This window comes from Chrysoperla carnea, chromosome 3, assembly GCF_905475395.1.
Source record: "Chrysoperla carnea chromosome 3, inChrCarn1.1, whole genome shotgun sequence".
Taxonomy (NCBI): Eukaryota; Metazoa; Arthropoda; class Insecta; order Neuroptera; family Chrysopidae; genus Chrysoperla; species Chrysoperla carnea.
Window position 1 is genome coordinate 75,850,622 of NC_058339.1, and position 72,089 is coordinate 75,922,710.

Sequence of the window (72,089 nt, forward strand, 5' to 3'; positions counted from 1 at the left end):
AACGCACGTATATGCCTATTATTATTTTTGTTACATGTATCTACTTTTTCAAACAAAACAACATCGTAATACTATTTTGAATCTATATAAATTGCATTTTAAGTCATAATAACTATATTTTTTATCTTACCCACATATATCGCTTATAGCGATCAATTGTCATTAGATTTAGTCAGCAATAACGTTCGACATGTATGCGTTTAAACATTCCTTAATCACTCTAATATAAATTTGTATATATCGCTTATAACGACCATAATATACTTTTACCCTAAATTTGAAAAATTGGTTTAAACGTTTCGTATCTGATTTACACCATTTTGTATTTTAAGAAATCAATAACGTTTCGTATCTGATTTACACCAAGAAAGTATTATTTAAAAAGAAAATACTATTCACCTTATGTATTTTGTATTTTAAGAAATCAATTCAAATAAACCTCTAAAACAGTATAGAGTGTCATGGCGTCCTAAATGACATCAAGCCGTGACATACAATCATATTTGTATATGTAAGTTTACAAGTATTTGTAAGTTTACATACTTTTTTAATTGTAAGCTTCCATTTCCTTTCATATAGCGTGACGTAGTTCCCTCATAGTACATCTGATTGGTGGTTGCTGTCAACGAATTTATTTTTTTAAATAATAATAATCCTTATATTTTATAAAAATTAATTTTGTGTTTTGTTTTCTACATGTCATGATTAATCACTAGAAACTTTTATCCAACCGATTTATTCTTAGAGGACAAAAGCCAACCGTTGGTCCTTTCAATGGTGTTATAAGCAATTTTGACTATATTTGCTTATTCAAGTCTTTGATTGATATATAAACATAAATGTGATACCTTATATTATTTAAGTAATAAATGTGTGAATATATAAATATTATAGTTTAATGAAAATGGTAATTATGTATAAGAAAATTAAACTAAAAAAATAAAATTAAAAAATAAAACTAATAAAAAAGTCAATATCTGTAATTAAGTTTTTACACTTTATAATATGTTTATAAGATTCGTTAAGTGTACAACAAAATATGGCATTCCGTTGGAACATCGTCTGGCGTAAAATAGCAAATATTTTACTGAATTTTTATTATATTTCGTTTTTTTTTAGTTTAGCGTATTTCAGACGACAAGAGAGAGCATCCTATATCTTAGAAAGAGAAAAATATAATTCTCTAAATAGTAAATATGTTAGTGCAGTAAATCTATCAACGCTACAACAAATACTATCATATATTGCTCACCTGTGTACACATAGAATAGTAAGCGTATCATGGTCACATCATGTACAGGGTGGCCCATTTTCATATACACACCTAAATATCTCATTTTGTAGTTAACCAATCAAAAAATAATTTAAACAAAAGTTGCAGAGTTTGATGGGGGACATCATTGTTCTGACATCAGATTGGACCTAGTTCTTTGGGTTGTATACTGAATGTCTTTTTTAAGTTAACACATGCTTGAATCTCGAAAAATAAGTTTTATCGATAAAAAACCTTAAAGCATAAATTTTGGGTGTATATGACCACATCTTACGTAGACATTAAACGTGATCCCGGTTTTCATGCTCACTCTACTCCATAACTGGTAATCGGTAGATGAACACTTTAAATTAGGAAGTTGTTATTGATTAAAAAAGTAATATTTTTTGTTCGAAACAGTTTTCAGCAACCCGCACAGTTTATTCAAAAACGGACTGAAAAGTTTTACCCAAAATTACTTTTTGGTATCAAAATTGTTATTTCGTATAGTTGTTTCTGCGAAATCTAGGCACTCTTCGAAAAAAAATTTCCCAATAAATCCAAAGATGGTTCGTTTTGAATTTGAATGAAGAAACGCACAAAAAGCTAGATTTTTGCTATCAATTACTGTCTAAACTATTTGGTTTACAAAAAAAATGTTCCGAACAAAAAAAATGTTTGCGTATTTATAAAGAACAACTTTTTAATTTAAAGCGTTCATCTAATATTTGTCCGTTATGAATCAAAGTGAGATTTTAATTGAATCTGAATACTTAGATCCAATTCGATGCCAGTATAAGATTTCTCCCTTTGAAACTAATATTTTGCGTTTCCTCGATTAAATTAATATGTCAAATATCGATTTTCAAGCATATGTCAAATATTATTTTTGCCCGGAGCGGCTAAATAGCTAGATCGGGCCATGTTAAAGTTTTAAAAGAATTCACCTGATGGCATTTTTATTGTATCAAATATACGCACATTAGAACGCTATATTTCAGTATATACAGTGTATTTAAACAGTTAACAATCTTAGCAATATTATTATTATTATTATTATTATTATTTATTTTCACCATAAGATACAAACGTACATAGGTATAGTCAACATGAAAATTAAATAAATTAAATTAAACTATATGGGCACGACGTTACAATATGCTTCTTCAGCTCACGTTTAAATTTTGGCATGCTCTCTATGTTTTTTAACTCTCCGGGAAGATTATTGTACAATTCACTTCCAATAATTTCCGGAGAGTTTTTGAACTTTTGCAATCTATAGTTTGCAATATGCAAATCATTATTATGACGAGTGTTATAATCATGTATTTCATTTCTAAGTGGTAGGTTTTGATAATTTTTTTTGATAAATATTAATAGCTCGTAGTAATAAATGCCATAGAATATACATTTTGCTTGTATAAATTTATTTCTTCAAAAATGAACGGAACCATAATAATTGTGATGACAGAGAGCATAGAACTAAAGATGTATACGACCTTGCAAGGTTGTTTGAATATTACATACACATACATCTGATATATATATATATACACCTGAACTAATGTATAAAGGTAGGTGTAGTATATATATAATCTTGATGTATCATGGGCAAATTGTAACTTACACCATTACCTTTTGTAATCTATACATAGTATAAAAGAAAGTCTCTGTCCGCGTCTGTCTGGCTGTTGTTTATTTGCTAACTCCTCTTATGCTACGGATATTGCCTGTCGAAGTTAAGAATGTTGCTCCGATAATTTTTTGTCAAAAAGTTTTGAAGTATATGCACGCAAGCCCGTGCGCACGGGAGGGGTTTTGGGGGTCAAAACCTCTCCCATTGAGAATCTGTCCACATAAATTTTGATTTAACAATATAGTCCTATAAATGCAACCATTTATGAGACGCATTTCCACTAACGAATCAGATATCCATGCATATTTTGAGCTCGGTAAACTCTTTGACTTTATCCTTGAATACTTCAAACAGAAACCTGGATCTTGACAAAGCTATCGAACTGGCTGATGCTGCGAAATATATTTTGATTGAAAGGGGAGAAAACACTGGAGAGGAGTTCAGGAAAATTTTCAAAACCATGAGCGATATCTGCGGTGAATACAACATAGAATTGCGGAAACCAAGATTCGCGTCATAACAGACTTAACGCTTGAATGTACAGACTGATTCAGTTGAAGATTATAGATCGATTTTCAAATTATTGCAATATTTTCTCAAACTTTGCTTGTCTCAATTTGTGGGTGTCAAAAATTGACTCCAAGCACTCGATATTTTCAACAAAGATGCGTTTCCGAATGTCTACCATATGCTTCGCATTCTGGCAGTTTTGTCTGCCACAACAGCGACGAATGAACGCTCCTTTTCAACCTTGCGTCGTCTCAAAGCATTAACAAAACAACAAAACAAAACCTTAGCTTGAGAACATTGTGTGCTTTTCCCCTAAATATTTTTAGATTGATGTATGCCTACTTAAGGGTCAACCGGGTACTTTTTGATCTCTACTTGGGTATGTAAAAATTTCTTTTTTTTTCGTTTTTCCGTTCGGATCCGAGACGGGTCGCTAGTAATATATGTAGCTTACTTTTAGCTACTATAGTATTACAGGTCTATGACATTAAATCTAACACCTTCTAGGTGTATATTATAATATTTATAGATAAATATTATAATATTTTTTATTAGGGGAAGGTGTTGTACCATGAATCAAAATTTACGTTTATGTCTAAAAGCATTTTTATTTAAATATCGTTATGAAGAACTTCGAAATTATTAAACAAGCATCGATAAAAACGTGTGAGCCATTGTACAGGAAGTTGGACCATGGTTCACACTTCATGTACAATGGAGCATACCTTAATGTATCTAAGATTACCCCTACCGATTGCACCTTAAGGTATTTTCTGTAACATTGTACGTGATTGCAACAATGAGAACCTGCAGGTTTCGGTCATAGGTGTCTTATTGGCGTTGACTAAGTACTCTCAGCGTCCAGAAACAGATTCGACTGGCATTTTTAATGGTTAGGAATGAATGAGACTTCTTTTATCCAATTATACTTCGCCTATGGTAATCGGAAAAAATAGGTCCGAATAATTAGACCCCGAAAAATGGTCCGAAAATTTGATAGACCCAGAGTAATATGGGTTGAAGTTTTTAACCCTTGCGTTCAAAAATGGGACACTATTACAGAAATTCTTTTCGGCCTATTTTTTCCGGGTCTATTATTTCCTAAATCCTACGCCTACATATACTTGATTACCCACAAAAAAAGAATATGATTGTAAAATTTTGTATATAGAGATGTTTGAAGTATAATTAAGAAGTTTGGCAACATTAAAATTTTTGGATTTTCATAATATTTTTCAGTATTGAAAGTGGCCATTTTCGCATGTCTGGCACTATTAGTTTTAGAGAAAATTTGCAAAGTACATATTTGTTTTAAATTGTCCAAATTGTCTTAAAAACGTTTGCTCGTGGCATAACAAATTTTTGCTTCTTTTTCGACCTGGCAACATGCTTTTATATCATCAATAGGAAAATTTAGGAGAATCGTATAAGAAAACGAGGTGGAATAATTGTTTTGTGCTTATGCGCCAATTCGTACTGGATTATCAAGGTACATTTACTACTGGACTCTAGGCACTAAATCTTACCCTATAGATTGAATATTAGATAAATGTGTAGATGATTAGTTTATAGTTAATCAATATTATGATGTTTTAATCTCTAAGTATTTTAATTTATTGCTTATAAAAAAAATATAAATAAAAATAATTATTTTAATTCTTAAAAAAAATAACTTTATTTTTTAATCAAAATACGAAAATGAACGTGAAATTCGATATTACATAAATAGGCCAGTCTATAGTTCAAATAATTGGTTCAAAAGATTTTAACTCCATTCACATCAATGACTCCAAAAAATCTGTAAAATACATTTTTCAGCCTACTCTGACAATTCCCAATAACGTTTACTTTGGAAAATAACGATTTAATTAACGATTGAATTTTTTTTTGTATATTTTGCAAAATGATTTTTTTTCAAAACGATCAAAAATATAAAACTCAAAAAAAACTAATAAATGGTGTTAACATTTTTACATTTTTTAGGATGTAACAAAATATTAAGCAACATTCTTGTAACTTCTTCCTAAATGAATGAGATGATACAAAGATTCATTTTGAAATACCAGAAGATGGATTTTTTTCAATATTGAATCGAAAAGGAGATAATGCATTTCCTACTTGATTGAACTTGAACTTGAATATATTTACAAAGAAATTGTTTTTTAAATACAGTAAAACAGTTATAATACATACGTTTTTATAAAATAATTATATAGGGTGATCAAAATGGTATTGTAAATTTTGAATTTGAAATAAATTAACAGTATTCTTAAATCCAAAACGACAATTTTGCTTATTCACGAAACCATTTAATCAAAAAATGAACTGTTGACATTCCGAATGTGGGGGAATTTTTGCTAGTTAAATACGAAGTTTGATGGTCAGGGTTCGAGAGCCTGCTTAGCTTGGAGGCCTCAATGCACGGCACCGTATACCCTTTCGGTGCTACGCAACTGAGAAATTGTCACTTGAAATTGTTATTTGAAATTGAGAAAACCTACGAAGAATCCACAAAAATACCCTTCTTGTACGTCTAAGTGGCGGTCATTTAAGTACATGAAATCATTTTTAACCGATTTCAAACAAAAAAGGAGGAGGTTCTCAATTCGACTGTTTTTTGTTTAATGATTCTTACCTCAGACCTTTCGATTGGCTAAACCGATTTTGATGATTCTATTTGAAAGCTGGTGCTTCTCGTGTGGTCCCATTTCAATTTGGTCTAGTTCTGGCAATGCCATCTATGAGAAAACCATTTAAGTCTTAAATTTTCACTAAGTATGTGCGCGACAAATGGACGAATAATTCAAAAACACGCCAGCCGATTTCGATGATTCTTTTTTTAGTGACATTTAGTTTTTTTTTTTTAATTTAAAGTCGCTTTTTAACGGCGAGGTCGTTTACTTCAGACTCACTAAAAATAAAAAACTTTTAACCATATAAAAACTATTCCAAAACAAATTAATATGCACTAAAAAGTAAAAAATAATTGCGAATTCTTCTTAATAACAAGCAATAAAATATTTTTTAGAGTTCTGCTAAGTAAAATGAAATAAAAAATATTAGACTCCTTAAAAGTCAATCAAATTATTACGATAATATGATGTAGCTAAAATTATTGCTATTTTTGAAGTCAGTGTCAGCCAAGTTGATATAGCAATCTGTTTGCACAGTTGTTTCCTTGGCTGACACTGACTCCAAAAATAGCAATAATTTTAGCTACATTATATTATCGTAATAATTTGATTGACTTTTAAGTATTCTAATATTTTCTATTTCATTTTACTTAGGAGAACTAAAAAATATTTTATTGCTTGTTATTAAGAAGAATTCGCAATTATTTTTTTACTTTTTAGTGCATATTAATTTGTTTTGGAATAGTTTTTGTGAAGTCGGTTTTTTTTTATAAAAGTTTTTTTATTATCTAAATAAAAATGGCATAATTTACTGTCTAAAATTTAACCCAAAAAAATCATATTGATATGTTATACCGTTTTGTTTTTATATCATTTGAAAAATGTATAGATCTTATTTGATCATTCTTTATGTATAAACTATTTTGTAAATACACAATATATCTAATAACTTTATTAAATTTAAATTATTAAACAAAAAACCACAAAACCGATATAGCATCATAATGGTTTGATATACTCATGATTAAAGTTGTTTTTTTTTTTTTAAATTTAATATATAAAATAAAATCTAGAAATATAAAATAAAATCTCACACCACACCGTTAATAAACCACGAAGTGCAGACAAGAATAATTATAATTATGTTGTTCACATAATACTAAATTTTTATGAAACATAGGTAAATTGTATAACTAACAACTTATTACAATTGTACCAATTATTGTCTTTATGTGAAATACTCATACGTACTTCCATATTCTTATATTATGTGGATGTCATCATAGTTCAAGATGCGATCGATTAAAAACCTATCTTAATAATCGTACAGAACACTGCAATTTTACAGTACACATTTCGCACGTTATCGTCCCGATTTGTTTGCTGATTGGGACGTAAAAACGACACCAAAAATCGGCCATTTTCATCTAGGTCACCTAGGAAACTTTTTCAAACGATTCAGCGATTGTGAAATTTTTTGTTTTATCATTTAAAAAAACTGAGTTGTGAAAGTTATCAGAAGTTAAAGATAACAAAGATAATTAAAAGTAAGTACAAGGATATTTTTATGTTTTGCCATAAATATCCTGATCAAACCAATGTATCTACGAACACATTGGGTTCACTACTAAATCAAAAGTATGTCTTTTTTAAACTATTATTACAATTAATTTATGTAGTAAAAGCTAAAAGTAGCTATAAAATGAAATTATTTAAAGAATCAAACAAGTATTTGATTTTTAAAATTAATAAGTACCAAGGTACGAATGGAATATATTTCATACCAGGTTTCATACCCCACGACACCTCTCACTGTTTTTTTTTATAAAACCAAAATAAAAATTTTAATTTGTAAGTATTTATTTAATATAATCTTTTAACTCTTCCCGTCTTGGCGGAATTTTCGTGAACTTTTAATTAGAAACGTTCCCAAAATATCACGTTTTCCTAGAATCATCTTCAAATTGTGTATATGCTATGCATTCTTCATTATTTAATACCCCTTATGGTGTTCAATTTCTAGATTTGAGCTGTTAAAATTTGCGTTTTTAACATATAAATGCTATATTGATTTGCTTTTAAAAGTATACTTTATTATGTAACAAGGCTTATTTTCAGAAAATTAATTTGGAAAACTAATATTCATTAATCAAAAATATGACAAATATTTTACCATAAAGAAATTTGTAACAAGCGGCACTCGTTTTTCCATAAAATACATTTAAAGTGATAAAATTAAATTTTTAATCTTTAGACATCAATATTTCAGAAACTATGGCATATATTGAAAAAATTTGACTCTTAATTTTCGTCTAACTTTTCCAAGTTCAAAATTTGAAACGTATTAAGCCTCAAATATTTGCATAAAATCATTTTTTTGGGAACGTCCTTAAGACTTTTTTTTATAATTTTAACGCAATGTACGGAATTTTTATACAATACACGATATTTTATAAAAGTAGAAGTTGTTTACTTTTTAATCTATAGAAGGTGGGGCAACATTCTCGAAAATGTACCTATGTTAAAATTTCACTTTTTAATGGTTACCCTAAATGCTTAACCCATTTTCTTCTATATGAACGATATCTGACCCTTGATTTGAAGGGAAAATTTGTATGGCAATGATTTCAAATTCGTAAACCTTTGGTAGAGACTTTGCCAAATACAACCAAAGTCGATTAATACGACAAAAAATATTAAAGGGCTGCCAAAAAACACATATGACCTTCTCTTGGACTTAATAATATAATAAACAAGTCAAACAAACAATTGACTGAGTTAATTGTTGAAATACCATGTATAGACAGTGTTGATAACTCTATCACGTTACACATATACATGTCACATATACATAGCTGATATTCCCTTATAATACATACTATATAATTTGCGTCCTCACGAATAAACCTTGCTGTTTATGCAAGAATGTTTCAAACAAAAATTGTTTAGTTTTTTATAAGAAACATTTTTTACATTTAAACTTTTGTTCTATCTCTAACGGTTTACAAGAGGGGTCCTACGGACTCAAGACCCAATGGGCCTATGTTGCTTATTTCCGAACTCGATCTCACTTTTTATGTTGCTTATTTCCGAACTCGTCCTGAGTTATCGTGTTGACAGACGGACGGACGGGCGGACAACCGAAAACGGACTAATTAGATGATTCTATGAACACCTATACCAAAATTTTTTTCGTAGCCTCAATATTTTTAAGCGTTACAAACTTGGAACTAAACTTAATATACCTTGCATATTACATATATACTTTGTATAATAACGCGATTACTACGAAGATAAATAAAACAAACGGTTTTATAAAAATAAACATATTTTATTCTTTTGTAGTTGTTTTAAACTTGAATTAAAATATAAAAAAAATCAAATATTTGAAATATTTATTTTATTATATAATATCATTTGTTTATATTAATGTAAACAGTTAAGTTTTCATTCACATTTTTATGCATATTTTTATTGTAGACATTTAAACAATTACATGTGAGCCAATTCTCATAAAAAAAAATAGAAATCAAATGTTTATGAGTATACTAAAATCTTTTTTGAAATATACTTAAACTAGCTCGACGGAATTCTGCTCCCGTAGTTACCGTAAACCTAATAAGCTTATTATTTAAATTTATGATACTTTTTTGTTCAAATTATTCTTTGTCACATCGATCTGTTAATAAATCAAAATCGGTTTTAATAAAAGAAAGATAATTTAATTGCAAAAATAATAGTTTAAGCTTGCCTGAAAAAACAATTCATGCAAAAAATTAATTAAAAATAATTTAATTAAAAATAGACATGAACACTTTTCGATAGATAAACTGTGAAAGGAGTGTTTAAAAATCAAAAAAATTTCATAAAAAATCTGTCTCATCTGGTTATCAAATAGGTGAAGATCGATTCGATTATATCGAATCTTAGACTTAGATCACAGTGATCTTAGATACTATTTAAATTTTATTAATTTACAGAATCAAAATTTTAATTTTCTGTTAAAAAATTTAGAAAGTACTGTAAAATTATAGTGGACTGTTCGATTAATCTTACAAAAAAACTTTTTCAAGTAATTTTACAGTTTTTTTGTGTTGATAAAAATGCCAAAATCATAAGAATCCTTTCTCTATAATAAATAATAAAAGCATTGTTACAGTAAATTATATCAACTCATTTTATTTTACAGTGTAAAAATTAAAAAAAGAAAAAAAAACTTGTATAACAATTAGATATAAATATGATTATCACATCATCAAAGTTAAGCATAATTAAAAAATTCTCACATTAATTCACATGTATATGTCACATGCTATAAACCTCCAACTAAGTAGAAGACCTCCTTACCTTAGTCAACTTGTTAGTCAACTGATAAAAATTTAGCGCAAATCAGTAATTTTCCACCTTCGAATAATTTTAATGAGACGTTGAATACCTGTTGAATAATTAACGGAAGTTTTTTTCCTGATCATCTTAGTTAGTATAGTAAACGAATCTTTTTCTTACGAAAAAATTGTTTGCTGGGTGTATTGACTTGCGGTTTTTTGCAATGGTGGTTTGCAAAAAAGGATTTATATATTTTAAAGCGGAACTTTTTAGTTTTATCCCCTATGTCATTGGGGTGAAGAGGGTTCTAATCGTAAGTTAAATCGTATAGAATAATATAACTTTTAAAAGATTTTAAAAAGGCCAAAAGGCTAAAGTAACCCAATATTGTGAGCTCAAATTTTGACACCATATACAACCCACTTCTAAGCTTCTTTTATTTATTTTTAATCCCTGGTGCAAGAGGATATGGAAGAGAGTATAAAATAAAGAGACATGATGTGTAGGTACATTATAAAACTGTAAGTGAAAATCAGTTCAGCCACAGTTTTGAGCCACGTCGAAGTGTGAAGTGTTCAGGATTAAGAACACTCTTCAATTAACTACCTTTCAAACAAAACAAAGAATCGAAATCGGTTCATCCGTTTAGGAGCTACGATACCAAGATCAAGCACATAGAATAACAGACTACCCACACACAAACAGCTTTTGAACTTATAGCACCCTCGTTTTTGCGTCGGGGGTTAAAAATGTCTCATAAAAGGCTAAGAGTCATTAATTCCAATGCTTTGAAAAAGGTGATCATACACGGGAAATCTTTCTTACCGTAAGTAAAAGAGTCTTGAATTTGGCAACTAAATTTGTTTCCGAGATTGAGATGCTCCACATGGCATTCTGCCCTAAGCTTGATCTTGGGAGAATGTATGTGTATGTCTATGCATGTTTGCGTTTTTTTTCAACATTAAGCTAAAAATCAAATTTCGAATTTTCTTAAACTTTTACTACGTTGCATATCTCAACAACCAATGAAAATTGAAAACAATTTAGGAAATATGCTTATTTACAGCTTAATGTTGTTAACGCCTACATAGGGGAAAATTCTGATGTCGAATTGGCTACATTACGCATAAAAATGTAAAACTAGACTTGAAACTATGACAAATTTTCAAAATAAAATTAAAATTTATTAAAAAACTAAAAAGTTAATAAGCAATCAAAGATAGCCCATCTCCTTTTAGCAAAACAAAATTTTATATGTAATCTCTATGGCAATACCCACGTATGACGTCACTATATCTTTCTCTTCTGATGACGTCACTATATCTTTGTTTAATTAGGAATTTTAAACGTTCACATCTTGCATACTAATAAGGATTTTTAAAAACCGACTTCACTTTTCTGCACGTTCAGGGAGAATTCTTCATGTGAAGTGATAAAAAAACCCCATATCCCCTATTCTTTTAATTTTCAATAAACGGGAAAAAACCACGGACAAAGCCTGCCAGAGGACATACAGACACAGACAGAGGACACTCGCAGAAATTAATTTCTAATAATCTAAAAAAACTGCGTACTTTTTGGTTCTTTAATTGCTTCGAATTAAAAAAATAAAAAGACGCTAATTCTTTGTATATAAAATTCTTTTTGAATAATTTCCGTTAACCTTCGACTTAATAAAGTTTTTATCAGTATGTTAAAAAAACCTTCAACGTCATTCGAAGTAATTTTAGAGAGTGGCATATTTCTGATAATTATTTTGATAAAGTTTATAATTAGTTTCAATGTTATCAAAAAAAAAAAGTTTTTGTACGTTCATAATTTTTTTTTATATTCTGAATCATATGACACTAATTTAAAGAAAAAATTTCGAAATGATTGTTTTAGAAAATGAAAATAAATTTTTGATATTTTCTTGATTCTTTTCCCTTTAGTATACAATTGCAAAAAAACGGGAAAAAATCCAGTAGTTTTAGATTTGGATAAAAATAATTTTCCAGAGCATTAATTTGACCCAAAAATTTTTTTAATCTTAATTTTCGTCTATTTTTCTTCAATTCTATGACAATCCAGACTCACAATTTGAAACGTAAGTCTTCAAATATTTTTATTCAGTTATTTTTCTGAGTGTCCTTATCTGAGTATTCGCACCGTGTGTGAGTTTTATTGGAGGCATTTCCATGGTAACGATACACTACTTTAATTATATAGAATTGTATGGATGCATATATAATTGTATGGATTGCATTTATGAGTTACATTGCAAATTTAATATTATTATCTCACAAATTTAAATAAATAATTATGATAATTTACATTTGAAAAATAATATTTGTTCAATTTGATTTCTTATTTTCACAATTTTTAATGTATTAAGTTTAATTAATTAGTGTTTTTCAATTATTTTAATTTGATATTTTCAATAACATTAACATGTAAAGAATTGCAAATTAGTCATAACAGCGTCCTTTATCGCCAAAATTGTTCACTGGAAGCGCTGGAATAGTTTTTATTGTCCCTACCATGACTACGCCCACAACGAATACTCCCATCTGAGTTTATTCTGATCTAATAAATATTAATATATTAAAAGAAAAATAGGTTACTGTGATAAATATTTTAATTTTTATAAACATGAATGATCCATCCGTGCAATGCAAATATAATAAAATGAAATATTTCTTCTTGTTTCGTGTTGTTAATTTTTTTTTCTTCTTTGCTTTTGTAGGTTTTGTGAAGGTTATACTACTGTGTTTGATTGTAAGAAAAATTTATATGTCTATTGTTCTGTTGTCAACAATCGAATCACTCTGTTTTTCTTCATATATACCTACATTTTATTTATTAATTTCACAGTTTGTTTGTTAAAACTCTTGTAAAATAAATATTACAATCTTTTTTTTTTTTTGTTATACTTCCATTTTTTGTGTGTGAAATACAAGTTTTTGGTAAAGGCTCTGCTAGACGTCTAATTTTCACACCAGGGCCAAAAAATGGTGAAATTTTTTTATTTTATTAAATATTTGTATGCAAATTTATGAAATTTCTTATTAATTTCACTTTTTTCGGGGATATGTCAAATCACCTATCTACGCCAATAATTAACTAGAGACGATTGAACAATAGGGATTGGTTCAAAATATTTACTTCCTTAACTTTAATGACTGGTGTAAACAATGAATTAAAAATATAAAAAAAAATACATGAATATTTCATATTGTTCCAAAAAATGTGTGAAAATTGAAAAACGAGATTGCGCCAAATACGCGGCCATATGGGTAAAATTATATTAAAACATGAACCCCATAAAATTATCTTTCAAATAAAGCCAGTTTCATTGATATTAGAAATGTATTTGTTTGTTTTATTTTAATTTAAAATTGTGGTTCTCTAAAAAAACTCTTTAGCAATTAAATCTTTAAAAAATTTGTGTTAAAGTTCTCTTCTCAACTGCTACAAATTAATTATTGTACATCTGCTAATAACCTCCCATACCAAGCGCATCTTAGAAAAGAAAAGATATCACTAACAAATTCTGGAGAAATCTGATATTATGTCAATGATTTCTTATTTGAAACAATCAATGAAACGAAAAGAGTAGTAGAGCGAATGCAGAACCAACTTTTCCTATTTAGAAGTACTTCTAAGCACTTCTGGACTTGAAAGGTGAAATTAATTCACATTAGATATCGACAATGAAATGAATATACAATATGCGACTTATTCAGTCTGAAAAATTCGGTTTTATAAAAGTTTCATATCGAAACTTCGAATCGTATACAAGCACCTTTAAGTAATAAATTAATTCAAATATGAAAAAAATATAAATCTTTACGGTTCGTTGCGATTGGTGAATTTATAACTGAGTGATTGGAAAATATTGATTGGAGCAGAATATCTAGATTGAAACTGAAATCTCCTTTGAAAAAATATAGACTAAAATTTTATCACTATATGGTTGCTACTAATCAATAAACCAGAAGATAATTTTTTTTAAAGAAAGCTGCTTCCATAATTCAGGTTTTGTTTGTAATTTTTACTTTCAACCTTTGAAATATTTGTCGCTAGGGACAAATATTAATAATCTTTAGGGAGAAAAAAAGACTAAGGATGTAAATTAAATTAAAAAAAGATTGATTTTTTATATGAAGTTGGACTAAGTCTAAAATCAATTCTGAAAATTTTAGAAGGGGGTACCCGATTATTTAAATAAATAAATGACTTCAAAATTAGGCATATTTAACATTGATTTTATGGTAAATTGGTAGATGGATGATATGTTTTCATAGATTTCTCTAAAATTAGTACCTTTATAAATCATTGAAAATAAGAAAAATCTATTGTGAACGACTAATTAAGGATACATGAACACAGTAGTGGGGACACAAATTTAAAAAAATATGTATGTTACAACTTGACAATATAAGCAGGGACGTAGCTACCGCCGTATCAGCCGGATCAACGATACGGGGCCCCCGGGCTACAGAAGCCCCTAACGTGTGTAAGCCAAAATTAGTAAAATGTTATAAACCATTAGTTGCTCTAAAAATATGCTTAAAATTTGAAATTCAAAAAATCCATTCCATTAAAGAATTCATGGAATTATTGCTGATAAAATTCAATAGGCATCCGGTTTTCCGGGACCTTAGGATTTCGATGGAACAGGAAAGGCTATCAGACTTGTCACTACTGTATATAGAGGCAGAAATTTTTGAAAAACTGAAATCATCTTCAGCTATGATTAAATAAATCAATTTGCCGAAAAAAAGATTAAAAAAAGTATATATTTAATTTGAATTGTTTGGCTAGCTGAATTTCTAAGAGAAAGTGATAACTTATAATCAATAAATATTTAATTTAATTTAATGCAAACATTTTTGTTTCATTTATGAGAATTCTTTATCCTTAATTTGGGCCCTCTAACTAATTTTGATACACTACCCCTCCAAGCGAGCTACGCCAAAGACGAAAAGTAAGAATACAATTTTCGATATCTGAAGTTATTTTCAAATTATCGAAAATTGAAAATTTTGTTTAATTATTTAGTTTTTGATATTTCGAAAATCAAGGCTGGTATCGACAAATTTTAATCTTATTTTTCGTCTACATTCATGAAAATTCGAATACTGTTTTTGCTTAATATAAATTCCAGTAATCCGATCTTCCATTTTTCTTAGAATTTTATCCTTTTCCATTACACACTCCAAATGCGATAAGTACGTGACTCAAAGCCTTATGAACAATAAAGTATACAAAATAATTAAATAAATACAAGTGCATTATTAATCATATGTTTTATATTCATCAATAATTTAAAATCACTCCATACATATAAAGTAATTTAAATGCATATAAAAATGGGCTAAATATATAACAAATTTTTTTTTCGCCAGCTACTTTAACTATACTTTTAAATAACAGAGAGCTGTTATATTGAAAATAAAAATGTTTATTTGAAATCTAGTTAATAATATTGATAAATTACTTTATAATTTATTGTTTATAAAAATGTATGCAATAAAGACCGTGAACTCATAATAATGAAACCAATTTGATTCCATGATTCTTTTTACAATTGATAAAGGTGAGTTTCAGGAAATTTTGTGATCTAAATTGATTTATAATAATAATAATGGAGTCTAACTCCGTTTCTCTGACATATACGCCTTATAACAGGGGCCACCCACATCAATATTTGTTAATCTTTATTTATTTAACTAAATACATATTTACAATTACATTTTGATGTGGGTGGATTCGTTTACTTCGTTCTTATCCAAGCGACGACAATGTGATCAATTCTGCATCCCTATTAATTATAATTGTTCACACTGCCGCTGCCTGTCAGTAGCCAAACGGTCAAAGACTAACGCCTTAGACCACTCGACCACTGAGCCGGTTGATAAATTGATTTCTGAGAAATTAAAATAAGCAATTTGCATTAATAATATGTATTTTATAATTGCTTTTTAAATTGATCGTAAATATACTAAATTCACAATTGGGTTAATAATTATGAAAATGATATTTGTTACAAGGGGGTTTTTGGGGTCGCTGAACACGAATATTGCTACAGAATTGCTCTCCGAGGTGTCTGGCGCCCATGTTCAGCGAATCCAAAACTCCCAAGTAACGAGTATGGACCGATTATATTACGAATTTCCCAGAAAACTCCCGGAGACGACGGGGACACTGTGACACGATTTCAATAAATTCGACACTTAAGCCATAGTCTTGTTTACCAAACTTGTTTACCAAACATACCTTTAATAATCCTTAAAAAAATAAGCAAAATGAGTCATGGAAATTTCACTTCATTATGGGCTCACGGTCTTCTTTAAGATATTCAGTATAAAAAAATATAAATAAGAAAAAAAATGGAATCTGTATCTTATGATTAATTTCACGGACTATTAATTTTCAGTACACAGATATTTGATGCCAATTTTAATTTTTTTTTACTTTTTTTAAGATAAAATACCATAATTTTAATTTGATTAATGATTAATATATATTATCTGGTATTAATAATTACTTTTAATTTATAGTTTTATATGATGTTAGGAAATAAATAAAAAGCTTGTATAGGTTTCAAGGTCACTTCGTTTTCGAAAAACAAATCTTCTATCATTATTCGTTTTTTTTTTTTTTTTCATAAAGTGCAGCTTAATATTTTAAAGTTTTCTAGTTTCGCATATTAGTTATGAATCTGTCATCAGCTTAGGGAATTTTCTTAGAGCGTAGAGAGTGAGAAAACCGTCAACGGGCACCAAAATATTCTCAGTGCCTAAAAAATGATCTTTTTTGGGATATAAAACTTTTAATCTATAATTTTCATAATATTTTGAATTTAATATCTTTCTTAATTAGGATAAGAAATAAAATTTCCAATTTACTTTGCTTAGTCCACTTTTATTTTTTAATAGTTTAATGATTTAAAATATTAAAAATAAAAGTGGGCTAAGCAAAGTAAATTGGAAATTTTATTTCTTATCCTAATTATGGAGTTCCACAAAGTAAAGCTCTCTACAATTAATTATCTTTCTTAATATAAATATTAATCGAATATTCATTCTTAAAGTTGAAACTTAAAGTAAAGATCTTGAAGTTGTTTTTTAATTCTAAAAAATTGATTTGAATTTTAAATAATATATTACATTCTCATTTAAATATTTGGTTTTCAATTTCTTTCATTTTTCATAGTTTCGATAAATCAATTAATCGAGAAACATCCTACCTTTCTAGGATGGGTAATAAACTGCGAGTGTGCATTGTCCACCTTTGCTCACCCCCCTAGCTACGCCAAAGAAACCTGTTATAAAAAATATAAGACGTATAGCGATGACTCGAATAGATAACAAAGATTTTTGATTGATGATTTTCTTGACGAAATATTGTGCAGTAAACATTCTCGTGAACTTTTTGAAAAGCCTACCACTCTCAAAATACTTAAAAGTAATGGTACAAAAATTTTTTATAATTTTCAATTTTTTATATTTTGAAAGTCACTCCAGATATCGAAAAATTTGATTCTTACTTTTTGTCTTATATTGTCAAGTTATAACATAATTCAACATCAAAATTGAAAACATACATTTTTTTAAATTTGGGTCCCCACTAACGTGCTCATACATCCTTAATTACTTGGTCACAACGGTTTTTTTTTCAATAATTTAGGTTTTAACTTTAATTTAAATAGCTTTTCTTTTATTTTCCACTGGCAAGTTTAGAAGCAATCTATGAAAACATATCATTCATCTACCATTTTCCCATAAAACCAATGTTCAATATGCCTACTTTTAAAATCATTGATTTATTTAAATAATCCGACAACCCCCCTAAAATTTTCAGAATTAATTTAGACTTAGTTCAACTTATATTAAAAAATCAAGTCTTTTATCCAAAATTGCCCTGGCGTGCGTACATCCTTAAATATGAAGCTACAAAAATTATTGATATCAAATAAACACCATATATATATGTAATACCTCAGTCTAACTTCCACAAAACTCAAGGTCGTAGATAATTTTTTTCTGACAAGTTATAATTTAAGAACATTCATTATTTTATTACATTATTTATTTATAAATATTATTTAAAACTAACTATATATATATAATTGTTTATGTTACAATTTATTGTTTTTATATGTTTATTAACACACTGTTCAGGTTGTCTAGAAGACGACTTGAGAAGTAGATTATTATAATATTCATAAAAATAATTGGAACAAAAATATCTGTTGTATATGTGCGCTTAGATACAGAATGATCAACTTGGTCTTATATACATTGTTAATTTGAATTAAAATCAAAACGATATACGATATCAATATGATTTATTTTTAAAAGACAAACTTTTATTGTACCAAAAAGTAGAAAGTTACCACAGATATGAATTGTCATTTGATTTACATAAGCATGCGAAACTTCAGCTCAAACAAAAATCGGGAAGTGGATCAAATTTTCATTGCAATATTACAGGACATACAAGTGAAGTTAAATAAAAGCTTTTAAAATTCCATATAATATAATGTTTAACACAGGCATGGGCGAATGTGACTCAGAGAAGTCCCTCGGACTCTTCACTTAAAATACGAGTAAGACAGTGACAACCTAACCAGCGACAACCTAAAATACGAGTAAGACAGAGAGATATTTTTTTCTACCTATCTCATTACTATTAGAGAAACTCAGATAGGTAGAAGATTCGTATTCCCGTCTCGCTTCCTCCTCTATGAGCAATGAGGATTTGGATAAAGAGACACAGAATAGAGTTTATGACACACAATAAAGTTATAACAATGGTGGCTTCGACTTAAAATTACTCGTCCATGACTGAGTCTAACATAAAAGATAATCCCATTGATATCTTACACCGTTTTGTTTTTTCAATTTGAAATTGTATAACTCTTATTTGATCATCCTTTACTATATAGAGACACAGTAGATATAAACATATTATTATTTTAATAATATATGAATTCATCTAGGTCTTCTTCATCTTTTATTGTAATATGAGAAATATTCCATCCATCCATTCTTTTGGTACGTCCACAAACTATAATATTATGGTAGTTTTATTTAGGTCTTAATGTTTTTTAGTTAGTCCTATTTTCTACGAGAATATAAACTGATGCACTGTATCGAAGTTCAACGGAGAGAAAATGTCTAGGTTTTTTAAAAGAGTTAAAAAATTTTTAATATTTTGCTTATAATAATTTTTTTAAACTTTTTTGACATGATGTTGTTAAGTATATATACAGTGTGTCCCCGGATAGAGGTAACTATACTTGTAAATTTTCTTATTTTGCATTTTAAGAAAAAAAGTCATTTTTTATAAGAAGTTTTGCTTATTATGAAAAGTATGTAGGAATATTTAAAACTTCTAAATAATGTACAGGGTAGCCAAAAATTTGGTATCACCTTTTTTTTTGGGTAGACTATCCTTCGTTTTTAAAAATTGACAAAATATTACTAAAAACAGTTACTCAAAATTAACAATTATGACTCTATACAAAATATCAAGAAGATCTTTCCAACTTTGACAATTCCATTCTTAATGAATGTTTATCCGAGAAAATAAATTTTCTTTTTAATTTTCTAAACTAGTCCACAAAAAAATACACCATCGAATAGTACATGTTAATTGATTTATTATATTACTTTCTTTCTTACTTTTTAGAGCTTTTGTTCAAATAGAAAATAATGCTATAATTAAAGTACACGGATCTTCTTGATATTTTGTATAGAGTCATAATTGTTAATTGCGAGTAACTTTTCTTAGTAACATTTCGCCAACTTATAGAAAAGAAGGGTAGTTTACCAAAAATAAAATAGTGATTCCAAATTTTTCAAAGAGAAAATATTAAAGTAAAAAATACTTCGATAATTAATTTAAATTAAAAATAGATCACGTAATACATTCATTCATGTAACTATTCATGTCTATTTACAGTAATAATAGATAAATCGATAATAGAATATTAAACAGATATTATACATTTACAGGAAACACACAAAATTTAACTAAAACCAATTTCTATGACATCATACAAATTCAATAAAAATGTATTTTAAAAGAATGTCACGTATATTTTTTCTCATCGATTTTATTTTCAATATTGAAACAAATTTTAATTTTCACTTGTGTGAGTACACATATGCTTTTAATTTAACGGGTCTTTATTTTTTGCATTTATTTAAAATTTTTATTGATTTATTTAAAAAAAAATTAAGTATTAATTATGCATAACATGTTTTATTGTCACTTGTTAAAAAATGAATTTTTCTCATGGGTGAATATTATGATTTTTTATACCATGTATATGTGAAATATATCAAAGAATATTAAGTTTAGTCCCAAAATTGTAACGCTTAAAAATACTGATGCTACGAATAAAATTTTGGTATAAGTGTTCATAGAATCACGTAATTAGTCCATTTCCGGTTGTCTGTCCGTCAATCCGTCCGTCCGTCCGTCTGTCTGCCTGTCTGTGAGTAAGCACAATAACTCAAAAACGAAAAGAGATATCAAGTTGTTTTTGTGGCGTGCTTAGGACGTAGAAAGTGAGGTCGAGTTCGTAAATGAGCAACATGGGTCAATCGGGTTTTGGGTCAACCCATTCTGTAAATCGTTAGAGATAGAACAAAAGTTTAAATGTAAAAAATGTTTCTTATAAAAAAATAAACAACTTTTGTTTGAAACATTTTTTTGTAAACATCACTGTTTACCCACTGTATGTATTAATATGGGATTTTCATATGTATTAATATGGGAATATCAGTTATTAATATGGGAACATCACTGTTTACGCGTGAAGTCACCTTAGGTTGGAATATTATATAATATATACGAAATGTGTGTATTCGTTTCACTTGTTTTTAATAAATTCGAAAAGTTTAAAAAACCAACATATTTATGATTTTCAAAAAGTTTAATCACCCAACCGTGATGAATCCCTTTGCGTGGAATAATATAACAAACGTTCTTAGTCGGTTCTTATGGAGCACGTAAGAACGTTCGCCGACTCACTTCCGCATAACACTGTGAATGTGTGTGTACAACACATAGTTAGACAATTCATAAGTCTATCCCACTTGCACTTATCTCCAAAGCTTAGTCCTAATTTGCGTCTTCACGGGAAAACAGTGATGTTTACGAAAAAATGTTTATCTCTCTGGTCTATCTCAAACGGCTTACAAGACAGGCGGCAGACAATCGGAAATTTTGGTAGCATCAATATTTTGAAGCGTTACAAACTTGGGACTAAACTTAGTATAACTTGATATATTTCATATATACATGGTATAAAAATTATCGTTTTTCATTGAAAAATAGCATATTTTATATATTCTCATAATTCAGAAATTGAAGATGCACGCAGAGCATATGGTTAGCATAAATGGTCCTTATGGTATCTATCAGAGCACACAATATGTTCTTAAAAACTATAAATTATTTATTTAATAATTTCAAATAATTTTATTTCCTGATATAGAAATATTAATACATATATTCTTAATTCATAAATATATAGTTTCTTCAAAAATATTAACACATTATTTTAAAAATTGTCATTATTTTCGTAATTTAATTATCTTTCTGAAAATAATTTCGATTGATTAACAGATCGGTGTAGTTACCTATATTGACTTGCCTGTTCATGGTATGAACAAATCTACACCGATCTGTTAAGCAATCGAAATTGGTTTAAGAAGAAGGTATTTTAATTACAAAAACAACGGTATAGACGTGCCCGAAAAAAAATCGTTCATGGAAAAAATTGATTAAAATTAATTTAATGAAAAGTAGCCATGTACACTTTTCGATTGAAAAACTATGATAGAAGTGTTTAAAAATCAATAAAATTTCATAAAAAATATGTCTCATCTGGTTATCAGATGGTAAAAGATCGACCTTATACCGTCTCTTGTACTATTAGAATAGCTCCTTCTTAGCCCACTTTTTAGAATATAAGAATCTTACATCTTTAAATTCATTGTGTTTGAACCTTGCGAACTGCAAATCAATGGTCTGTGAAAAGTGCCAAACCTTGACTTATCACTTGTGTATCACCTTACTACTGAAAAACTGTCTTCTCGCGAGACCGATATTTTTATCGACAAACAAAGGAAATTGAGACTAAACCGTTAAAAAAATAACCAAGATTATTTAGAGTTCATATCGTTCGATACGAAACTGTATAAATTCCAGAAACTCATTCTTTAAAAACCTACAGAAACTAATATTTTATAATTTTTTGACCACGAGGCCAAGAGGAACCCCTAAAAGAAATTATTAATTAATCAAATTGATTAATTGTATTATGTTTTAAGATTTTATACTTTTTCGCTAAAAAAGCTACATAGAATTAATTAAAATAATGAAATCATGTTGGTATTTCTGAATGACCTCTAGATGTTATTTATAAATAGACATCCATTACCTATACTAATCAAATCTGTTTAATGATTTTATTACGAGTGTGGTTTGACAAGTTCCATTACCTGTGCGAACTATTTGTTGATTGAAATATTCAATTCTAATTGAACTTGTAAAGATTTTAACTTATTGTTTAAGACAATTGGTAACTTTTCCATTTTAAGGTATTTTGATACCAAAAAAATGAAAATGGTTCGAATGAAATAAAATTTTATTTACCAATTAATCAACCTTTTATTCGTCTTTTTTGAAAAATTCATATCGATTCTCTGTACGGTTTATGAGAAATTAACTATCCAAGTCAGTGTTTTTACCAAAAAAAGTTTTTCATTTTTATGCACAGTAATTTTGGTATGATTAAAAAGCTTAAACTTGAGGAAATATAACTGATAAATGTTTTTTATGTAAATGGTAATATTTTTAAAAGCACTTATTTTTCATATACCATCATGTAAAAAGAGCTGTTTTTAACAATTAATTTCTTGTGAACCGTACAAACAATCGACTTGTTTGGATACTCATTAATTGACACACAAAATTTTAGTTTTTTGGTAAAACTTTCGTTTTGGTATCGTTACCACGATTAAAATTCTTAATAAAACAAGCTGTTACTGTGATTTCGATCCTTATAGTCCACATCATCAGCTTCTCGGATGATGAAACTAACTTTCCATAACTACCTGTAACACTATACAATATTAATAATTTTATTGCAAAAAAGATGTGTCTTAGAGACTAAACACCCAGTATTTGCAAAAATAATTTTTGAATTGAAAAATTCTTTAGCTGCGTTGAGCGATTTTATTATATGTAATAGTTTTTTATAATGGAGTAAAAATTTTAGTTTGGTGGAAACCATGGTCTGGCTTGGAAACGACATGCATATTTTGGGACATACATATGTGTCACGATCGATCTCTGAAGTTCAGCAACATTAGGTACAAACAATCAGTACTTGGATGAAAGACCGTTTGAGAATATTATTTGCTGATTCCTTTTTATTATGTATAACAGTTTTTTATACCCATTGTATATGTATAAAAATTTAGCTTCCGTATGTTTATGACCAAGAGTGTTTGTTGCATTTATACCCAAAAGTGTTTATATATACTTTGCATCCCGAAATTCTCACGGGAACGAATATTTAAATAGAACTAACAGCGAAATTTTGTCGGGTTTAGCTGTATGTTAATAATTTGAGTTTTTAAATTATGCAATTTTAATTATTCATACTATGTATTATAAATTTATAAATTCAAAAAAACACAGTTATCCCAAAATTTTAAGTTATTACTTTTGTCGACAAACTCCCTATTACTGCCTATCATTTTTTTAAATATTATTATACAAAATAAATGAGTCAATTATCGTAAATATTAGTTTTAAAGCAAAAAATGACCAGAACACAAATTATTGTTTAATTAATTTGCTACAACTTTACTAATTATAAAATTTTTCAGTTTCTTCATATTAACAGGAAAATTGCAAGTCTTATTTTTTCCCCTCCCAAACGCTCCATTTTTACGCGCTGCTTTAACTAGTCTTTCCAGCACACCTTGATGTAATAATGTATTAATTGATGCAAATCTTAGACCATTAAGTTACATAGACTGAGCGTCAAACGATTTTAAGCGTGCCAACATCTGAGGCCATTGTTTAGGGCAAATCCATCATGGGGTGGTGTTGAAGTGTCAAAACAAAGTGTTGTTGTCATACTTGCCATTGTAGATTCGTAAGAAAAATGCAAAGTGATTTTTTAAAGTTAAAAAGCGAAAAAGTTCAGTGAAATCACGATGTTTTATGAAAATTTGACATTAAATGTTAGTTTTTTTGATAAATATCCCTATTTTCAATGTATATTTTTGACAAATGTCCCTATTTTCTTTTGATAATTGTATTTTTTTAAAAGTCCCTAGCTGACCCAAGCAATTACCTCAGATGATGGCACACCTCTCACGGTACGATAAGATAGGCGATGCTAGATCTAGGTACTATAATGTCAATGGTGCAAATCTAAAAACGGTATAACTTTTAATTCACGATAAATCGTAAAAGAAAAAATGTTTACGAACGAACGAGTATATTGTCCTAACTATGAAACGTAAAAATGTTTTGAAAATTTCGATTATGGTATTTCGAGTCCAGTTATTAAAAAATCATTGTCTCAATTTACGATTAAAAATTTCATGTAAAATTTAGTTTTAATTTCTGTTTTCTTTATTTTTCAGATGCAGTTTTCCTGGAAAAATTTTCATGTAATGTCTTTCATATTAATTACACAAACAATCCTCAATAATGGATCACCAATTAAAGATACTTCAGACATAGACGAAGCAGATGTAAAAAAAGTATCCAGTAGAAAACCAAAAGCCATAAATTTATATGATTTTTTATCGCAAGGTGGATTAAATGGTCCAATTGTAGATCCATCCGATTACTATAGTTACGATGACACCGACAATGAAGTTTTAAGTCGTGCCAACGGTCCTGGTTACTCGAATAATCCACGACGTCATATTAACTCCCCAATTTATTACATCCGTTTACCCCCAGCACCATATATGTACGTTTCTGGTTTGGGTTATGTATCTCATCCACCATCGGTATCTCCACTAGGTCCAACAACGAATTCTTTCATAAATTTACCTATAAGTTTTGTTTCAAATGGTAAACCATCAAATGTGTACCAATGGTCCGAAGGATATCGACCACCATCAATGGTCAAGCCTACAACAACGACTACATCTACAACAACCACACCAAAACCGTATCTTTATGCACCAAAACCCGATTCAACAATACATCGTTTACCGGGACAATATGTATTTAATGGGAAGCCACAGGATAATATTGTTGTGTTACGGGACTCGTATAATTCATTATATGCGGATGCGTTACAAAATTTCTATCCTTAAAAATAAGTCTGATAATTAGATGGGGCAGAATTCAAATGGAAATCGATTCTCAGAAAATTTAATTTTTTCAAATAATTGAAAATGTAGTAATACGTCAGCAAAATCTTACAAACGCGATGTAAGGCTGCTTTTCTTTATGTTATTTGGACCCCTTAGAGCCTTTTCGGACTTTTTTCAATTTTTACAGTTCAACTCAAAAACTATGATTTGACATTAGTTGCTACTATTATTTTGCTCCGTATGTCTAATAGTTTTTGGGATATAAAAATTAATATGGTTATCAGATATGTTAAAATTTTAAGTTTTGTTTATTTTAAACTGTTAGAGATAGAACAAAAGTGTAAATGTAAATGTAATGTTCCTTATAAAAAAATAAACAACTTTTGTTTGAAACAATTTTTAGTAAACATCATTGTTTTCTCATGAGGGGGCAAATTAGAACAAAATTTTAGGGGAGTGTGAAACTATGTTTTGCAAGCAAAAAAAATTGTGCTACCTGCATTAGGTTAAAAACTGAAAAAAGTCAAAAATTTACATAACGTAGTTTCACATCCTAAGGTTTCCAAATAACATACCAAAAAAGGAGCTTTACATCGCGTTTTGCGATTATAATGCTGAAGTTGACTGGCGTATAAAATATTGTTTTCAATATCGAAAATTTAATAGTTTTAACAAAATTATATTTCCATTTAAATTCTGCAAAGTTCTAGATATATTTTTCCTATGAAGTTTAAATCACTGTGAATTCCATATTAATGCTAGAAATGCTAGAAAATTATAACAAATTCTAAACATTTGAACATAGAAAGTGGAAATTGTAAATCCAATTAGAAAAAATAAAATTATAAAAAATATACAAAAAAATTAATTAATACTGGTATTTACTATGTAAATACAACATATTAAAAAAATTATTATAGAAAAAAATTAAAAAAAAAAAGTCTGAACGACAGAGAAAATGGGACATAATATCATAAATTTAAAAAAATCATTTCAAACACAATTAACAGAAACTAAATTTTTCTTAATTTATTTCATTTTTACCCCAACTTTGTCAAATGAGGTATCGTTAGAAGCGTCTTGTTTGGCCGCTGATAGGCTATACGGCGTAACATTAAATTGAATATGGCGCCCTCTAGAGGACATAAAGCTATGATCGAAAAACAAATATCGATTTAATGGTAAAGTGTTTGTTATCAAATTAATGGGCGTAATTAGCACTTTTCAAAAATATATATATATCGTTATACTTAATCACGAAATTATTATCGGAAAATAGTTTAAAAGGAAAAGAGGTTCCCCGACTGTAATGACGATTTTACTTATCATAACAATTTCAGATGAAAATATTTTCTTGTTTTCATATTTTTATGAGCGCGGTTCTGTACTTGTCGGGGTTTTAGTTTTCAAACTTTATTTTATGTGGAAGAATTATAGAAACAAGTCAATTTTTATTAGATTTTGTGTTAGAATTCGACAAATTCGACATGTGTCTATGTAAGATTTTACGCATTCTGTAAAACCAAAATTTAAATTAATTATTAATATATTCAGTGAATGAAACTATTCGTAGTTTTTCTCACGACTTATCATTAATTAATTGATTTTATTTAAAGATTTTTGTCTCATTTTCTATATCTTTCAGATAAGTTACATAAATGTATTTAATTAATTTAATTTAAACAAAATGTATAAATTTATAAATAAATTATTATTGTAATAATATTCTATATACAAGTACACCCGTAGACAAAGAAACCAGCCACTAAACTCTCAGTAAAAAGGTCATAGCAACACTTTAAGTTAATTGTTCTTTATAAAAAAATCTATCAATGCAACTACTGTCAATTCAAACAAAATAATTACTTAACTGATAAGAAATTAAAGATTTCGAAAGAATATATTGGGTAGCGCTATAAACCACGTGGCTCAATTCCACCCTCTTTGGAACCCCTGAACTTTATTGCCATTCCCCTGCCGTAGGCCAGCGTAGCTTTTAAAATTATCTTCCCTCCTACGTACCAAGCTACGTGCCACATCTCAGTTTGATCATTCAATACTCATAGTGTTTCGATTTCTTTGTCTATAAGTGTATCTTAAAATTATAATAAATGGTTATTATTTGCTATTTAATTTGAAATTAAACTGCCTAATTATGTTGTAAATTTATAATAATAATTTAAAAAACCTTTTCAAATTCAATTTAATTAATTTACTCACAAAATTGATCGAAAAACGTTCATAAAATTATTTGTCCATAAAAAATTGATTTTGAATTTTTGTTTTTATTATTAATTAACATAATTAATTGTTAAATAATTCCGTCCAAAAGTTTATAATGCCTTTGAAGATATTTTTGGTAAATTGTATTAAAAAAAGACAGCTTTGATAAGACACTTAATATAAGAATAAATTTAATATTTTATAATTTTTTTTTTTTTTGTTATTTATTAATTATTTTTTATTTCAATAAAATTTTTATTTATTTATATAATTGCTGGTGTCTTTTTTATTCGAATAATTAACCAAGCACGAATGCAGAGAAGAGCAATTAGGACTAAAATCTTACACGAATTTTGGAGCGATATCCCCGAAAAATGAAAAAGATTTTTCTGTTCTTTCGAAAAGTACCTAAATACATACTTGAATGAAAGAGCAATTTTCATCTTTAGGGATGGACTAAAAATTAATTTGGTGTTGACTTAAATGAAGTAACACTTGCAGACTTTGCGCTATCCTCGTTTTTACTTTCAATTGGCTGAACACTTTAAAAACGCAGAAAATTTCCATGATTCCCTAGAAAATCAACAAAATTATTAATTGAATTAATTCAATTATTGAATCGAGTTTAGTCATTACACCACTTTCTATAGTAAAGAATTTCTAAATTTTAGGTTAAAATTACGGAAATTACAAAAGGGTTTTACTATTAGTAGGAATTACCAATTTTTAATAATAGGTTAAGAAATACCAAGGTTACAGGAAATACTTATTCGAGCTGAATACAGAGTGTCCATCATTCTTTATAGCATAAATAACATATTTCTCAGAAGCAATCAAAATTTCTTACTTTTAATAATTTTAGAACTACTTGCCCCAAGAAACCCTTTTATGATAGACTGATAGGTCAGATAAACATATTTTTCTAGGACATCGAATTCAAGTTAAAAATTAATTATCATTTCGTTATTTGATCTGACGTATGGAATTATATATAGGTAAGTGTCTTGACTCATGCGATCGTCCCGTAAAGAAACCACAAATCTCGGATCATTTGAAGCTATTTTAGAAACATATTATTGATTAAAGTTGGACAGATTTGAACTCTGGGAGGTGGTCAAAGAATAAATGCTGCAAGTATGCTAGTCTTTTCATGGAAAAGCTGTGTAATAGTCCCATCAATTTAGGTGAAATTCCATACGATTTACTGTGGGAACAGCTATGCTCATTTTTAGTTTTTTATCTGTAGAATAAGAATTTTCATATGCGTACTTTTTACTCGAAAACCATGAATTTTAGAGAAAAAATAAATCAGTTCAAAGTTATCGAGTGTAAAATTTCCGTTCGATTTGTGTATATAAACTATTTCTTATCTTTCATATTTTCTGAAAAATGTACATCAATATACAATTTTCCGGGTTTTTTTAAGTTTACTTAAAAACCATGCATATTAGGGAAAGTTTTTAGTGGGTTGTTCAAATATTTGCTGGAAAGGCCACTCCATATATAATTGCTTGAAAATATTTTTTAAACTAAATGAAATTAATGTATGTTAATTCATTACAACATGGATATACTGATAGTAATTCTGGCATCTAACTATTTATCATCATACGGTACAGGGAGTTTTTAAAATATTGATGGTTATAGTAGGTCTACGGACAAACGAAACATATCACAGCCGTTTCACAATGGCTGGATATTCGAGAAATTCCTTGAAATTCATGTTGGGGATTTTTATCTTTCGAAAAACCAGTAATCTACAAAAAAGTAAACGTTTTTGTAAAGTAAAAAGTTGTTAGACACGATATTGACAACAGCTTCGTAAATTTGACAACTCGAAACATCGATGGTGAATTGCCAACGGATGTTGACGATTTAAGAACTCATAAATCCGTTAAATTAAAGAATTCACTCATCAATTTTACGTTTGCATTGCAAAAAAACCCCCAGAGCCCCCTTCATAATTTAACGAACTTCTTTTACACAATCTTTTCGTCAAAAAAAAAATTTCCCTTAAATTATTATTCAAAAATTTTTGAAATATCAATGAAAAAGAAAAGTCCCGACTATAAAATGTCTGTTATGATATGATATTTCCTCAGTTCTAATAATCACTTTTTTTTACAAAGTCGATAAAGTAGAAATAAATACACGCACTTTTAATAATTTTTTATTAATTTTTTCATAAATAATAATTTTAAAAAAAAATACGGTGAAAATGATGAAAATTGTATTTACTTTTACTTTAATTTTCGTAATTTTATGTATATTTTTGGAAAATGCTGAAGCAGGTATGTTGTCTATATAATTTTCTTCATATCGTACGAGAACTGGCAACTTTTTTGAGAGTTTGTTTTAAGAAGACTGAATTTCGGATATTTCTTTCTTCATTGAACTTAGTTACTAATAAAATCCATCTTGAAACCCAACCAGAAAAAAAATATCTCAAATTCATTTCGTGTTAAAATCAACTTTTTCGTGTGACTGTCAGTTCTTATATCAAAAAATTCGAAATTATATTCGAAATCATTTTGGATATAATAACGAATAGTAGAATATTGGGATTCAAACCTCCTATTAGACACAGAGGTCATCCAAATTATTGCTTTTAAACATGTTTTTGCGTATCGCCCAAATTTATTTCAACTTTAACATTTTTTGCAAGAAAGGGAATAGATAATACATGGCCTAGGATAGATTGTGCAACTGGAGGCGATTTTTTTATAGGGACTACGTCAACAATTGTGCAGAAAAACTGCACAAGAAGTGACAGTTACTTTTTTTGTTATCTTTAAGTTCGCTTACGTTTAGTTTGACTTTCATATCCTGAACTTTTTTCGAGTTGAAGCATAGTTATTAGAAGAAATATTACTATACTTGAAAAAAATTGCCTATTTAGAAATTAAGCTACTGGCGATAATTACAATCGAAATATCGATATTTATCGAAATGTCTGAGAGAAGTCTGCTGAATGTTTTTCAATAACATTTTTTAAACAAAATTTCTTAATATACAATTTTATTTCGAGTATCGTGATATTTATTTCATTAACGATACATAATCTGTTTTTAAGATATTATCTCGTCAATTCATTAGATAAACAAAGTATTAAAAGTTTTGGAAACTCTTTTGGCGTGATCTTGTTAAATATATATGTATGATTTTTTTTAGTTTATAATGAAAACGAAAAATTTCAGAAAATTTTCTTAATAAACAAGTGTCTAACTTAATGAAAAATTAACGTTAAGATAAATTTCCAACGGTAATAAATTCTTCAAAGTGTTAAGAATATACCATAATTTTTTTCAAATTTTTAAATTAATATTTAATACCTTAAAAAAAATTATTTAGTTTGAGATACTCGTTATTGGCGATATTACAACAATCTAAAAAAGTCGCAAAAAGAAATATTTTCAGTGTTAAATGAAAATTATAAATAATGGAGAAAGACTTCCGGGGTGGGAGTTTGTTATTGAAAATTTCCTCCTTTTTAAGAACCTTTTTTTAAATTTCTTAAATATATTTTATGAATTATTGGCGAAAAAAGAAATACTTTTTTCACCTTAAATTATTTATAACTTTTGCAATTTTTTATGTGCTGAAAAACGCTTTTGACACATTTTTCTAGACGCCATTTCGAATCCAACGAGCTACCACATGTATTTTTACGATCATTATTTCTATATTTCACCAATTTGAACTTGTTGACTAGACTAATCGATTTTGTCTTTCCCAGTTAATTTTTAATGATAATAAAAGAAATTTAGAGAATTTTAATTCCAGGGATTCCATTACAAAGAATCGATGCAACACCATCATCTGCACTTTTTGGTATACCAGATTTTTTGAAATCAATATTTACAATGGTTATTAAAATAATAACCGATGTTGCAACTGGACAATTTGTTGATATTCCAATTTCTGTTTTAAAATTTGTAATGAGTATATTCACTCAATTTTTACCAGGAATGATAGGGGGAATAATGGGAATGATAGGGGGAATGTCTGGAGTACCAGGCGCAACCAGTAATGTACCTATATCGTAGTGTTGAAGTGTGAAAAAATTAATTATAATTTTTTTATTTTTGTTCTACATGTATACAAAAAATATTATTATACTCTAGATAATTACAAAGTAATGTTTACAGTTATTTATAAACAATATACTTCAATTAACTGTATTCCATTACGCAACGAAATCTAATGTAGAATAATATTTTTTGTATTTTGAAATAAATTTGTATTAAAACTGAATAAAATGTTTACCAAAATGTTTTCCGTTTTTCGACAAATACACGGAAGTTTAAAAACATTTTACACACGATTTGATACGATTCAACACATGAAATTTTACGATTTACACTTGAAAACCAAATACATTTTTTCATGTACATAAACGCTTCTATACAAAAATGATTCCTTTTTCAAAAAAACTTCTGCTTGAAACTTTATTTCCAAATATTTTTTATCTTTCTACCTTTTTCTACATCTTAGTTCTTACGATTTCTGTGTTAATTTTAACTTCGCACAGTTTCAATTCACTGTTTCCTGTCAGCAAAAACCTGTTTGCAAGGCTTTTGATGAACTTTTCCATAATATTTTCGCATATTTACGGACTATCTTCATAAATAGTCGCTTTAATTTATTTCGTAAGCTCCAGGAAAGTCTGCTGGTCATTGGTATATACTTTTCTTTTCAAATAAAAACCCAAAAAAAAGAACTTCAGTTGTTTGAAAGTCTTTTGATGAAATTTTCGCATATTTACGGACTATCTTCATAAATAGTCGCTTCCATTTCTTTAAGAAATTTTAAAGAAGTTTTTTTAAGAAATTTTTACTACTGCACATGAAATGATTTCGGTTTTTTTGGGTGGAAAACTTTTCTGTTGAATATATCCATTCTATGATTCTGGGGGGGGGGGAATATTAAAACTGATGATGATGACTATGAACTGTACAAAAATTGAATCTGAACAAATCGGAAGAAGAAACAAAGGCTGCGTTTAGCTGAATTGAATGCTTGATCAGATTGTCGAGGTGTACTGATACTAGGTTTTTAATAGCGAGGGCTTCTTTCGACTGGACGCAGATATTTGTAGAACTGCATAATTTATACAGAATGTTCAAAATCCCCTAGATCTATAAACTTCGTTTACGATAACTAAATTTTTTAGTGCTTAGAGCTGCAGTTTTGAACGAATAGGGTATTCTATGTTAGAAAAAGTACTTCAAACTGTTAATTTTCCTAATAAAAAGTCACAAAATATATATATCGGCAAAAGAAACACGCTTTCTTGCCATAAAATTAAATTAAACTTTTTTTATTCTCGCAAAAACGCTGTCAGTCATTTTAGTGACGTCATTATTGGTAAAAGCAACAGTCGTATATGTGATTATTATATGTATTATGGCTCAAAATAAGAATATTTAAGTATATTTCTATGTAAATTTTAATTTTTATCAAATTTCATAATTTATTTTTCACTACAGAAAGTATCCTGTTCAACGCCGTTTACCATATTTTATAAAAAAAATTATGTAGTTGTAATGGATTAAACTAATCTTCAATGATTTCAAATCAAGTCAGAATTCTGATCTCTGAGCTCGGCAAGTTTTGAATTGCTCCGCCATCTTAAAATTGATTGTTGTCTATCATACTCTAAAGATTTCTCCATACTCTCGTGAAATAGCACACAGTCGAGCGAGGAACGGCAAAATCGAGGTGATACTTGTGATGCCTCGATTTTCTTCGCTTTGCCTTGTTTGACTCGCTATAAGGCGATTTTTTGATTCAAGAACAACACGAAGTGCCCACGCGAAGGCACCTCTCACTTCTACATTCTCATGATTTCCTCGTAACTCAAAAGTTCTTGTAATATACACAATTGTACTATCTAAGAGCTGCCGCAGCAATTGTTTCCATTCGAATGGATGGAATGTCAGTCATAGCAATGAGATACTTGCGAAATAAGATTAGAGTGAGTGCTTCAATTCGGCTAACTTTGGAGTATATACTCGTCGAGGATATACCGTGAGAGTGTGGATAAGGGGTACTAAGAAGAGAATCTACCTCCGACACTGTCAACTTTTTTCTGAAACTCAAGATGGCATATTGAGTACCTTCAAAGCTGCAAATCGTTTTGAGAGAAAACTTAACTTTATTACATTATTATTCTCAGTTGAAATTCAAATTTTATGGAGGGTAGAGATAAGGAGAACCATCTTTAATAGTGGTTAAAGTAAAAATGTGTTCAGCTAAAAACAGTAAATAACAGTTCTAAAATTGGCCAGAATGGCGCTTGCGTAGCAAAAGGTGTTTAATGTGAGCTTCTCTATTCTTTGAGAACTTCTTTTAAAACTTACACTTTTCTACAGTAGCGTCATCCTTATTTGCTATGAATTCTATGAATTCAGCCACTATAAAAACTACACGATATGATCCAAACGCCTTCAGGCAACCTTTCTGTGAGAAAAATTTTATAAGTTACCTAAAACATTAGATTCAAAAACAATACTTCAAAAAGTTGTTGACTTCAAAGAGAGAGGCTATTATAAAGGCTTTACATATTATTTTGAATTCAAATTCTATCGATCTATTTATAATTAGAAACAACGTTCCTACAAAAAAGTAGGGAATAATTTTCGAATTAAAGTGGTCTTCTATCTCTTATCATTTACGACCTCAAGTTCATTTGAGGGCCCAAGTTAAATTCAATGTCTTTTTAAGATATTCTCTACTGACCCTGAAGCAGAAAAGCATAGTAAAAATTTAATCAAAAAATTTACTCCTATTATCAAAAAAAACCAAACTTTAATTTCATAATACAAAAGCATTTAAGCCAACTTTAAATTCCAGGAAAACTACAAAGACTCAATACAACAAAACCTTCATTTAGAAATACAGCAGGAGATTTAATGGATGCAATACAGACAATGCTTGGCGAGATATTAAATGCTATTGGAGCCGGACGAGTTTTCAATATTCCAGTGGCCGTTTCAGAATTTGTATCGAATCTTTTCAGTAATATTATACCAGGAATTTTACCAGGAATTATAGGAGGAGGAGGGGGAGGAAATGGAAACGGGGAAATTAATATTGCAAGTGTGTAATAAACAAAAATGGGAACGAATTCTTGTTCTCTGCATGTTAACAGAACAGTATTATTATGAGTTAGATAGTTGCAAAGACCCGTTGCAGTTATATGTGCAATGTACTTTAGTTAATTGTATTCCATTCGAAATTGTATTAAAAATGAATAAAAATTTTTACCAAAATGTGTTCGATTTTTCGAAATATTACACGAAACACGAAACATAAAAATCTTACACATTTTCTTCACACATGATTCTACACACATGTACACGTTAATACAATTAATATAGGGTTTTCCAAAAAGAGCGCTTGAATTTTAAATAAAATCGAGTGAAAACAAACAATTGACTTAGTGTTGAATGTTGATTACCAAATCGTTTGTTTTTTCACGTCATGTAAGTAAAGAAAGATAGCCACACATACATACATGTCACACACACATTACTGATATTCCTATATAATACATACTATTTAATCTTCACCTAATTTAGATCCTCACGGCTAAACAGTCAGACGAAAAAATGTATCTAACAAAAGTTATTAATTTTTTTATAAGGAACATTTTTTTTCATTTAAACTTTTGTACTATCTCTAACGGTTCACAAGATGGGTCCCACGGACCCAAGACATGACTTTTTACGTCTTGAGCATGCTATAAAAATTTCGGCTTGATATTTTTTTTCGTTTTTGAGTTATCGTGTTGACAGACAGACAGACGAACAAACGGACAACCGAAAATGGACTTACTAATATGGCACTGTTTCACTGGGTGTTGCTGGGTATTCGAAAGATTCAATTTTGAATGACACGATCGCATAAATCGGTCTCAATGTCATTAATGGCATAAGTTATCTAACTAGAATATCCTTAAACTAAAATGCCAAACCGAATCACTGTGAATTACGGAGGCTAATAAAACTGTGAACGAATGAATGCTTTTTCTGAAACCAACAATTATCGACAAAAACAAAGGCCAGAACACTGGCTTACTGAAATTAACAAAAGAAAAAGGTGGGCGAACGAACAAATTTTTGTTGTTGGCTCCAATTATTATACACAAAGTTCAGCAGCGTGGAGATGGCCAATATAAAAAAGGAGCCATAGGTTTCGATTATGAATTTTTTTTTAAATTAAAAATTTTTTAAAATCTATTAACGTGTACGGGCTTTGAACTGACAACCTTCGTATTGGTAGCGGGTACTGAAGGCACAAAATCACGTACCATTTCGTTTCTGTTCGTGGCATTGATGTCACTTGTGTAATTCAATTAAAGGTGTCAAAATACTGAGTTTGTTAGCCTAGATCATTGAATCCTTCTCCTTCGTGGCAAATTTTTAATGTCATTTAAATTAGTTTCAAAAAGAAATTTATTAAAATACATTTTATTGAAATTGGTTCTTTATAAAACCTTTTTCCACTGTATAAGTTCTGAGCTGTTGAAAATTTTATTATAGTCAACTTTCTTTCCTGTTACATACAAACCTAATTTTCCATCATCAAAGTCCGGGTAAAAAGTTTCTTTCTTACAAGAGGATGGTGGAAAGTTCTCATTCAGGAAACCTTGAATAATTTTATTTGCTCAGCAGGCTTAAAAATGGCCAATATTCACAATGAGGGTACTTCAATAAAACAAAGGCCTCTTAACTCGAAAATACAACACTTGCCACTATACACATGAACTTTATAAAAAAAAATATACTTCAGCCTATTCTTATTCCAGGTAAATTACAAAACTTCAATGTAGCGTCACCTGCTTTAAGAGCAGATTCAGATACAGAATTAACGGATTCAATAAAAAAATTGGTTGATGATATACTAAATGCTGTCCAAACAGGGAAATTATTGGATATTCCAGGGGCTGTCATAGAATTTATATCGAATTTATTCAGTAATGTTATTCCAGGAATAATCGGTGGAATCTTTGGAGGTATAAGAGGGGGAAATGCAGAAAATCTAAGAATGACTCTCAATGCAGCAACACCTTTATCGAGAGCCGACGCAGAAACCGATTTAAGGAATTCAATACAAGGATTTACTGAGGATATACTAAATGCTGTCCAAACAGGAAGATTATTGAATATTCCAGAAGGTGTCACGGAATTTGTATCCAATTTACTCAGTAATATTATTCCAGGAATAAAAGGGGGAAATGGAGACAGTAATGTTCAATAAAAAAATTTCATTACATATTTATTGTCTATATATGAACAAAAAATATTATTATACTTTAGATAATAGATTAATTACACAGATAATCCAATTTTCTACGAAACTGATGACAAAATTGCTCTCAGAAAACAAAAAAAATACGTTGTTATAGAAGAAAACAAGCCGAGAAACATAGTGTTTTTTGTTTACAGCTAATGAATGGCTAAGTTAACCGAAAAAAATCTCAAAAGTCAAAAAAACGGTTTCCTTGCGATTAAAAAAAAAGTTGGCGTCTAATATAACGACTAGAGATTTGTGAACCAATTACTCAATAACTTACTACCTATTAGTAAATATCAACTTTAAAATCGAAAAAAAAAAGTTATAGGCAAATGTAAAAACGTCTATTTTCGCTAATTTTTTTAAATGTTTTCTCGTAACCTACGTATTCAAATCGTTACTAACCAGACGTTAATCGATAGCTTCTTTTAAGATCTTGAACTTTCCCTTTAATTTTTTTGCATTGGATATCAAATTTTTTTATCGCAAGAAAACCTTTTTTTGATTTTTGCAAATTTTTTTTGGTTACCTTAGCCATTGATTAGCCGTAAACAAAAAACGCTATGCTTCTTTTCTTGTTTTCATCTATAACAACGTATTTTTTGTTTTCTGATAGCATTTTTTTTCAAATTAAACATTGAGCCTCCGTAGATTAATTGGATGAAGAATGGATGTCAGCTGTATAAACATCATACAAATGACTGGACTCCATTCGCCACGAAATCTAATCTGGTATAATAATATTTTTTATATTATGAAATGAATTTTGTATCAGAAAATTAATAAAATTATTCTTAAAATGAATTTTATTACAAAGCTAGCATTTATACCTGTGATTTAGTTCACGTGGTTAAACAGAGACAGTTACGTGGCGAAGAAGACTTGTCTTTTTTTGGGTAAAATTATAATATTTTAGACATTAATTTCCTATAACTTTTGAAAAAAAAATGCTCATTGAAGATGAATTTTTGTAATATAAAAAACAGCGTTCAAATTAACCTTAAAGATATGTCTCATTAAAGAATGGTTGAAGAACTTCTTGGACATACCCAAGCTTGGATTTACATATTGGGCCACATGAGCCATGGCTCTAGGCGGCAAATTGATCGGAAGGTCAAAATATTTTTGCGCACATGTGAATTTGATCTTAGGCATGACAAAAAATGCTCAAGTTGTGGAAAAAATTTTATACTTTTGAATTTTTTTTATATCAGACATTTCTTGCTATTGCCCAAAAGCGATATTATTTGCTATTGTCCATGGGCGTTATTTTTGCTATTGCTCAAGGGTGGCACTTTGTATAAATCTGGTCCTGGGCATAAAATAACTAAAGTTTCATTCCTAATTCAATTTTTGAAAACTCAAAAATGAAAAGAGGTAGAAAGTTGAAATTTTCATATTGAGTTTATAGCTGAAAAGAAAAAAATATGATTATGAGTTTATGAAGACACGAAAATTGAATTTTTTTTAAATATATATGATAATGTTAAGAATAATGTTATTTTTTGGGAGTCATTATATTTTAATACTTGTTCAACGTTTTATAAGTATCTCGAGTGAAATATTTTTCCGGGATAAAAACTAACTCACAAGACTCGAACCTTTGACAATGTCTACATGCACAAAGATCCCGCCGATCGGAATTTTTCGTGTGATACATACTTTACGCATCTCACAAGAATGATATATTTTATCCAGGCGAAAAGTAATTCATTTTACCCTGCGGCTGTCTTTGTGATCGGAATCTTACGTTTTGGAAAGAAAAAGCGCAGGCAATCAAACAAACTGAAATTGAAAACAATTTTTTCTGATTCGATCGGCTTTCTAAGATTTCGCAGACGAAATTCATTAACACAAAGTTAACATTAACGCAAAGAAATTCATTAACCAGATGTCTTCTGGTTAAAAATTCTGACAAAAAAAGATATTTTTGAAGATATAAAAATATAATATTAACTTTTAAATATGCTACTATAATTCTCACTCGCTACTTTTATCCATTTAGTGAATTTCCTTTTGCACAATCTATAGGTTTTGTATCGATACTGGAATTTTGCAAAAAAAAAATATATTACGTGCTCTAACGGAATTTGGGAAAATATAAGAAGAGGGTTAGCGGAAAAGGTTAAACACAAGTTTTTCAATTTTTCGATTAATATGAAAAATAATATTTACGACATTTTTCCAGCTGAAATTTTTTTTTCATATTTGATATTTTCAGATCTTTTTTTATCTTTTATGTTCTAAAATACAAAATTTTTTTATTCGACTTTGAGTAACGATTTTTTGTATTTTCTACCCGACGCCAACGCTTCTATTTTGAATTTTATTGTAAAGTCAAATAAAGAAAGACATTTAGAAAGCTAGGAACTTTTACTAAAAATTTTTTATTCATATGAGTTTATACTTTCGAAAAATTTTTCAGGGATTGTACAGGAGTTGCGGAGGACAATCCTTTCAATGAGAGCTGATGCAGATTTAGTGCCTGCGATAAATCAATTGGTTAATCAAATTTTAGCCGCTGTTCAAGCCGGGCAAATTGATAAAATTGATGGTTATGTTACGGATTTCGTCAACAATTTATTGAATAACATTTTGCCACCAGGAACTCTAGGAATGAAATTGATACAGGAGAAAAATTTGATCTAAGATTTTATTATAAAAGGAAGTCAAAACTCTTGACTTAATAAATAAGCTTATAAAGACGAACGAAAAAGTTATTTACCAAATTTCGATCTGAGTCCTAATTTCCCAGATAATTATTAAAATCAGTTAATAAATTTATCCAATAATAGAGCTCTTAGAAATATAAAGATCTTTATCGTTGCATTTAATTATCATATTATTTATCACATTTCTAAGTGCTCTGTCATTGGATAAATTTATTAATTGATTTGGTTTATTATCTCGGAAATTAGGCCTCAGATCGAAATTTGGTTAAAGAGCTTTTTCGTTCGTCTTTGTTAGCTTATTTAGGAATTCAAGTGTTCTGCAGTCAATTATAGAACACCTTGTAATACAAGTATACCAAAAATATTATTTTAAGCTAAAAAGATAATAATTTTATTTAAGTGTCACAGTGCTATAATAGGCCATAAAACACCTTAACACCATGGAAGTAAATATTCACATTCAAACTTAATAAAATTTCATTGTATAGATGATAATAATATTTTTCGTATATCAGTATACTTATTAGATTTTATATCTGTAATTGAAAATAAATAAATAATTTTGTAAATGGAAACCTTTGAGAATTTTTTGATTATTTCAATGTTTCACATCATGAATTTTTCAGTATTTTAAGTAAACAGTAATAAACAATTTTTGAGTATTTTTAACCCCCGAATCAAAAAAAGGGTGTTATAACTTTGGCCGCTATATGTGTCTGTCTGTAGTATCGTAACACCTAAACGGATGAACCGATTTGGATTTTTTTGTGTCGTTTGAAAGGTAAATTAATCTGGAGTGTTCTTAGCTATATTACAAGGGCGTGTTTAGATTTCCCGGAGCCATTTTGATCTAATAACAAGTTACTATGGTAACTTTTTAATATTCTAATTTTCTCAATAACTCATTACATGACAAACCTATATATATAATGGTACAGTAAATCTGGCATTTTGACAGGAAAAAATTACAATAGTGGATCTGAGGTTATGGATCGTTAGGGGGGCATGTAAATAACTTAAAAAAAATTAAGAGAATTTTTCGTTCCGCTGTTTTTGAGAAAATCCAAAAAAATGGGAAAAAAAATGGGAAATCCAAAAAAATTTGGAATGCGTTTTTCTCGGAATCTATTGATTTAAGGGAAAAATTTTTCAAATAAAAAATGTAGCAGACACTGTCAGCTACATTTTATGTCATTGGAGCAACGTCATACGAGTTAAATTACAAAAAGTAGGTGGCGTTAAAGTATTAAAAAAAGGGTTTTTCACGATTTTCATTAAGAAAAAATGATGTTTTTGTAAAAGTGTAAATGAAAAAGTTGTTTGACTCAAAATTAAACAATTTTTTTGTAAAACTTACCGTTTTTGAAATACAGCTTGCTAAAAAATCTGAAAGTTAAGTTTTTTAAAATTTTGAATAGGAGTACTTGATTTCGTTTTTATTTTCTTGGTTTATTTTAAACATACATTGTTTTACTATAGCTCGGAAACGGTAAGTTTTTCATAAAAATTGTTTAAATAAAAGTTGAAGCTAATTTTGAGTCAAACAACTTTCTCATTTACACTTTTACAAAAACATCATTTTTTCTTAATGAAAATCGTGAAAAACCCTTTTTTTAATACTTTAACGCCACCTACTTTTTGTAATTTAACTCGTATGAAGTTGCTCCAATGACATAAAATGTAGCTGACAATGTCTTCTACATTCTTTATTTTCCCTTAAACCAATAGATTCCGAGAAAAACGCATTACAAATTTTGTTTCCCCATTTTTTTGGATTTTCTCAAAAACAGCGGAACGAAAAATTCTCTTAATTTTTTTTAAGTTATTTACATGCCCCCCTAACGATCCATAACCTCAGATCCACTATTGTAATTTTTTCCAGGTCCGGCCTTTTTTTCGTCTATATTGACTGAATCATAATGCTTTGTCCTGAATGACTGGCTGACTAGATGACGGATCAACGTACAGTCTAAACCACTGATCGTAAAGACTTGAAACTTGGAGGATGTGTTCTTTGTATGACGTAGGTATCCAATAAGAAAGTATTTTCCGAAGTTCTACTCCCAAGGGGATGAAAAACGGGAGCAAATTTGTCGGGGACAACGTGATTCCTTGGTCAAATCTACTTCAAATTTTTCATAAATATATCTCTATACATATAAAATGAATTGCGAGATACAATTTATTATGGTCATCTGTTCAACCAGAGTTTTCGAATATTCTCAATGACGCCTATTTGACATTTTAGAAAATATCAAAAATTGTATGTACCTATACTTTTAGCTATGTAAAAAAATTCCTATCCATATTTCGAGTGTTATGGAAGGGGGATAAGTGAGAGCACGTGAAATGAAGGCTATATAACGAGGTGGTTGTTACTTACTACCCAGCGAAGCGCGCAGGTATCTTGCTAGTTTTAAATGATAATTACTGTTTATTTTCACATTTTAGAGAAGTAGATAAAGTTTTGTACAATACCCGTGTGAAAACACATTATTAACATACTTCGGCGCAAATTTCGCATACTTACGAGAATAATACTATTATCCCCACTTATATCGTAATTAGTTATTCCCTAACAACCAGTGTGTCCCCGGATAGAGGTAACTATACTTGTAAATTTTCTATTTTGCATTTTAAGAAAAAAATTCATTCTTTATAACAAATTTTACTTATTCTGAAATTCTATCTTCATTTTATACAAGTGAAAACAAACAATTGACTGAGTTAACTGTTGAAATACCATGTATAGACAGTGTTGATGCGCAGTCGTTTGTTTTTTTGACCTCACGTAAATAACAAAAGATATTCACTTTTAAATAGACACACACACAACTGATATTCCTATATTAATACATACTATAAAATTTGCACCTAATTAACGCCCTGGTGAGTAAACAGTGATGTTTACAAAAAAATGTTTCAAACAAAAGTTTTTTATTTTATTATAAGGACCATTTTTTTCATTTAAACTTTTGTTCTATCTCTAACGGTTTACAAGATGGGTCCTACGGACCCAAGACCCAATTGACCTATGATGCTCATTTACAAACTTGACCTCACTTTTTACGTCCTGAGTACGCTGTAAAAATTTCAGCTCGATATCTTTATTCGTTTTTGAGTTATCGTGTCCACAGACGGGCGGACGGACAACCGGAAATGGATTAATTAGGTGATTCTATGAACACCTATACCAAAATTTTTTTCATAGCATCAATATTTTTAAGCGTTACAAACTTGGGACGAAACTTAAAATACAATGTATATTTCATATATACATGGTATAAAAATTGTAATGCCAAAGAATAAGTAGTTATTTACTCATAAAGATTTTTAAAAAAACGTAATTTAGAGAATTTATATCTTTTTTGAAGTTAAGTGGACCTAAACTAGTTCCGCTACCTTAGTTTAAAATTCAGACAAATTGACTGCAGTATACTATATTGATCATGATTTGATGCTTAATAAAAGAAGTCTTATTACGGCTACTCTGATATTGCTAATTATTGTTGGTTAAGTAAATAATTATAATAATATTAGATAATTAACCAAACATTTTAATTAATTAAATGTGACTTTCTAGTTACATGTTTATGAATTTCAAAAATTGCTATTTATGCTTTATTAAAAGCAAGATATGAAAAGGATATCATTAATAAAATTCTTAATTTTTTTTCATGGTTAATATTTACGTACTTACGTGGTTAATTTAATGATATTTGCGAAAATAATTATTTTTAGCATTTTAATTTCCTGATGGGAAATGGTTGTTTCTATCCCGAAAATTTTTTTAGTTATATAGTAGTTATTTAGCTTTCGATATTTCGAAAATCAAGGCAAATATCGAAAAATCGTATTCTTATATTTCGTCTACATTCATGAAGTTATAACAGAATTCATAATCAAAGTTGAAAATAAGTACGCTCGTACTACCTTAAAACTTAAAAAAAAGTATATAATTCAAATTTGATGAAAACGGTCCGATCTACATATTTTATTCGTATTTTTCTCAGCAAACCCTTTCATTGGACACCCATATCATGAAAGTGCATAAAAAAAACCAGTCCACCATCTTTAATTTGTTTTGTTTATTGAAAAATTCCAAAATTATATTCCTGATTTATATCTAGTGCATATCCTGTCCGTTTTGTAGCCCTTTTAACATATACCTTCAGACGATTTTACGATTATGGCACTACTTACTCCCCTATGGCATCTAAGTTTCTCAATTATAATTGAATTCTCTTGTTTTATCTGTTTGCGTCCCTTAAAATGTAGAAATTTGTAAATGGGGAATTTTTAGGGTTTTTTCTTTATAAAAAATACAAATACTAATCGAAAAGGAATGTAATCATCCTACAATTGACGTCAATGCTAAACTTGATATCTGTTAACGATAGCGCAAAATATACCTATATTTAAAAAAAATAAACAATGCTGCTATAATTATATATAGTCGCAGAAACGAAGCAAAGAAGTTCGAAAAATTTGAATAGTAAGTCGAATTTGAATGCGGTTTCGGCATTCGATTCGTTAATAATATGCATTTTAATTTAACCGTAAATATACTAAATTCACAATTTGGTTAATAGCGATGTAAATAATTCAAAATTTGTTACTTGAGGGATTTTGGGGTAGCTGAGCACGAATATTGTGACGGAATTAATCTTAGGAGTACCCCAGGGCCCAAGTATCTGGTGCCCGATTCTGTCGCGACATTCGTATTCAGCGATCCCAAAAACTCCCGAGTAACGAGTTAGGACCGTCTATATAACGAATTTCTTGAAAACTCCAAGAGACGGCGTATACCGTTTACCCTGGGCACCAGGTACCTCGGAAACTTATTCTGGCGTTCCCAAAAACCCTCGAATAACAAGTTTGGAATCATTTTCATCACTATTAACCGAATTGTATTAACCCACATTCAAAATTCGACTTACTGTTCAAATTTTTCGAACTTTGACCGTTTTTAATGTGTAGTTTCTGCGACTAATAAAATGAGAAGCATTTTCAATTAACGGCTTTCAAATTTTTGTGCAATCATATCTGAAAAATTGTTTGAATTTCATTTAAAAAAAAAAAAACTTCTAATTGCAAATATAAATGGAAGGTTTTTAAATATTACAATCAGTTAGTCGTTTCAAGTGTTTTGTGGCAAATACCCTAAACTGAAAGAGTATTTTTGTCATTTTCCAGTAGAAAATCACCATGAAATATTTACTATTCATTTGTTTAACTTTCATCTGTTTATCCATCTACTGTGGAAATGTTGAAGCAGGTATGAAAAATTTAATTTTTTTAATTTATAATCGCTTAAAAAATCATGTTTTTTTGGAACTGGCAACGTCTGGAAAGAGTTGATTTCTTATTGAAATTGGGTGGGAAGGAATTACGTTATGGCACTTGAAAACGGTTGAGTAGAGTGTGTTTAGTTCGTTTCCACTCTCTAACGTTAAAACTGCTGGTTTGAAGAAAATTTATTATTAACAGTATATTGCGACTTTTGGCCAGAAAGTTCGATTTTCTAGCGTATGTGATATAAAGGCCGGAAAGAAATCAAGGCATAATATCACAGACGCCAAGGTAGCCAACATTCGGGCCATAATTTGTATACTATTTTTCTTTATCCTCTTCGTTTCTTCTATCCATATCGTTTAAGGTAGCACGAACGCCAAGGCAATTATAGACTTAGGGTTGAAATTATTTGTACCTTATTTGCAACTTTGACGATGAATTTTTTTATCACTTCATGAATGTAGACAAAAATAAGCCTTGGTTTTTGAAACATCGAAAGCTAAATAATTAAGCAAAATTTTCAATTTTCGATATTTTGAAAATTACCTCAGATATCGAAAAATAGTATTCTTACTTTTCGTCTTATTTTGTCAAGTTATTCACCATCAAAATTGAAAATATATTTTTTTTTAAATTTGTGTTTCCCCTACCGTGCTCATACACCCTTAATTAGTCTAGCACAACGGGTTTTTTTTTGTTTTCAATAATTTATTAAGGTTTTAACTATAAATTAAATAGTTTTTTTTTTTTTTCGTCCAACTAGTCTTGGAGAAATCTATGAAAACATATCATCCATCTACCGTTTTATTCATAAGATCAATGTTAAATATGCCTACTTTAGAAGTCATTTATTTATTTAAATAATCGGGCAATCCACTAAAATTATCAGAATAGACTTAGACTTAGTCCAACTTCATATAAAAAAAATCAAGCCTATAATCCAAAATTGCCCTGGCGCTCGTACTTCCTTAATTCATTTGATTATGATTTAATTTATAATCAATTTTAACATGCCAGACATAAATTTGGTTGCTATACTAACGCATTTCATGTGAGTATAGACTGATTTTTGCTGTTCAGAGCATGAGTTGATTTTTAAACAATTTAATCAGTTTAGGTCAATTTTTCCCAAAATAGCTTCATTCCTCTTCTTCAACTTCTTCAACAAATTTTCAGCTTGATTACTTAAAATGGACACTATTGCCTCAAAATTTATTACAACTAATTTACATTACAACAAATTTCGTGCAACAATAGCATCGTCCACCTGTTTTAACAATTTTTCTCATTTGTACATTTTTAAATTTTTCTATTTTTGACAGCTTCAGCGGTTAATACAGTTCAAAGCTGTTTCTATGGAACTTGTCAGTCCAGGCATTTTTCCGAAAATATGTTTGGTTAAGAAATTTTCCGCTGGTTTATTTAAAATGGGCACTATTGTCTCAAAATTTATTACAACTAATTCCGCTTTTGTACAAAAGATAGCATGTTTAACTGATTTGGGTTATCTTTTATACGTTAGCGCTTGCTTCGTATTTTTAACACTTTTCCATGAAACAATTTCCCTCATTTGTACAATTTTAGTTTTTTCTATTTTTGACAGCATCAGCGTCACGACAGTTCAAAGCTGTTTCTATAGGACGAGAAGCTGATACTGCAGATGATGATCAAACTATAGAACCAGAAGATGGAGATGAAGATAACGATGATGATGATGATGATGCAACTATAGAACCAGAAGCTATGTCTCTGAAACTAGAAGGTGTTTATATGAGACCAGAATCTCTTTTTATGGCACCAAAAGCGTATTCTATGAAATCCAAACGGTCCAATAATGCTGAAGATGAAGATGAAGATAACGATGATGATGACGATGATGCAACTATAGAACCAGAAGCTATGTCTCTGAAACTAGAAGGTGTTTCTATGGGACCAGAATCTCGTTTTATGGCACCAAAAGCGTATTCTATGAAATCCAAACGGTCCAATAATGCTGAAGATGAAGATGAAGACAACGATGATGATGACGATGATGCAACTATAGAACCAGAAGCTATGTCTCTGAAACTAGAAGGTGTTTCTATGGGACCAGAATCTCGTTTTATGGCACCAAAAGCGTATTCTATAAAATCCAAACCGTCAAATAATGCTGATTTAATGGTAATGGTTATGAAAATGATGCAATATGCACAAAATAAACAGTGGGATCGTCTCATTGAAACTGGAATGCAATTAATGAATCAAGTAATGGCACAAATGGGATCAGGTGACTTACAAAGTAGCTTAAAAACCTATCTTCCATTAATCGAAATGGTTGCAACTATGCTTTTAAAACAATACGGATAAATATTGGATGGTACAACGGCATACAGGAATACTGATAATTAATTATTTATAAATTTTTAGAAAGTAATTATAAAAATGTATTATTTTAAACTGTAATAAAAAAATTGTGTTCCTTCCTTTTAATAATTCTTATATAATTGCGTAGCCCACTTAAGCACGGATTCAGAAAGTTTTGTAGATACTCACGGTCTACAAATAAATGGTACTCTTAGGAAAAAATTTTAAATTTTATATAATAAAGTTCAAATAGTTCAAAGTTCAAAGTTTATTAGGCAAACATGTTAGTTTTTAGAAATTCTCTCCTAATACTCTAGACATTTAATACTCAAAACATTAGTAGGCAAACATGTTAGTTTTTACAGATGCTCTCGTAATACTCTAGAAGTCTAGACATATAATTACTATTTTTATACCATGTATATATGAAATATACATAGTATATTAAGTTTAGTCCCAAGTTTGTAAGGCTTAAAAATAATGATGCTAGGAAAAAAATTTTGTCATAGATGTTCATAAAATCACCTAATCAGTCCATTTCCGGTTGTCCGTCCGTCCGTCTGTGGACACGATAACTCAAAAACGAAAAAAGATATCGAGCTGAAATTTTTACAGCGTACTCAGGACGTAAAAAGTGAGGTCAAGTAAATGAGCATCATAGGTCAATTGGGTCTTGGGTCCGTAGGACCCATCTTGTAAACCGTTAGAGATAGAACAAAAGTTTAAATGTAAAAAATGTTCCTTATTAAAAATTAAACAACTTTTGTTTGAAACATTTTTTCGTAAACATCACTGTTTACCCGTGAGGGCGCCAATGAGAATATCAGTTATGTATGTGTCACATGTTTGTATGTGTAATGTGAGAAAGAAATCAACACTGACTATGCATGGTATTTCAACAATTAACTCAGTCAATTGTTTGTTTGCACTTGTTAAAATATATTCTCCTAATATTAATTTAAGAACTTTCGATTTTTTCCACCATTTTTCTGCGAAATTTGTTGGATGTTGTTTTTAGCCACAGTTTTTTTTTGTGTAACCACGGGTTACGGTAACTACGGGAGCGGCATTCCGCACGAGTCGAGCTAGTATAGTATATTAGTGGAGAGCCGTAAAGTTTATACCTCGGAATCCAGGGCCTTTAATCAATCAATCTTTATTAAAACTTTTCGACTACATTGTTTAATGCTGATATAAAGAAGTTAAAAAAGAAACTAGTGCGATCTTGCCCAGGGGGTTGAAGCCACCCCTTCTCGAGGGTGTAAAAATTTATGTTGAAAATGGCAACGGAAATCAATAGAAGAATGACTTTTAAGAAAAAAATGTCATTCAAACATATTTTGAAAAGTCAATACTTATCGAGTTATTGGCGATTTAAATTCGGATTATGTACCGTCAAATAACTAAAAAATTGGAAGTTTTTTGAAGAAAGTATATTATATCATACACTTTTAAAGTACTATAAAAAACCATGAAAATGAAAAAAGTTTCAAGTCATTTGCATGGAAATTGACAGAGTTATAATGAAAACAAAGTTTTTCATACCTTTCTTTTTATGTTTTATTCAGTTCAAAAACTGAATTTATTACGGGAACTAAATTAATGCTTGCCGCTATCTAATTAACTTAAATTTTGGTACTGGCAACATACTCCAAAAGTTCAAGCAGTTTCGGAAATTCATTTTTTGAAATATTGCAATTTAAACGTAAAATTTTTTTCGAAAAATACATAAAATCTCTTTATTGTTAAATAACTCGTTTAAATATATAAGATTTTATTGGACTATAAAACGAAACAATTTTGAATGTAGACCAAAATAATGAAAAAATTAAAAATGCGGATTTTCTCATGAAAATCGATGCATGGATATAAAAAATATTTTAACGATTTTTTCAAAAAAATTTTGTTCGATATCTCTAACGCCAAGCAAAATATTTAGAATCAGCACTATTTATCAATTTGTACTTTTGTAGTAAGTTGAGTTTAAAGTTCACATTTCGGTTCAACAAACTTCAACCATCCATGGTAACCAGGTGAGACATATTTTTTATGAAATTTTATTAATTTAGAAACACACCTAGCATAGTTTTGCTATCGAAAAGGGTTCATGGTTATTTTTAATTATATTAATTTTAATCAATTTTTTTATCTTGCTTCTGATACCAATTTCGATTGGTGTAGCTCATTGAGTATGAACAGATAAGTCAATATAGGTAGCTTTACCGATCTATCAACCATATTCAATTCTATTTTTATAGGACATATTTTCCTACTATAATTACTAGATCCGTGTATTTTCCTAATGCCCGATCTTAGACTATATTTGGTATCAGGATTTCGGAAATTGTCTCTTGGACTATTTTTTCAAATGCCACTGATGAAAAATTCTCAAAATTAAGTTAATTTTGACATTCATAAAATGTATAAAAATTCACGTTTTAAATAATTACACAACTAAAATAAAAATATAATTCGAATATTTTTTTAAAAAATTACCAATAAAATTAAAAAATTGAACCGAAAAATTTGCAGTTCCCCAAAACTACAAATAATATGGAGGTAATTTTTACAATATAATTAGAATATATCACGATTTTCACAACAATTCATTTTTTCCAAAGTATAGAAAACGTTTTTTCTGACGTCAAAAGCCCTATCTAAAAAAATCAAAATTTTCGGTATACCAAATTTTCTGTAATATACCATGTCTACATGAAATATATCAAGGTATATTAAGTTTAGTCCCAAGTTTGTAACGCTTAAAAATATATTGATGCTACGAAGAAAATTTTGGTATTGGTGTTCATAAAATCACCTAAAAAATCCATTTCCGGTTGTCCGTCTGTCCATCACACGATAACTCAAATACGAAAAGAGATATCAAGTACCCCGAAATTTTTATAGCGTGCTTAGGACTGATCATTTTTTCTGTAAGTCAAATTAACAAAAAGGCTGAAAAGTTCGAAAAATTTCATTACCTACCTACATCGCAACCCTCCGGAAAATCGAAAATATTTTTCGAAGTTTTCTGTGAATTTGGCTTTATTTCGAGTCGATTGGTGAAAATTAAGTCAAAAATTTTTACGGGATGTAGTTGCGTAAGCTTCAAACTACAAATAAAAATTTAATACGTATTAAAAATATTATTTTTTCATACACTTTTTGAGAAGTAAAAATCGCGCTTTTTCAAATTTGACAAATATTTTATTCGAAAACTGGAAGGTTAAAAGAAAAATGTCTAAGAACATTTTTTGTTAATTTTGACCCCAATTAAACAATTTACTAAGCGATTCGGCCAATTTTATTTATTTGTTTAAAAAAAATTAGTTTAAACAATATCCTATCGGATTACCCACCGGCAACCTGCACTGTTACATTCAGGAGCATTTTTTAGATCGGATCCTGCAAAAATTTTCCATCAGAAAATTACGCATGCTCTTTGACGAATTTTGCCGGGTCCAACTTCATTTTTGTATTTTTCCATTCAAAACCCAAAATGCCTATTAAATTACCATCAAAACCTACTATACTTCATTCTTGTAGTTTTGCTGATGTTTTTCATTCTAACAGATGCACTAATAAGTGAGAAGTCTGTGACAGAAAAACTGCACTTACACGGATTTCGAAATTTCGCATATGAATCAATGCTATTTAACGATAGGTACAATATGCATTAGTCTAGGTGTGCCAGCGTTTATCCTGGCAGAAATATTTTTATATTTTTAATAATTAGAAGTATTTTGCACTTTCATGGAAATTAATTTGTAAAAGACCAATTTAATGCAAATTTTATTTATTTTCAGTAAAATTTGGTGTCATAGCTCTTATCGTGGCAGAAAGGCCTGTCACATCGATTATTAATATATGAAGCCAATAAAATTTTACTCTAAGCTCGGAATTTCTTTTTTTTATTTTTTTATTTGTTCGTTTTGAGTTCTACTTTGGAAATATCTCGGTGTGACAGCTCAAAACTTGACCGAAATATCTGTCACACAAAAAAAATAAAAAAATCCTGGCAAAAAATATTTCTCCCAGGATAAACGCTAGCACACCTAGTACATATTGTACCTATCGTTAAAGAGTATTCATATTCATATGCGAAATTTTGAAATTCGTGTATGTGCAGTTTTACTGTCCCGGACTCCAGGGCTATACCTAACATAAATAATTTTCTCCTTTCTAATTTTTTTCTGTTTTGCAGAATTTACACAAAATGTCTGTAAATTACATCAATGCAGAATTCATAAAATCTTTCGTAAATAATTGTAACAACAATAATTGTTATTGCAATAATATGATTCGATTACGTGCTGGATCTGACCGTTTAGTTGCTGTTGAAAAATCAAAACCAATACCATTTCGTGCGTTAAATACACGACGTGCAAATGCAATGCGTTACATTTTATTAGATTATATTAAAGAAAAGCCAACACGTGATATGCGTGGTTTATATGTGATTCTATCGAAAGATAAACGAAAGGCAATGGAGAATATTGCTGCGGATGCATTATTTCGAAAAAAAGATGCATATCCACCAGAAGAACGATTTTATCCGTTGCATGTAAAACCAACAGGTATGAAGTAATTTTTTTAAGAACCCTAACACACTTTTACACAGTTAGTACAGTTAGAGATGTTACAAATAAAGGAAAATGATAGAAACTTATACGTACACGTTATACATGTGTAATAGTTTTCGATTATTTGACAAACACTTAACATTTACGTCATTCAAGTTGCCTATTTACTAATTTTTTTAAGTGAATTTTAACATTGATCGTTTCATTGAATTAAAAAATTATAGTTTATTAACAAATAGAAACATTTGCATCACTGACTCATGCCTTTTTTTTTAATTAATACTGGCTTCAGCCAATTTGCTATATAGCAATTACCCAAAGAAAAAATACAATTATATTACAATAAATAATAAATAGATCAACAAAAAAATTAACATTCAGGAAAAAAAGTTCAATTTAGAAATTTAAAAAAAAAAATTAAATTGTTTTCTGGTTTGCAAAAATAAAAAGATGAATCTCAAACAGAAAAAAAATGATATAAATTGTAATTAAATAAAAAAAATTTCAGTTAAAAAAAGAGTAGTGAAAAAAAAGTAAATGAAACATACTTTTCTATTTTACGAACACAAGGACACATATGGAATTAGTTAGGAAGTGCGTCGTCAGAACCGATCGAGACTTTATACAGAGGAAATATCACGAAAAAAAACATAGGTTGGGGACCGCGGGAGGGCTAACAGTAGAGTGGGCTACGCACAAATTTTTTAATATAAACCAAAAAAATAGATAAGAAGGAGGGGAGGTTGTATTTAAATTTGAACTTTGGACTTGTTGAGGAAGTTGCAAATTGCAGAGAAGATTTCAAGCTTATTTAAAGATAGGAGATGGGGAATATAATACAGACCAAAACTCGTGCCTTACTAATGATATTTAACACCTAAGAAACACATTCTATTAGGTTTTAGCAAAATAACAGCGGTTTCTTTCATTTTCCTTTTAATAACCGCTGTTTGTAAAAAAATAAAAATTAGAGAAATTAAGACAGACCCTGGATTTTTTACGAATTTAGCTAGACACCAAATTTTTACATTGATTTCAGTCCTGAAAACGACTGCATTTTTTTTGCATATTTCAAACTGATTGGAGTACTTTTAGTTTTTTTGATAATAATAAGTTATTTATATTTATTTTAATTTATACCTTGATCTGGAAACCGGATACACACCTCGAAAACTGAAATCTAAAAACTAAGAGATGCCAATTCCCTTTTCGAGCTGTGATCTGACTCGTGACGCAACATATATTTACTTTTTATATTTTAGATGATACGTATTATATACCTGAAAAGAAGATCGATCAAATGGCATATGTTGTAAATAAATTTCGAAAAAAATCAAACGAGTCAATTATCAGTGATGTAACATGGGAAGAATCTGAAACAAATCTACAAGAATCTGATGAAATTGTTGATTTAAAAACATACAAAATATGTGAAAATATTGCAAAAGCTGATCATTTAGTGGATCTTTTAGAACAATACACATTTGTGGACAAAGAAGATTATGTACCACCAAAATTCAAACAAATGAATGAGTCAATGGGGAAACCATATCGATCAATTTATGAAAGTACTACTCCCACCACTACAACATTTGAATCATCGAATCGTATTCCGGGTAATTAGGAATATTTGGATTTTTTAATTGTATCAAAATGTAAAAAATGTCGATTGCCTGAAGACTTCCGTTATTGCAGCCGATCGAAGTTTCCCACAATTTTTTTTTCATTCCTTATTCACTTAACCCAAAATTCGATTCAAAACATACCACACACACAAAAATTTGTTCCAAATTCTCCTTCTTTTTTATACATATCTCTAATCTAGCCTTATAAAAAAACACAATTTTTATGCCTCCCTGGTGGAAAAAATATTTGAAGAAAGAATAAGTCTTAGAAACTCTTAAAAGTCTTGAGGTAGTTCGGCTGTTTGAGCAAGTACGATTAATGTGCATTTTTCAAGTTTTTTTGCGGTAAATGACAGTTCAAAGTCACTTGATCACAATAAACAAAGTTTTGAGGTCTCTTGCGGGGCAAAATTTTGAATTATTTCTTTTTAAAATTTTTAACACAGTACCTTATGGAAGAACTGACAATAATGTTGTACAAAAATTAATCGATGGTTGAGCTTCAAAAAAGTTTTCATCATTTATAAAGTTTTCAATTTATCACAGATTTTATTTATGTAAATAAAACATTACCTTACGACGCTTTCCAAAAAGAAAACATTGGTTTATGACGCTTTTACGATATTTTAAGAGCATTTTATTACAATTACGTCATGCAAATTGCCTAATTTACGATACATATTATTACATTTACGTCATACAAATTGCCTAGTTGCCTAGTTACGTGACGATCGAACCACTTTAAGAACTCTGAAAAACTCTTCGGAATTATGAATAACTCTGAATTTCTCAACGTTTTTGGACTGTCTAATTCAGAGTTATGAAGACTTATTCAGTCAGAATTAGACAGTCCAAAAACGTTGAGAAATTCAGAGTTATTCAGAGTTTCTAAGACTAGTGTAGACTTTTTCTTCCTTCAAATATTTTTTCCACCAGGGCATGTTCGGAATCTTAGAAATTTAAAAAAAAAAAAAAAAAAAAAAAAAACTATCTAAAATTCTTAAGACAGAGAGAAAGCTTTTATTGGCTGTTTAATATTTTGGAACTCATAGTTCGGGTATGTAAATGAACACGATTTTTCTAATATTTGGGTCAAAATAACTACAAAAGATTTTCATGAAGATCAGAACCAAACAAAAATTCCGTAATATTTCTAAGCCTCGGCTTCAAGCGGTAGAGGATGATAACCATTCGAATGGCTTGGAGATTATCCTAATTAGAAAATAGACCATTTCCCTCTGAGATATAGCTCTGTGAAATTTCGCATACATTTTAATTTTTTTCAAAGGGAAAATTTTTTTAAATATCTTTTGTATTTTTGCCAAGAAAAATCGAAATAAAAATCTGTTTTTGTAATTTATTTAGGGGCAAATGCCTTTTTTGAAGAGCACTGTGAATGTGCGTCAAAAACAAGATTAGGCCATCCAAAATCAATTAGCGCAACGATTATACCACAAGATGAGCCATGTTCATGCAAAAGTTCAATTTCCGATTTAGTTGACAAAAAGGGAGAAATATTTTCTACAGTAGCTACATCACAACAAGATCTACCTCGAGAATCCAAAGTTAACGAATATCAACCAAACAAAAGAATTGCGTCGCGAGGCAGCTGCGGTACAAATCGTGAATTTGATAAAGAAATACCACTTATTAATCTCAGTCAACCGCAAGACATAATAATTAACAAACAAAATTCAAAAGGCTGTATTGCTTTATGCGTAGCAAAAAATAATAATAATAAGGTGCTTGTTACCCCTGATCCATCTCAAGTAGGATTAAGTAGCAAACAAACTTTAAAATGCTTTGAAGAGCAAGCCTTGGCTAATATGACTCAACAAGGGTTCAATAATAAGACATCGAACAAACTAACCTCAGAAACTTCAAAATGCTTTGTTCCAATTCAAGAATCAGAAAAGAAAATAGCAATTAATCAATCTAAACAAAAACTAACTAAAAAACAAACTTCAAATTGTCGCGTTTCATCTCGAGATTCGAATAAAGAAGAACAAAATCAACAAAAGCAAATTAAGAAGCAAAGAAGTTCATCATGTTGCCTACCAATTCGAGAATCACAACAAGAAATTCCATTCAAGATGACAATTAGTCCAAAGCAATCACAATCACAACCAAAGAATACTTCATACTGTGATCCAATTTTAAATGAAATACAAGAAACTAAAAGCTATCTAGAAACAAATCAAGATAGATCTTCTAAGAATGGAATTATAAAACGAGAATCACTTAATCCACAAAATTCAAAAAGTTCAATTAAAAGTACTGTATCTGAAAAGAATCGAGATAATATCATAGATCAATCTCTGCAACATCGAATTCGAAAGCGAGAGTTATGTGATCAAGCAAGTTCATCAGAAAGTGGTCCGGGATCCGGAATCTTATCTAAGTACCAACAACAAATGTATAATGTGACAGAAATTAAAATGAAACGAATCCCGCCATTATCGTTATCAAATGCCCCATTAAAGTTGATGAAAGAAAATTTCCCGTTAGAGAAAAAAAGTTCAGAAACAGTCGATTTATTAAAATTGTATTCGCAACCAAAAATACCCATCGATGAATTTCTAAATACAACATTACAACGTTTAAAGAAACATCAAATAGAACAACAAAATTTGGAAAACTTATCTGATATACCAACCGATGTTCCAAAATACAGAAAAGATCCTCATAAAAAAGAAACATTAGAAAAGTTACCGAGCACATCAATAGATTCACTCAAACTTAGAAATATTTCATCATCGAAACGTAAATGTCCAAAATTAAAGTCTCTTATCAGTGATAAATCAGAATTAAGCAGAGACACATCATCGAAGCATGAATTAAAAATACCTACCGATTTTTCAAATCCCACAAAATATAATTGGTCTAAGCCGAAACGTCACATACCAATATATCGTCAACGTGATAAATCTAAATTAAGCGAAGACACATCTGATCAATCTCAAGAAGAAATAGTAGTTAAACGACAGAAGTATTCAATTCATTTTCCAAGACATAGAAAACGAAAATCTTCTAGACACAAACGTCCAAAATCAACGTCTCATCTCAGAGATGAATCTGAAGTAAGATTGAATACATCTGAGCAATCAAAACATGAAATATCTAAAAAATTATCTACTTCGCCCACTGTATATTCAGCTCACAGAAAACGTACATCTTCTAGACACAAACGTCAAAAATCAATGTCTCCTGTCCGACACAAATCTGAATTAAGCGTGAATACATCTGAACAATCTAAACATGAAATATTCAAAAAATTACCAAATATACCAACTAAATTGTCAAAACAGAAAAAACGTGAAATGTCTAGAGAAAATAGCCAAAAATCAGTGTCTAGTGTCCAAGATAATCCAGAATTTTTCGTGGCCGCATCTGTGGAATCAAAACAAAAATTACCAAATTCACCAAATGACTTGTCACCACATACAAAAAATACATCATCTAAACACAAACGTGCAAAATCTACACCGCATCAGAGGGAAAAAACTGAGGACAGATACAAACGACAAAAATCACTATCTCCCGATAAAACTCAATTAATCGAAGACACAACATCACAATCGAAACAAAAAATATTAGAAAACCTCCCAAATATAATAAGTGATTTTCAAAATTTCAAAGAACAAAAACTGTCTAGACATAAACGACAAAAATCTGTGTCGCCTTCCCATGATAAATCAGACACATGGATCAACCAATCTAAACGATCAAAATCAGATATTTTAGAAAAACCGACCGATATGCCCAAGCATAGAAAAAAGTCTAGACATCGAAAACACCAAAAATCAGTATCTCGTTACAGTGATGATTCAGAATTAATACTGGAAACAACTAACCAATCAAAGCAAAACACATCAGAAACATTACTTGTTGCATCAAAAGATAGATCGAATCAAAGAAGACATAAATTGAGACACAACCGACAAAAATCTGAAATAATAGATAGATCGTCTGATGCATCAACTGATTTATCGATGGAAAAACGAAACAAAACTAGACACAAACATCGAAAATCAATATCTCCCAATAATAAACCTGAAAGTTGTGTATTTAATGAATCCAAAACAACAAAAGAATTGCCTGATGTATCACATGAAAGTTCTAGACTCAACGACCAAACAATGTTTCCTTTGACTGATCAACCTAAAATAAACCCTTCGATATTGTCTGATGTATCAAGTGAAACATCAAGACTCGAAAACCAAACAACAATTGCTTACACTGATCAAACTAATATTAATCCTTTCATATCGCCCTTACGACATCAAATAACTCAACCATTAGATTCTAGATCACAAAAGGGCACATTCGAATTATTACCTGAATCGAGAAATAATTTATCAAAACTATCACGAGATAAACCATCAAAAACCCGGAAATTTTTACACAAAACATTAGAAAAACTATCTGGGACACGCAGTAAAGGTTCAAATTCTAAGTATCAAGGTCAAGTGATTTCTTCGACAAACAAACCCGAAACCAATTTGGAAGCACCAAAACACTCGCAACAATTAGTATCTGCAGAACCTAGTGTTTTGTCAAAACCTAAATATTTTATGGATGATTCAAATCCTTCAACTAGAAAATCAGAAGTACATATTAACACATCATTAAATTCGGAACATTATGTGACTTTTGAATCGAATGAGTTACCGAACACGAATCAACATGGGCGTATATCAATTGCTACTTCTAATAAATCTCAAGTGCTTATTGATGATGACACATCCAAACAGTCGAAGGCTAACATCTACAAAGATTTGTCAAAATCCAAGCATCGTAGGCATAAATCCAAAGTTGATAAAAATCATTTAAACCAATCAGTGCCTGATTCACCGATAATAGATTTATTAAAATCTAGACGACATAGAATAAAGTCAAATTCTCCTACTGTGACTTGTGATTTATCAAAATCAAGTGAATATCTTGAAACTTCAAAACAATTCCAACACTTACTACCCAATACGCCTGGTGACTTAGCAACACCAAAGCAATCACAAAATTTGATCTTCAATACCCCCAGTGATTTATCAAAAATAAGACCAAATGTAGGTAGTTCAGACTTACTTGAATCATTTAGATTGCATCAATCTAAATTAACTTCCTCCACTAATTTATTCAAGGTATCATCACGTCATTCAAAACTTGAAATAGATAAACCACTCATTACAAATCGTAATATTTGTCAATCCCCTAACAGACCTGAATCAACCATGAAACAATCAAAAGATTCGAAATATGAAATAGATAAATTGTTCACAGAACCTCTGTCTAAATCATCCAAACGTAAATCGTCTAGACATAAACATCAATCAGTTACGTCTTCTAATAATTTCGGAATTCGTACAGAATCAACAAAACTTCCTGTCGAGTCTAAGGAACGTTATACAATATCCGGTAATAAATCTGTTACGCACACTTCTAGACCATCGACTTGCAATCAAGATAGAACTGAATTACTGCTTAAAGCAACTAAAGATAAATTGATAAAACAACAGAGTACAACAATTTTAAATGATTTACAAGGATCTCTACTTGATGAAACATCAAGAAAAACCAAACATAGAGGTAAAAAGCAAGAAAATCGATTGCAAAATAACCAAGTAATCATTGAGCCCCAACCGAGTGAAATTTATACTATGTCGGCAAATTCTATCACTTCAAAAGATCAAACTTTCAAGCTTATGAAACCTTCAACAAGTGTCTTCACACCTGCAAGTGCTATGGCACCAGAAATTAGCCTGATGACAACAGGAAGTCTTAAAAAACCGGAAAATACTACAACTCCAGTAAGTATTATGTCATCAACGAGAGTGAGGACACCAGTAAGTGCTGTCACTCCAGCAAATTCTGTCACGCCAGCTAATATTATGACACCGGCAAGTTTCATGACACCAACAAGTTATATGACACCTGCAAGTAATACAACACCAGTAAATACAATGACACCTTCAAGTTTTATGACCCCAACAAGTGCAATGACACCTAATAGTTCTACAACACCAGTAAATACAATGACCTCTCCAAGTTCCATGACCCCAACAAGTGCTTTGACACCATCAAGTTTTATGACATCAGCAAGTATAACACCAGCAAGTCGCATGACTCCATTAAGTTATATAACTCCTACAAGTGCTATGACATCAACAAGTGGAATGATACCAGAAAGTAGTATAACGCCAGAAGATCACACAACTTCAACAAGTCGTATAACATCATCAAGTCGTGTGTCCCCATCAAGTCACATATCATCGCCAAACTGTTTCACATCTGCAAGTCGTTTAACATCCGAAAGTAATTCTACACCAGCCACTAGCATGATGCCTTCAATAGATGCTACTCCAGAAGAAAAAATATATCATGCTTACAATTTGGTAGGGATTGAACAAGGTACGCCGTTTAAATCCAACTTGGAAAAAATTTATGAAGATATGATTGAAGTATCACCCATTAAACATAAAAAATCCAAATCAATTACTGGCATTTTAAAAAATAAAAAAACAGAACCTGATACGGTAGAAAATGTTGATAACATTCAAAAAAAAGAAGCATCTAGAAGTCATCATTCAAAGTCATCAAAATCTGTTTCTCCAACATCAAAACACAAACATCAAGACCGTCATAGAACACGATCAAAAAGTCCTAAAGATCGAGAAAATCGTAAGCATACAAACATAAATAAAAAAGATCAAATAGTAGATTCAAAAAAACGTTCAAAAAATCCCAAAGATCACGTAAATCGAAAGGATACAAACATAATTAAAATGGATCAAACTATTGACCATAGAACACGTTCTAAAAGCCCCAAAGATCGCGCAAAACGTAGGCATTCTGACATAATTAAAAAGGATCAAACAGTTGACTTAAATTTAGTTAAACAAAAATTGGAAAACAAAAGTTTGAATTCTGTTACTGGCGATAAAATACTTGATTTACCCAAATATTCAAAGGAATATCTTGAAAAAAAAATATCATCAAAAACTAAGAATTCATTACAGGGACAAAATGAAAATAAAACTCAGATTGTAACAAGCCAACAATTCTTTATGAAACCAACGGAAGACTCTCTTTCTTCTTCTGTTGATGAAAAAAGCACCATAAACGTGTTAGATTGTGTGCGAAAGATAAAACAACATATAGGCGATGATAATAACTCTAAAGATAAAAAAAATTCCGGTTATGAACCTATAAATTTTTCCTCTTTACAACAGGATAAAAACAACACTAAAATTATAACGGAAAAGACAAAAGAGGGAGATACTTCAAATCAATTTTTCTTACATAAAATAGTAGAAGCTGGTGCAAATACAAAAATATTTAATTCCTTATTTAAGAGAAAGTCAAAAGAAAGTACCCACAAACAAGATAGTAAAAGCTCAATTAGTAAGGCCTCAGGATCATCAATAATTCAATTATTGAAAAAACATTCAAAAATCTCGAAAAAGAAAAAAAATTAATTGATTTTACAAAACATTTGAGGGTTAAAAAACCGTAAATGTTTTGTAAAAAGCTAATAATTACTTTTTCCTTAAAAATATGTTAATTAAAAATTATAAATTAATCTACCATAGATTAACATATTTAATGTTGATTTCCCCTTCCTGGTTTCAAAAAATACTGTAATGTGCTCTACGTACCTGAAATATTTGGAAACAATTGTTTTTTTAATTGAATTACGTCATATTCCATGGCTAAACTTTAAAATTCTTGTGGTGTAGATTTTTTTCAAACTAGGATGGAAAAAAGGAAATTTACATAAGTATGATTGTTTTTATTGAGAATTTTCTTCTCTATAAAACATTTTAAGCTTGTGAAATATTAATATTTTGTTTTGTTTTTACTGTAATTGACATATTGATTAATGTGAATAAATCATTGTTTAATTGTTTTTTCTTTTATTAGAGAAATAGTTTTCAGTAAAAATTTTGAGACTTTTGCAACTTTAAACTTGAATCAATTATAAATCAATGGGGCTTTTCATCATGTCTTAAGCGCAAGCGCAAACTTTGTTTTTTCGTACAGACAGTAATAACTAATAAGTTACTATAGAAGACTATAATAGAAGATATTTGTTATTCATTTTATCACATTGGTTATTAATCAGTGTGTACGAAACAAAAGTGAATCGTAATTTTATAATGAAAAGCTCTATATAGACCTTTTTATCGATTTGCTTTTGTTTCGGACAGTTGTCAAAAAACTATTCAACCTAAGAAAGTTAAATGTATTTTATCTTTTTCAAGCAGCGCTTTTTGACAAGGAAAGAAGATATAAGATATGCCTTTACTTGATTGAAAACAGTCCGAAACAAAAAAGAATCATTTTGTAAATGAAAAGCCCTATTGAACAACAACTATTGCCATTTTTAAATAGAAATAGTGCAGTCAAGGACAGGGCCAAAATTTAGTGGAGAACCCTAAAATTTTTCCGTATATAGTGGAGTAAACTCAAGTAAAATAATATGATTACGCAAAGCATATTATGAAAAAGTTTATTCTTGTATTATATTTGCACACAGCTGACAATCGTTTATTAATTCTGATTATCAAAATATATATCGCGGAGAATATCGCTTTCCAAACTGAGAAGCATGAGATTCGACAAACGTTCTTTCGTCATCGACCTTCGCAATTTGTTCTTTATAATCTTTAGTTTTGAAAATGATATTTCCCTACTGCAATTAGCTACCATCATCGATAAATAAATACGAAGTGCCACTTCTGAATTACAAAAATATTTTGTATTTTAAATACATCGAAACTCGAGATAGATAACTGTGGGCGATAATGAAAATGAATATGTATATCTAAATATAGCTGTGGACGTCTTGCACGCCCTTAGCGCACAGAAATTATAAGCGCAATTTATTGATTAGTCAATTAAAAAACAAAAATAAAAGCATATAGAATCACATTTTGTTTTTATTAAACAACAAACACTTTTAAGTACAGAGTTGAGCATTTTAGTGTCGACATTTCAATTAAATACCTACGATTCCTTAGCTGAAAGTACGACCGATGCTTTCTATACCTAGAAATTTAACAAACATGTGACATGAAATTTGGCAAGTATGTGGCCTGAAATTTAAAATGCATGTGACTATTTCCCGGAAAATATACAAGTTTCATGTCTATTTTTCCGTATGACATCGTATTTACAGCTAAGGTACCACACCATATATGAATAACGAGATAAAATTTATAAAATAAATTAACAAAAATATTTTTTAACAATAAAATTTTTAACAACCAAAAACAGAATATAAAGACAAAATATAAAAATAAAAATTAAATTAATATTAATAAGAAAATAGGTCTGCAGGTAAAGGCGTATTATTTGACAGTTGGGTTCATAATAACTGGAAATTTGAGAAGCTTTTATCTCAAGGTTATATTTAAACACAAGTATGACTCAGCTTTACATTTATACACGAAACGATTGAAAATTAAATTTCAATTCTATAGTAATTTTGAAATATTAAGTGTTTTAAATTAGTTTGAATAAATTTAGTTCACCCCGTATTCGTTCTAATTAATAAGACAAGAAACACCCTAATCCATTATGGTAATTCTTAAAAATCATATAATGCAAATTAGTATTTTAGGATATGGGACGTAAAAATAAACCCTAATGGCGGTTTCGGAGTGGGGTGGGATTGAAGTAAACCGGAAAAAGTGAATCCTAGCCGGATAAAACATGTACTTTTATGGAAAAATAGTGCCACACACCGCAAAATGGCAGTATGACGGTAATTTGAAATAAACATGGGAGAATTCAACTAAAAAAATTTCTACCGCTTGCAAACGTTATCCGAAGTGGCACATATTTCTCCCCGCCCCGTAGCAAACGAACCACTTTTACTAATTGGGGGTAGTTTCGGGGGGAAGAGGAGTGTAGGAAATGTTTTCCAGTATTGTGTAATACTGGCAGACACCGCTTCTCTCTCGAAAATGGTCGTTCTGCCATATATATTTCCTCTGAGAGAAAATACTCCACAACGACTCAGGAGTTTATTTACTACTGAAAGTTAGGGTTCGTGGATTTTTTTACCCGCCATATCCTAGAATATAGCTTTATCTTAATTTTATTCGATAAGTTTCAACCTACTGCATGCGAAAGGAAAAAAATAGAAATCAATCGAGTATTTCTGGCTAACTATAGTTGCTGGCCAGGTTCTGTACAATAGACCTCTAAAAACCAGTCGCTGTGAAATGACTGTCAAATATTACGCACAATCCCAGTCCTATAATAATAATAATAAAACACCCATAAAGTTATTAGGGAATATAATAAGTATCCTTTATATAATAATTAAACACTTCAACTATTAAAAATGACATTAAAGATCAAGACCATGGTTTTGTAAGACCTTCAACAACATTTGGTGATTGGGATGATAGATAATCTTCAATTGTTTTAATATCACTAGGAAAACCTACATACGAATAAAATATATGATTAAATTATTTTAAAATCACTAGTAGAAGTAGTTGATGTTAAGGTATTTCTAACGACATGAGACTAAAAGTATTTTTGCACGAAATTGTGCAAAGAGGTAGTTTTCAACGACGTAATAAGTTGTAAAACAATTGTAGAAGCATTAACTGCCTCTGTTAGATGCTCTAAACTTTCAAAGTTGTCCGTTTAAAAGCTGCATCAATGTTCAATCTACCTATGTGCTGCGACCATGTGTGCACAGATGAGTAAGATATGAGAGTATTCGTTGTAGCGTTGACAGTTATACTGCACTAATACAAATACTATTTAGAAAACTATATATTCCCTCTTTCTAAGATATTCTCTCTCACTCCGATAGAAATACCTTAACCATAAGGACAATCCCTGCTAAAATTGTTTACTCACCGGCACAGAATTATAAAAAAAAATTGACGTAATGTCAGAAACCTGTATAGCACAGGCTGAGAATTTTCATATTAAAATCCGTTCGGGCAAAGACGTAGACGGCTCAAATTGTAGCTTTTAATGATATCATTTTGTAAAACCTCTGCATAAATATTAATCTCGTAGATTCATGATGAAACCGTGAAAACACAAAGATAAACGGAAATTTATTTTTAAATTCCCGTTTTGCTTTTCGTTATCACGGTTCCATCATGCATCAACGAGATTAATAATTATGCAGAGGTTGTAGAGCAAATCTTATCGAAGAAAATGCTTCTTTTTATTAAATTGCCGAAGCAAATATTTTTGCATTTTTGCAATTTGTGCGAAACTTTAAATTATTTTGCAACAAAACTTATTTATAAAAAGATAAAATTAAAAGCTTCAATTTGAGCCCGAACGATTTTCCTGCGAGTCATACAAGACGAGAAAATAAAGAGAGATAAACATGATTTTATACTTTGTTTTCTCTTAAAGTTTCCATCGAATTTGATTTAGCAAATCTCATTTTCTACAGCCCTCTACTTTTTGTTTTCTTTACTAAAATGCTTTTTCCGCCTTTTTTGGCGTAAAATTATTTTTACGCACCTTTCCAATTTTTTATCAAGTTGAAAAAATGGACGTGTTAATTTTTTTTAATACTGAAGTATTTTGCGTCGCACATACTGCACTAGTATCTCCATAGAAAATGATCGGATTTTGACCGTATACAGTACATTCGACAATATGCAATTGCGTGCCGGTGAGTGTATTTTCTAGGATTTATATACTTACCGACATGTTTATGCAAAAAACGTAAAATTAAACAATTATTGATTTTAATGGCAGTTAATGGATTCAGCTTTTTCATAAACCAATTTAGCCAATATCCCCAAACAAATGGCGAATCACATTGACTCTCATGGGTTGTATGTCTGAAAACAATTAATGTTTCATGACGTAAAGATCTAAGATTTAGAGAGTAAAAAGAAAGCAGATATCAAAAATCATAGGCGGATTAAGAAATTTTGTGACCGTAGGCAGTTTAAAGGTTCTTTTTATTTCTTCAGTTTCAAGTTCTTTATTTCTTAGAACCTGTGAAATCGTTTTGGTTTTTTGGTTTGCTCGGGATGTCAAAGTTTACTTCATTAATTCATTTACTGTAAAAATTGATGTACAATTTTCGCCTGTTTTGAAATTCAACCAGAAGCCTTTATATATTAACTAGATACACTGTCACTCTGAATGTTTCCCGACCAAATAATGAAAAAAGTAATATTTTCGTCAGATTCCACTGCTGTGAGCTTTCTCTTCCGTATCTTCTTTGAGCCCCTTTCATATCTTTGACTGTTGAAAGTTCCAAGGCTTGCTGTTCATTTGTATTAAAATGTTCCCTTTCTGCAGAAATTATATGAATTAGACTGTCATACATTCGAATAACTGTACATATTTACACTTTTACGCCCCTTGGTAACCTCGCGCCTGTAAGGATAACCTACCTCTTGTCAAAAAATACTTACAATAAAGTATACATTTGTCGATCTGATAGATCAGTTTTTACTAATAACTTCTCCATGGCATTCACATTACTGGCTATATGGAACGTTTGTGTATTTATAAATAGTAATGGTTGATGTAACTTCTCAAAAATTGGTGTTTCATCTTTAATTGGAAACATCCATGGATCAAGTAATATACCTTGCCTGAAATCCACAAAATTTACATAAATTAATAAAATTACAGTTAGAAAGTTGAAAGACAATTGCTGTGATTGCCAGCTCTGGAAATTCAGCCGTTCCGTTATTTTGAAACGCTTTCTTAGCGTATAAGTATAAGGTAGCAAAAACAGACATCGAGAAAATAATATCCTTATTTAAATAGGTTGAAATTCTTACAAAGTGCCGCCATTTTGAGAAAAAACGTTTCGACCTAAATCTCCGTAACCGTGTACGAAATTTGTAATGATTTTGTGCATTTAAATAGGGTATTCTACTAAGTTCACAAAAGTCACAAAAAAATATATTTTGGCAAAATAAATATACAACCGTGAAATTTAAAAATGAAATTTAATGTTAAATTTTTTTTATTCTCGCAAAAACGCTGTCAGCCATTTTGTGTGAAGTTATATTGGTAAAAACAACAGTCGTGTATGTAATTATTATATAAATAAATTTGATGGTAACATAACTTACAATTACTAACAAATTAGTAATTAATGCATATTATTTTTGCCTATATGTCATTGGCTTGTGTTTTAGGTCACATGTTGTACAGATTAAAAATTACGACTTTTAATTTTAATATAATAAAACAATAATGTGCTTTTATGACTCTAAATCAGAATATTTAAGTACATTTCTAACGGTACAAGATACCGGCGCAGCGGTTTTGAAGCGATAAGTTGATAGTATAGCAATCAGAAATTGATATAAATCTTAATAATTAGCAATAGGGTTTTGTAAAAAAGAAAGCTCGAGCAGCTTATTCGGGAAGCTAATTTGTCAGAAAGGGAAAAAAAAAGAAAAATTTAGAAAATTTCAACTTACTTGAGTCGAACATCACTAGCAAGTGTTAATAATGAAGTAGCACCCCCAAATGAATGACCCATCATCGTTATATCTGATAGATCCAAACAATTATGAAACGCTTCAAGACTTGTTTCTGTACGTTCATTTTGTACATCTTCTAAAACATTTCGGGGTGCTCGACCTTCATTTATCGCATAAATTAAATTTATCAATTTTATGCATTCTTCACTCCGGTATTTAACCTGAAAGAAAAAACAAATTTGATAAAATTTACTGTTTTTTACTCACTCATTCATCGTTTTAACACTCACTTGACGCATTCTGGCTGGTAAATGATTTTCTCCGAAATTAATACGTGCATATTCGATAAAAGTACGTTTTCCACGTTTGGCATCATCTTCACTACTATAATAATAAGTACTACAACAGGATTCATCTCTAAAACAAACAAAAATTATAGATTTGAATTCTCAAAATTTCAAATATTATAAATTCAGGAATGAATTTTATAAAGGTTTTTATAGAGTGGGTTCTTTTTCGTCTTCGAAAAACTTTTTGTGAGCGATTTCCGGGATAGTCTTAACCCCGTACAATAACTTCTATGGACCCCATTGACCAGAGGCGTAGCTAGGTATTCAAAGGCCCTGGTGTAAAAAAACTGGGGCCCTAACTAAACTGTTTAAGTTTAATCAAATAACTGCAAAACTTATTAAAACTTCTTCAGTGGACTTCTTAACCAGTACTGGGCTGGTCATACTATCTGAGTCTCTATCAATACTATTTTCTCTTTCCTAGTGTTACAACTATACTAACGCAACTATAAAAGATTTTTGTTGCGATAAACTTTTAATTTATTGCCCGTTTTCTTATTGTCTTAACCAACTAAATGTGACGACGAATCTTTCAAATTGGCATTACAACACTGCACCCAGAAAGAATACTCAGGAATTTTCCACAAGTTTCGGGCTAGAACAAGAAGTCGAAACTTATTAGGAATTATTCTGTATTCTTTCAAATGATTTGCTATGATTAAAGTCGTGTTGCAAAATACTTTTTTGACCAATCCGAATATGGGGGGATTTTAAGCTAGTTCAATACGATAATTGCTGGTTAGGGTTCGATTTATAAATTTTTTGCTTATTTTTAATAGAAGCAAATTTATGGGGAAAAATCACTCTTACCTATGTTCAATTGCAGCGACTAGAAAACCTCTTGATGCTAAATCTGCACATATTGTGCTATAAAAAAACCTTGAACCGCCTAAACCATGCGATAAAATTATACATTTCATTTTACCATTTTGTTTTGGTTTTCCACCATTAACCGCAGGAATATGAATAACACCTTCAAAATAATTTTTATTAATAATACATAAAGCAGACTATAGACATTCAATGTTTTTGATTTTGTTCAATTTTCGACCTTATTCAATCTTTAATGGTATAATGAAAACAAGGCACCAACAACATAGATTAACACGGTTGTTCGACCGATATATGTTTGCTTATCAGAACATTGTATGACGGAAAATTCCATTCATTTATCGATATTACATGTAATTTTTTTAAATAATTAATCAACATAATTAAATAATTAACTTAATTAATTGCCATAATTATGCAACGTTCCTTTGTCGGTTACTCGATCACTGACCTCACAATTTGACAGATACTTAGAACAGTATAAATTGTAGGTATATGAACAAAATCAATGTGCAGCCCGCCACCAAATTAGCAACGAGTAATATTTACAATAAGAGTAATTACGATTAACTAATTTATACGAATGATGAAAACGTTAGCTTTCGTAGGAAGTGCGATTTAAAAATATGTCATTTTTGCATTTAATCGAAAGAAAATACGATTAAAGTTTATAGATAATCGTAGGTCAAAGCCACCAAAAAGACAGGCGAATGTACGCCGAATGTCTTTGCCAACTTTTGGCTAAAGCATTTTTCCGTAGTTAGCGTGTTTTCTTTCGATTAAATGCAATAATGACATATGTTTAAGTCGCGTTTCTTAGGAATGCTGACAATTTTCGAAGAAATTATTTAGATGGAAAATGTTAGTTTCTTTATGAGGATTTAAATTGGCTATTAAAGAAACCCGAGGAATTAGGTCCAGTCTAATATCAGAACGTGATGCCCCCCATCAAACTCTGCAACTTTTGTTTAAGTTATTTTTAGATTGGTTAACTAAAAAAACGGGCTATTAGCCATTATAGATTAAGGTGGTCCACCCTGTATAAATACTAGTTAAAATGTATAATACATGGACGCTAGAGAAACGCCAATGAGGTGTTTGCCTAGGACGCTTTCGACATTTCATCCGCCTGTGATTGAGACTTTAATATGTGCACTAAATGTCTCAATTTATTGAGGAAAGACAAACGAAAATTGAACGAGGTCATTTAAAAAAAAATTTCAAATATTTTCGAATTACAAACCAGAATATAACCACATAACGAATCGTACAACTATAATCCATATCATGACAACTTGTGAAAATCCTCGTACGTAATGGTAACCAGGAATCCATGGAACCCATTTATCCCAATATTCCTATATTCGGGGAAAATAGATTAACAAGATATATTTAAACAAGAGAATAAAAAAAAAGGTGATTTAAAGAAACGTGCTACAACAAAAACGTAGAAAATTAGCCAACGCAAGAAAACTTACTTTATTATGTTATCAATTTTTTGGTTAAAAATAATGCCATAATTGACGGGAGTATCAACAACATTGAATTTTGGTATCGATATACAAACATTAAAAAAATTGTTACAAAATCCATTTTAAAAATGTTCATTTTTTGCGGTAAATGATAGTTCAAAGTCCCTTGATCACAATAAACACAGTCAAATTGGCGTATAAATTTTATCTTTTACGATATTTTTAAAGCATCAAATAACATTTACGTGATACAAATATTAGTTTTATTCGTAACATAGATTTAAATTCAATGAATATAAATTAATTCTTAACTTGACTAGGCATGTGAGGTCGAACTACTTTAAACATGTTTTGTTAAGTGATGATCTATTTTACTATTATTCTATTAAAGGGTGTTCCATTTTCGATGTTATTTTTAATTTTGTCGCCATTTTGGTGTTCTCTACTAGTGTATAGTTTTTCATTTTAAAAAGTGATTATCTTTTGTTTCGGACAGTTTGTTAAAAAACTAATGAGTAACAAATATCTGGTATCTTTGTCAAACTTATTACTGTCTGTCCGAAACAATAATGAATCGTAATTGAAATGAAAAGGTTTATGACAAATAAAAACATCCCAGTTAACAAAAATGACGAAATAATCCTTCGATGAACGTATGATTATTATTTTAAGTCTTAATTAGGGTGGTAAACTCAGTGAGTATATTTAATAATAAAAAAAGAATGTAATACTACATCCTCTGGGCTCTAATAGCCTTAAATTTTCAGATAAGATGCTCTAAAAGGCAAGATGATTTCACCTGACTTGAAATAAATCCATAAATTCTATAGAATTTGAAGATATCTACAATACTTTATACGAAATACGATTTGTTTTTGATACTCCCACAGAAATAAAAACAAATTTCCCAAACTGAAAATTAATAAAACAGTTATAATCAATCATATATGCAATTTTTCATGAAACCACAAAATTAAAAGAAATTAATCCAATTAACGAAGAAAAGAAAGATTAAAAACACAGTTAAAAATTTAAAAGATATCATTCAGTTAGAATAAGGTCAAAAATTCAAAAAAAAAGTATGTCATTAAATAAAAAGACCTCAAAATAAATAATTTGCTGTACCATGTTTCACCAATCACCCAATACAAATGTACCTCAATATTCCCTTTAAGTTCTGTTGGGTAATATAAGCGAACGAAGATTCCTTTTTTATCATACTCAGTCATCACATCTAAAATTCCTGGAATGTACTTCCCTAATAACAAAAAAAAAAAAAAACAAATAAATGTCATTTTTATAGTACTAATTTACATGACACAGTTTTCAAATAAACAAATGAAAAACTAGTTGAAAAACCGTTTCCAAGAATTACTGAGAAGATTTATATCAATTTAAACAAACCTGAATCGAAAGGTAAGTGTGAACGATAATTTTTCTTAAAGAACAACATTTTTTTTCGGTTACACTATAAATATTCTTCTATTGACATTTTATGTAGAACGTTTACGCTAAATTAGGTTATATTTCTACCATTGGCTGCTGGAGAAATTTGCTGTATCATTTTTAAATGTAATGACGTAACTAATGGCGGGAATTTTTAATTTTAGATTAAAGAAATATTATTATAGTTTGTTATGGCTGGCTTAAAAAGGCCATTTCGAGTGGCTGTGGAAGGAAATATTAGTGCTGGAAAAAGTTCGTTTCTTGAATATTTTAAAAGATATTCAAACATTGATACTTATACGGTACGAATAATTATATTTTTAGTATTACTCGAATGTATTTAACAAAATTACTTGGGGAGAAAAATCTTTGAAGAGACTAATATTATATTATTGTTAGCGTCTTTGTTTATAACTCGAGTCGTCGTATAATTTAGACCCATAAAATTATGTAGATATTGAATTTGGATTAGCTGAAAATTAGGAGCTATGTTTAGGTACAATATAGGTGCGCATACGAAAAAAGTTGCATAAACAATTTTCCAACAGTTCACAAAAAAAGAAAGGTGTGTCAGGATTTAATAATCTAGCATTCCGTCGTATAAAAGTAGATATTTTCTTTTTTCCTAGCTGTAACATTTAAGTGCCACTTGAATGCTTTCAAAAACTTTAAAAAATTTCCAAATTAAATATTTTTTATTGGCTTTATCTAATTGAGTTTCACCCAGATGTGCTAGTGCTATTAGGAATTTCTAAACGTAGTTGTATCTTGCATCAAAAAAATAAAATAAT

General features: G+C 29.7%; 5 protein-coding genes across 5 annotated transcripts in view; 4 read left to right on the forward strand and 1 right to left on the reverse strand.

Annotated features, from left to right (window-relative positions):
• The first annotated feature begins 24,739 nt into the window (after positions 1–24,739).
• LOC123296268 lies at positions 24,740–25,747 on the forward strand. The gene is made up of 2 exons (XM_044877729.1): positions 24,740–24,820; positions 25,027–25,747. Exons 1-2 carry the CDS (start codon positions 24,740–24,742, stop codon positions 25,711–25,713), a joined length of 768 nt encoding a protein of 255 aa, XP_044733664.1. The 3' UTR covers positions 25,714–25,747.
• Positions 25,748–30,193: 4,446 nt separating this feature from the next.
• Positions 30,194–40,470, forward strand: LOC123295606. Its single transcript, XM_044877019.1, has 3 exons — positions 30,194–30,227; positions 36,749–37,186; positions 39,662–40,470. Exons 2-3 carry the CDS (start codon positions 36,988–36,990, stop codon positions 39,883–39,885), a joined length of 423 nt encoding a protein of 140 aa, XP_044732954.1. The 5' UTR covers positions 30,194–30,227; positions 36,749–36,987; the 3' UTR covers positions 39,886–40,470.
• A 4,560-nt stretch (positions 40,471–45,030) lies between these two features.
• LOC123295721 (nucleolin-like) lies at positions 45,031–47,597 on the forward strand. The gene is made up of 2 exons (XM_044877152.1): positions 45,031–45,186; positions 46,807–47,597. The coding sequence occupies exons 1-2, from the start codon at positions 45,117–45,119 to the stop codon at positions 47,547–47,549; spliced, it is 813 nt and encodes a 270-aa protein (XP_044733087.1). The 5' UTR covers positions 45,031–45,116; the 3' UTR covers positions 47,550–47,597.
• A 15,075-nt stretch (positions 47,598–62,672) lies between these two features.
• On the reverse strand, positions 62,673–71,386 carry LOC123295307 (platelet-activating factor acetylhydrolase-like). The gene is made up of 9 exons (XM_044876602.1): positions 71,257–71,386; positions 71,010–71,110; positions 69,624–69,738; positions 68,360–68,522; positions 67,490–67,616; positions 67,197–67,420; positions 66,171–66,353; positions 65,446–65,585; positions 62,673–64,204 (listed from the first exon to the last, which is right to left on the reverse strand). Exons 1-9 carry the CDS (start codon positions 71,303–71,305, stop codon positions 64,116–64,118), a joined length of 1,191 nt encoding a protein of 396 aa, XP_044732537.1. The 5' UTR covers positions 71,306–71,386; the 3' UTR covers positions 62,673–64,115.
• The window catches only part of LOC123295306, a 6,880-nt gene continuing 5,928 nt past the window's right edge, over positions 71,138–72,089 (forward strand). Inside the window, exons 1-2 of the mRNA XM_044876601.1 lie at positions 71,138–71,268; positions 71,463–71,600. Of these exons, the coding sequence (XP_044732536.1) occupies positions 71,490–71,600 (111 nt within the window). The 5' untranslated portion in view covers positions 71,138–71,268; positions 71,463–71,489. The remainder of the gene's footprint in view (positions 71,269–71,462; positions 71,601–72,089) is intronic.

Coding starts and splice junctions, on each gene's coding strand:
- LOC123296268 (XM_044877729.1), top strand. CDS start 24,740: ATGGCACACCTCTCACGGTACGATAAGATAGGCGATGCTAGATCTAGG. Junction 24,821..25,026: donor ATGGTGCAAATCTAAAAACG/GTATAACTTTTA, acceptor TTTATTTTTCAG/ATGCAGTTTTCCTGGAAAAA.
- LOC123295606 (XM_044877019.1), top strand. CDS start 36,988: ATGACTCTCAATGCAGCAACACCTTTATCGAGAGCCGACGCAGAAACC. Junction 37,187..39,661: donor AAAAGGGGGAAATGGAGACA/GTAATGTTCAAT, acceptor AAAATTTTTCAG/GGATTGTACAGGAGTTGCGG.
- LOC123295721 (XM_044877152.1), top strand. CDS start 45,117: ATGAAATATTTACTATTCATTTGTTTAACTTTCATCTGTTTATCCATC. Junction 45,187..46,806: donor CTGTGGAAATGTTGAAGCAG/GTATGAAAAATT, acceptor TATTTTTGACAG/CATCAGCGTCACGACAGTTC.
- LOC123295307 (XM_044876602.1), bottom strand. CDS start 71,305: ATGTTGTTCTTTAAGAAAAATTATCGTTCACACTTACCTTTCGATTCA. Junction 68,523..69,623: donor CGTTATGTGGTTATATTCTG/GTTTGTAATTCG, acceptor ATTATTTTGAAG/GTGTTATTCATATTCCTGCG. Junction 67,617..68,359: donor GTCGCTGCAATTGAACATAG/GTAAGAGTGATT, acceptor TGTTTGTTTTAG/AGATGAATCCTGTTGTAGTA.